Below are 72,089 nucleotides of genomic sequence, written 5' to 3'. Positions count from 1 at the left end.
ATAATCAAGTATAACTGCATCCTAACAGCAGAAATATAATAATCTTCTTAATGCTCTTAAGCTTATTCAGAATATATACTCTATTCCAGAGTGCTACTAATTCTATTGCTCAGTTTATAAGAATAATAATCAGATTTCTATATAATCTTATTTCTTATATATGCTAGCTTTTTCTCGATAATATTCCTATTTATAGTTTTATAACAATCTATAGAGATAAAGAGATTTCAAGCTTTCTTGGAGTGTGTAAGTATATTGCTAAGCATATTGGAAATCTTAATAAGATTCTTATAAATGCAGAGCTAGCTGAAGCTATAATCTCAGCATTCAAATTAGAATGATACTGAATAAAAGTTAATATGATTGATTATATTATTAGTTCCAGCGAATAATAACTTTAGAACAAAAAGATAGAAAAGCTTCTAGCTTAGATAGAATGTAAGAATATTAAGAATATCCGCTCTTTTATTGAATTAGTTGTTTATTATGCAGCTTGGATTTGGAACTTTGCAATCATTGCTTAATCATTCTATAATCTTCTTAAGAAAGATGCTATATAAAGATAGGAAAAGGAATAGAAAGAAGCTGTTGCTAGACTTATTCAGATACTTATATCTCATCTAATTATCATTTTAATTAATTATAGCACTAATGCTAAGAAGATTATTCTTATGATAAATGCAAGCTTATTGAGCTGAAGCGCTATACTGATGCAGATAATAGAGAATAAATGAAAGCTAGCACATTTCATTAGCAGAATCTGAATAATTGCAGCATAGAAGTACAATGCTACTAAGAGAAAGTATTATGCTATCCTCTATACTCTACAATCTCTTCAGCAGCATCTCTATAATTGCTATTTCATTCTGAAAACCAATGCTTGCATTCTAATGAATCAACTCAATAAAGAAATAAATAATATATCTAGTACTCTTCTGAATAAATAAGTAGCAATAATCAAGATATTTAATTTTACTATCAAACATATTCCCAAGTTAAAGAATTCTATAGCTAATGCTTTTTTTTAATCTTTATATTTAATGCTATCTAAGGAAAATAAAGATAGCAATATTAAGAATTAGTATAATGCTTAGCTTAATAATATAAACTTAGATAAAGCTAATCTAATATTACTGCTAAATCCAACTCTTTAATAAATGAAATAGTTGAAATGATATACAGAGTTCTTATATTACAAGATTATTTTACTAAAACTCTCCAAGAAGGATTGCAAGAACTTCATAATAAAAGCATTAAAGCATTAAGTATTTAATCAAGCTCTATAGCACTGCGCTAGTGCAAAACTCCTATGCTAACGAATAGTAAATAATCCTAATCTTTATCGCTGAATTATTAGAGAATATTATGCTAAGTTTAAATATCGAAGCTAAGACTCTATAATAGCTTATATTAAGCAATTCTACTACTGGAAAGATCTCTGAATAGATATAGCTAATGCTATCTTGGATTGCGAAAAGTATGCAAAGTTCGATTCAAAGATATGAAAAAAAAGAGTAATTCCGATTCTTTCAAGTTAATCCTTCACAAGAATCAGCATTAACATTCAATATATAGCTGAGAATAGCAGTTACAGATATCTTACAAAGGCTTGCTATAACCTAACTAGCTATATGCTTGCAAAACTTCTTAAGAAAGCTATAGCTGTGGAAATAAGAAAGTTCATTTTAGAGAAGATTATTCTTGTATTTGAATGCTTTCTCAAAATTACTGTTAACAGAGAACTAGAAAATAAAGCTAAGATAGCTAAGATTATTAGAGCTCTTGAGATTCTGCTTATTCAGATCTTTAGTTATAATCTCTATACTTAAGAATAAGTAGAAGCTAATCATCTTTCCTTAGCAAATGCTCTTGCTAAGCTAGCTAATGCTTAACTCTAGAGATAGAAGCAGTACTTGAAACTCATACTCTTCGCTGAAAGGATTACAATCTGCTAATTGTATGAATATAGCTCTTTCTATTTGATTTTCGATTAAAAGCTGCTTATTCTAATTAAAACTGAAATTCTGATATAGAGAGTTCTTATATAAACTGAAAACCAATTCCCTTAGAAAGCATTTGAAATACAGTTAAGAATAATTGCAGCTAAGAAAGATAATATATAGAAAGCAATTGAAGCTATTCAGATATACTATCAAAAAATCGCAGCTAAAAATCAAATGCAGAATCTAATATGAAAATCTCAACTGAGTATTAGAGATCTTATACTTATCTATAATCATATCCGGAAAATAAGCTATTCATACAATGCTAAGATTTCTTATAAGTAGAAGGATTTATATCTGATTGCTTAGATTCTAAACAAATATGCTTATAAGCTTAAGACTATAGATGAAGTTCTGCTAAAAAGCATATATTCAGCTACTAATCTCAAAAAGTTTATATAGAATATGAATAGCATTTAAGAATCCGAGATGCTTATACTCTGAAAAGAAGATATTAAGCTTCAATCTAGCTAATTATTAGCAGAAAAGCTGGATTCAATGAAAGCTTTCTAGCGAGAAAAACTAGATAATAATATCTTTGAAGTTCAGAAAGCAGATTCAAGCAATAATGCCACATTCTGAGTTCCAAACATTATCAAGTATAACCCTATGCTTAGCTAAACCAGTTCTGATTCAGAAACTATCAATTTAGTAACTGAAGCGGATAATAATGCTAAGAATGAAAATGGAGTTAGTAATAGTAACAGTAAATATTTCATATAAGCAGCAGAGAAGAAGAAGCAAGAACAGAAGAAAGCAGATAGAAATAAGATATTTATACTAATTCCAACTAAATCAGCATTCCTAGCTTGTAAGGAAGATTGATTTCTTTCTATTCATATTTCCTTTTCATTCGCAAAACATATTTTCTTTTCATCTTTCCTATTCCATCTCATATATTTTGCTGAAAGAGAAGAAACGAAGTATCATCTGCTATCACTCGCCACAGAACACTGTAAACCTACCTAAAAATTTCAAAGCACTCAGCACAGAGCATATTAATCAGCTCTAAAGCCATTTTCATTGTTCAAAAAAAATTGCAATATATTGAAATGCAATGCATGAAAAATGCAGAGCGCTAAAGAAATACTGCAATCTATAAAAACTTCTTACTTTTATATATTATCCTCATTACCGAAATACTCATAAATATCATCCAATAGCTTTCTCTTTATTCTATTTAGATCTATATTATCTGTATTATCTGCTGAAGAATCATTATTAAAAACAGAGAAAGAATCTTAAGATTGAATGAACTTAGCTCGTTTCTTAATACAAGATCCTACTACAGCCTTGCTCTTGCCTTTATCCTTGCCACAAGATACAGATTATGAAGCTGCCTATTCAGACTCAGATACTCCCTTCTTAGAAGCAGAAGAAGCAGTACTCTTCTTGCTAATCTGTATAGATAAAATTAGCAATAATCTCCTTGAGCATTGCAACTATAGTTGATTATGAAACTCACAGTATTCTATAAGTACTACTTTCCTAATATAAGAGAAATTCATTTAATCTGATTATATGCAATACTTTTATTCTGCATAAGCTTATATTAAGCTTTAATAATACGCTTAATATCAGCATTGGAATTAACTTAAGAATCTATCTCAATTATATATTAAGAGCTGAGTTAATAAAACAAATGCTAATACTGCAAAAAGAATAATAATTAATATATACTTAAATCTAATCAAAGATATTAGAATAGAAATCTTATTTATATACTACACTTTTTAATACAAGAGAAATCTTTAGTATAATTATATTCAGATTCTGCATAATAAATGCAGTTATTGCACTTCCTATTAAAGAAGCTCTCCATTAAGATGCATTCTAGAAAAAGCTAGTTGATATTAATCTGCTATTTCTGTATAAACATGCAAGCAGTAGCATATTAATAGAAGCAGCAATTGCAAGAGATTAGATTATGCTAACTATAGAACTGAATAAGAAGGGAATTTACTTGCTTAGAGCAGGAGAAGATGCGAGTAAGATATTTGCTAAAGAGCTTTCAACTAGCTTTATACATTATAATAGAATTCAGTTTGATAGAATCCTTATTATCCAGCTTTGCGAAATAAGCAGCAAAGCTAGAGCTTAGCAGTAAGTTGTTTCAAAATATAATATCGCTTTGAATATCCTAAGAAGCATATATTAAGCTAAGATTTCTCTTAATAATATTAAAATCTATAATATCAAGAAAGTTAATATGAATATTCTTAAGCTAGTAGTAGTTACTGCTCTGAGAAGAAGAAACTAAAGAAGAAAACTAAATTCAAATCTTATTAACTTCTTAAAAAGCAGTATTTATCTGCAAAGAGAAAACAGTATTAGTAATGATTCGAGATATCTTAAGTATATTGCAAAGCTAAGCAAGGGAAGATTAATAGAAAAAGAAGTTATTATACAAAAAATGAATTGAAAGGCAAGGTAAACTAAGAAAGAGATTATTGAATAGTTTGCTGAAGATTAATAAGATAATAATAGATAATAAATACATTCAACTAAGTTATTATGCTTTCTATTCAGTCTGTTGCTAAACAGCTTCTATTTAGCTAAAAGTAAAGCTGTTTGCTTTATAACAAATAGAAAGCAGTGAATTACTTGAGTAGTTGCTAAATAAGATAAATTAGCTATTTCATTCATACTTGCAGCTAGCTATTCTTCCTCCTCCTTTAACTTCTTTACAACTATCTTTCTCAAGCATATATATACTCTTTTTCTTCCTTATTAACGCTGCTCCAGATCTATATACTAATATTAGAGCAAATTATTAACTGCTCTGCTTATATAATATCATCTTTCTTAACAAATCCTCTAGCTAAAGCTACATTCTTTCCTATCTTTCTTCCTCAGTTAATACTCTCTCAATCTCTTAACTTTACATCTTTGCAAACCCCTCTTACAATTACTCACCTTCTAACAAAGCTATTCTTCTCTTTTCACTTTTCTTTCAACTCAGCAGCAATAGCCGAATTCAAGTACTCTCTATTCCTATCTATTCAGCATAGCTAAGAGAACTGAATAATCAAAGCTTACTGCTTTCAAACTATCTTTCCCAGAGCACTATATTCAACTGAAATAATCAAGAGTTATTCGCTTTACTTCAGTCTAAGAAATGAAGAAAATCATTTAATAGCAGAACTCGTTGAGAAGTACTTTCCAGAATTACTCCTTTGCAAATTATACTTGCTTATAATCTTCAGCGCTAATCCTTTCAGATATCTTCTTAATATCTATAATCTGATTGAATTCTTAAATATAGAAGTTTCTTAAGATATTAGTCTGCAGTATGCTATAGCTGCTTTTTGTTATTATGCTCAATATAATTAATAAGATATATTCTTAATGAGATGCCTTTGTATTCTATTAATAGCCTATTTATCTGGCTCTTTTAATATTCTTAATAAGCAAGATCTGCTCAGATATGAAGCTAGATAGAAATACTTATAAGTTTTCCTTTTAATTAATATAGCAACTTTAGCTTATATTCTGTTTTAGCTTAATATAAAGACTGAAAAAGGATTTTATATTGCTATATACAAATCTAATGATATTCTACTAGCTTATATAAGCAAGCATTATCTGAACAATTAGCTCAGAAGTGCTGAAGCTAATTAGGATTGGGATTTCAAGAATATTCCAACTATGCTGCTGAATAATGATTCGAATGCAGCTCTGCTCTATACAATCGAACTATTTCGCTTTCAAATTCTGAAATCTACTGATTTCTACTAATCATCTAGTAGCTATTTAGACTGGAAGCAAGCTTTCTATTTTAATTATAGAGAGATTGCATAAAATGTGAAAGAATGGGATGCGGAGATAGCTATAATAAGCTTGCACTGCTAGGCTTTCTCCTATAAGCTGAGATATAGCAACTATATGCAATATCCTGATTAGTTATTAAGAAGAAGTATTTTACTTCAAGAATACAAAGCTATACAAGTAGAAGCTGATAAAATATTGAATATAATCTATAAGCTGAATATTACCTTCTTTATAAGAGAAGTTGCAAACTTATCTGAACTGTTTATTGAAAGCGATCTCGATAGAATAAGAAGGGATATATTAGCTTTTGCTTTGAAGGATTTCAAAGCGAGTAAGGCATCTAGCTTAATTCCGTTAAGATAACAGTTCCAAGAGAGTACAGCTTTAGCTAGCTTGATCTTGCATTCATTAAGAGAATGTAATATCAGCTCAGAGTTAAGTTAATTCCCATTCGGAACTTCTACTAATCCTTACTTCTCTTCATCTTAAGAAACGCTTATTAGTTCAGAACTAATAATCAATCTGTTAATGCAGCAAACAGCTAAGCTTAGATATGCTACTAAAGCTCTATTGTATTAGAAACTGAGAAGCAGCAACATTATGCTTCCCAGTTTTCCTAATAAATCTCAGAAGCTTTATATGCTTCTATGAAATAAGCTTCATAGCTTTAATCCTATTAAGCTCTCAGTAGATTCTCTAAACTGAATAGAATTCGATTATGCTATTAAGATAGATATATATGAAGCAAATTGCGAAAGAATCCATCGAGTGAGAATGCAGAATCAGAAGAGAACTGCAGCTGCTGCTGCTGCTTGAGCAGAGTTTGAAAGCAAACGGAAACAGAGAAGAGATTAGCATTAGAATCTATCCAGATTATACCCATATTACAAATAAACTGAAGATGGATACTAATACTCCTGCATTGATTTGAATAATAGCTTAAGCAATAGAGAGAGATATAAGAATTGAATTGGAAGGATAGTTTGATTTACAGTATTTCCTTTAGCAGTTTGCAATGAATTCTTTATTTCTTTACTTCATTTCTCTCTAATCAGATCTAGCATACTATTGAACTTATTGCAACTTTGGAAGAAAGTTGCTGGGGGAGGACTGTTGTAGTGGCCAGGGTGGTAGTCCGTGGAATGTGGAGTACAGTGGATCAAGGGTTCTTATACATATAAAGAGTACTATTCACTTTTCAAATTCTTTAGCTATAAGCAACAATCAAGCATTCTTTCTCTTCTTTTCAATTTTGAACCCTTTGGACAGATCTAAGATAGGTTTTTTATTCTGTTCTTGTGCTCGTATGGCCTTAGTTTGCTGTCCTCATCTGTACAGGCACGCTTGGATTGCACGAGCCCTTGCTCATTGCTTCGGCAGCTGTTTGTTCCTTTTTCTTTCGAGGGCGACGGCGCCCTAGTTCTGGTTCACTAACTTCATTTTCATTCTTAGCATCATTATTCGCTTCAGTTATTAGATTAATAGTCTCTGAATTAGAACTGATCTAGCTAGATATAAGATTATATTTAATGATATCTGGAATTCAGAATGTAGCATTATTGCTTGAATCTGCTTTCTGAACTTCAAGGATATTATTATCTAGTTTCTTTTACTAGAAAATTCTTATCGAATTCAGCTTTTCTGCTAATAATTAGCTAGATTGAAGCTTAATATCTTTTTCTTAAAGCATAAGCATCTCGGATTCCCAAATACTATTCATATTCTGTATAAACTTTTTGAGATTAGTAGCTGAATATATACTTTTTAGCAGAATTTCATCTATAGTCTTAAGCTTATAAATATATTTATTTAGAATCTAAGCAATTAGATATGAACTCTTCTACTTATAAGAGATCTTAGTATTATATAAGTAGCTTATTTTCCGAATATAATTATAGATAAGCATAAGATTTTTAATATTCAGTTGAGATTTTCATATTAGATTCTATATTTGATTTTTAGCTGCAATCTTTTGATAATATATCTGAATAGCTTTAATTGCTTTCTATATATTATTTTTCTTAGCTATAATCATTCTTAATTACATTTTAAATGCTTTTTAAGAGAATTGGTTTTCAGTTTATATAAGAACTTTCTATATTAGGATTTTAGTTTCAATTGAAATAAGCAGCTCTCAACTGAAAATCAAATAGAAGAAGCTGTATTCATATAACTAGCAGATTGTAATTCTTTTAGCAAAGAGTACAAATCTCAAATACTGCTTTTATTTTCAAAGTTAAATATTAGCTAGCTTAGCAAGAGCACTTGCTAAGGAAAAATGATTAGCTTCTACTTATTCTTAAGCATAGAGATTATAATTAAAGATCTGAATAAGCAGGATTCCAAGAGCTCTAATAATCTTAGCTATCTCAGCCTTATTTTCTAGTTCTCTGTTAATAGTAATTTTGAAAGAATATCCGAATATAAGAATAATTTTCTCCAAAATGAACTTTCTTATTTCTGCAGCTATAGCTTTCTTAAGAAGTCTTGCACGTATATAGCCAGTTAGATTATAACAAGCTTCTGCAAGATATCTATAATCGCTATTCTCAGCTATGTATTGAATATTAATACTAATCCTTATAAAGAGTTAACTTAGAAGGATTAGAATTACTCCTTTCTTTTATATCTTTGAATCGAACTTTGCATACTTCTTATAACTTGAGATAGCATTAGCCATATCTATTCAGAAATCTTTTCAGTAATAGAGTTGCTTAATATAAGCTACTATAAAGTTTTAGCTTCAATATTCAAACTTAGCATAATATTCTCTAATAATTCAGCAACAAAGATTAGAATCATCTATTATCTATTAGCATAGGAGTTTCGCATCAGCACAGCGCTACAAAGCCTGATTAAGTACTTAATGCTTTAATGCTTCTACTATGAAGTTCTTGCAATCTCTCTTGAAGAATTTTAGTAAAATAATTCTGTAGCATAAGAACTCTGCATATTATTTCAACTATTTCATTCACTAAAGAGTTAGATTTAGCAGTAATATTAAATCAGCTCTATCTGAGTTTATACTATTAAGCTAAGCATTATATCAGTTCTTAATATTGCTATCTTTATTTTCCTTAGATAGCATTGAATATAAAGATTGAGAAAGAGCATTAGCTATAAGATTCTTTAATCTGAAAATATATTTAATAATAAAGTTAAATATCTTAATTACTACTATCTATCTATTTAGAAAAGTATTAGATATATTATTCATTTCTTTATTAAGTTAATTTACTAGAATGCAAGCATTGATTTCTAGAATAAAATAGCAATTATAGAAATGCTGCTGAAGAAACTATAGAGTATAGAGAATAGTGCAATATTCCTTCTTAGTAATATCATACTTCTGTATTGCAACTATTCAGATTCTGTTAATAAAATATACTAGCTTTTGTTTATTCTTTATTATCTATATCAGTGCAGCACTCCAGCTTAACAAGCTTGTATTCATTATAAGAATGATCTTCTCAGCATTAGTACTATAATCAATTGAAATAATAACTGAATGAGATGTGAGTATTCGAACAAGTATAGCAACAGCTTCTTTCTATTTCTTCTTCTATCTTTATATAATATCTTTCTTAAGAAGATTATAGAATAATCAAGCAATAATTGCAAAGTTTCAAATCCAAGCTGTATAATAGATAATTAGTCTAATAAAAGAGCAGATATCTTTGATATTCTTGCATTCTATCCAGACTAGAAGCTTTTTTATCTTTCTGTTCTAAGGTTGTTGTTCGCTGAAACTAACAATATAATTAACTATATTAACTTTTACTTAGTACTATTCTAATTTAAATACTAAGATTGTAGCTCTAGCTAGCTCTGCATTTATAAGAATCTTATTAAGGTTTCTAATATGCTTAGCAATATATCTATGCATTCTAAGAAAGCTTGAAATCTTTTTATTTCCATAGATTATTATAGAACTATGAATAGGAATATTGTTAAGAAAAGATTAGCATATATAAGAAATAAGATTATATAAAAGTCTAATTATTATTCTTATAAACTGATCAATAGAGTTAGTAATACTCTGAAATAAAGTATATATTCTGAATAGATCTAAGAGCATTAAGAAGATTGTTATATCTCTGCTATTAGAATGCAGTTATATTTAATTATACTCAGAAAAGAAATTAAGTAATAAAAGAATCTTATATATAGCAAACTTCTTCAAGAATTCATCTGAAGCAGACAGCATAAAAGCATTCTTAAAGCTGTACTTATTATACTTTTAAGTATTATTAATCAAGCATAAGCTATTATTCTTTTTAATAATAAGAAATTAGTTGTTTCTATATAATATATAGCTTTTCTCAATAATCTCCCGCTTAATATATTGTTTTAGAAGTTTTATTAGCTTTAGCTTAAGAGTATTAGGGATTGGAATATGCTTTGCTTAAAAAACTTTATAGAATACAATTCTGATTTCTTGCAAGAAAGCTACTTTCTTAATAATCTTTCCAATCTTAATAAAGTCTTATATAAGAGCTTTGATTCTGTTTCTCAATATATATTTAAACATTTCCTTCTCAGCTTTAGAAAATTCTTTACAGTTTTTCTCTTGCATAGCAGCTTACTGATCAGATCTTAGATGCTAATCAGAATCCAGATTGCTAAACTTGGATTCAATCTACTTATTATACTTAGTAAGCTTTGTAAATCGCTAAGCTTATTTCATCTTCTTAATCTTAGCAAGCTTCTACTTAATTATTTCTTCTGATATTAAATTATTAAGCTGGAAATTATTAATTAGCTTAATCTTCTTATTTTTAAGCTTATAAAGAGTATTAATCAGGCTTAAGATATCTTTTCTTTCCTTTTCTATACAATATAGCTAGCATAAATAATGCTAGCTGCTATACATTTCATACAAGCAAAACTCTCGAGTTGCTCCTTTCTCATTTATCATAAAGCAATCCTTCTTCAACTTCCTTCCCATCAGTTCTACCATTAACTCATTTACAACAGCTGCAATATCTTGTTCAGATATGAATATTACAGCTATATCTCCCTCTTCCAATAATACTCACTCTGAAACAACTTCTCTGCTAATAGCTCTGCATTCCTTAGAATAGCTGCTAGTATTCAGTTTTTTAATATAGTTCTATATAAACTCTCCTCTTTAAGAAGTTTCTAATTGCTAATTGTAGTAACTAGTTATACTCCTCCAAAAACGAAGCTTATATAGAGAAATCCGAGAATGAAATAATCAAAGGAAAGCTTAGTTTGCATTATAAATAGCATTTCTAACAGCATAGAATGATTTGGTAATATTAATCTATTATTAATAATATAGAATATTATCTGTTTAGAGAAGCTATTATAGAAAATATTAGTTTCAAGAATTCTAATAAGCACTATATTTAATTCATTATATATATATAAGATAATATTCAATATTAGTATATAAGATAAGCGCATGCTTGAATATAGAGAGAGAGCTACTAAGCTTATTTTAATATCTGTATTCAGTATTGCTTATATAAATTCATTCTCTTTATCTCTTAGCTGCAGAGGAATATATGCTACTGAAGCGATGCTCCTATCTCGGATGCTGCTGAGAGCAGTTATAGAAGCTATTACAAAAGGAAATAAGAATTTGTTAAAAGCTTGAATCATATTAATAATAAGCTTAATATAGCCAGATTCAGCAATAAGAAACAAAGCTTGAACTGCAGATAATTAAGCTAGTTTCGAAAGATACTTAGTAATATTTCGAGTATTAATAATCTAATTATTAATAAGCTCTTCAGATTGGAAAAGCATCGAGATTCCGGATTTATACTGCAATAAATTAGCTAATCCAGCAGTATCTGCCTTATACAGATCCGAGCTAGTTTAATTATTAAGATTAACAACTTTTTGAGCTTCAGAGCTAACTTCTTAAAAACTATAAATCAAATAAGCTTTCTATTCTAATAATATAACTATTATCTTCCAGCCTGAAATTTTTAACAAGTAGTTTAGAAACTGATTTAGGAGCTTATTACTAATAGCTTGAATTATTAGCTCTCTATTTAGACTGTTAAATTGCTTATTAGATTTCTCTAATTCAATATTTCCGAAATATATAGAAATCTTAATAGTTCTTATACTTGCATTTTCTCTAATCTTACCATCATCATATCCAGCCTTCCTAATATAGCGCTTCTTTGCTTCATTCGCATTTATCTAAGCTTAAATAGGCTTAATATTTACAGTATTAATGCTAAGAAGCTTTGATAAATACAGTTTAGCTTAAACTAAAATAAGATATAACTTTCCTACTTAAATCTCGCTAGCATTGCTAAGAATTTCAATATTATTAGTTCTATACTAATTATTGCATCTAAGAATGAGATTAATCTCTTCTTATAGTATTTTATTCTTAGCTATTTCAGAATCTCCATGCTATTTCTCATCCTCTTGAATCAAGCTAATATATTAAGAAATTCAAGAATTCTCAATACTCTTCAGCTGCTAATTCTTACAGAAACTAAGAATCAAACGAATTATATCATCTTTAAAGTTATCTTGAGCGAATATAATCTAATTATATAATACTAGTTTTAATCTAAAGTTCAGAAATTCCGAGCAATTGCTAAGATACTACTCTAGCTTTGTGTTATGACCCATTCAACATGCAGGTCACAAAACAGGTCACGAGTAACAAGGACCAGGTGTCAAGAACCCAACGTTCTGACAAAGCATTGATTACATAACCTAGGAAGAAGACAGGGATGGATCACTAGGAGCACCAGGAGCACAGCTCACTAGGCTCACCCGGAGCACCGCGGTGATCCGCGGGGCGCTGCCAGACAGTGATCCATACTAAAGAGCTAGATATATAAGGACACGGTCATTACCATTAGAGGGATTTAGTATATAGCTCTTTAGTTGTTAATCTAAGTATTCAGTCTTATACACTGAGTAGCCCCAAAGGCAGTGAATACTTGCATTGCTTATTAAGACTTGTATGGTTCCGTATTCAAGAACTTGACACTTCGATACCGCTTTTGTTAGCATAAACTTCTTCGTATACTTAGAAATCTTCAGATTGCTGCAGTGCTCATTACATTTTGATAACTCTTGTTTAAGAACGGTTCAGTATTACCCCCTTGAGCAATACGGAATACGATAGCTCCTCCAGGAATCTCTTCGTTCTTGCGTGCCCCCACTCAGAAGGAACTGATTAACCAGGTATACCAGCTCATTTAGCGTATCCAGAATCTGCGCGAACAACAGCAGGCCCAAAGCGCTACTATCGCTAATCAGCAGGCTCAGCTAGCTCAACAAGCTCAGCAGGCTCAGCTAGCCCAACAGGCTCAGCAGGCGCAGTTCATCTCTGCAGTTACCAGTGATGCTGGAAAGGCATATAAGATGAATAAGCTCGCTATATATAATAGCAACCAGAAGACGCTACATGGATTCCTTATTCACTGCAGAGCATACTTTTTGCATCATGCAATCCAGTTCATCATGAAATCTGAGAAAGTTATTCTAGCAAGAATTTGTCTCGAAAAGGATGCTCTCATCTAGTACGAATCTTCTCTGCACAACTACTTGGAGCATCAGAACGATTCCAGCGCGCATACCCAGAGTATCAAGAATATATTCGATTCCTTTGAAAGCTTCGAGAAAGCTCTCAAAGAAACCTTTGGTAATCTCAACAAAGAACGCATTACAGCTCAGCAGCTCATGGATCTCAGGCAGATCAAATCAGCTTCTGCTTATACAGTCAGATTCAAGCAGCTCTCAGCAAGACTTCCGTAGGAAGACAAAAATCTTATAGAATACTATTATAAGGGATTCAAGAATGATGTTAAAGATGAAATCTTCAAACAGGATTGGCTGAAGAACTTTGCAATATTCTCTAATCAAGCTATCCGCATCAACAACCATCTATATAAACGATGGATGGAGAAGTTCAAGAAGAGAGAAAGCTAGACTTGGAGATTTCCAGCTAATATGAGCAAGAAATTCCAAAACAAGAATAGCGATCGATATAGCAGTACAGCTCAGAGCAGCACTATACACGCTGATCCCATGGAACTCGATGCAGCTAATAAGCAGTATAGCAAGAAGAACAGCATTACTTGCTACAACTGCAACAAACAAGAATATATCGCATGCAACTGCTATCAACCTCGGAAGAACAAATAGCAACCAGTCCAAGAAGAATGCTAGATGAATGTTGCTCAATAACAGAAACCTAATCAACTGAGCAGAAACACCCCCTTAGAGCAAGTATCGAACTCTATTGATTACGGAAGTCTCAGCTGGACATTCTGCTATAATAACAACTGCTTAATACACCTCTCGAGTAAGGAAGGTTCAGGATAGTTCCCCCAGAAGCTTCAGCGCTGCAGACAAATAGCAACAGCAGGACGAGAGTGCACGCCCAGCACCCTTACGAGTAGCAACTCGGACTGCTCTAACATCGCGGAACAGAGCATCCAGACGTTGAAAGAAGAACTTAGCAACGATACCCTTCAACATTCTTCATTTCCTATGCCAAGCACTATGACCAGGGATATGGATAAGAGATAGTATCCTCTTGGCTACTGGTATGAACATCTAAGCAACACCGAAAACGCCTCTCAAGCAATAGAAAAATCAAGCTAGAACGAGCAATCCAATAGTTCACCAGAGCTTCCTGTGAACAACGAATCCAAGAAGCCTACAGGAAGGTTTCCCTTCAGCATTGGATAGAATAAGGAAACAACATAGATTGAACATCTTGTTTATAAGATAAAGCTAGAGAAGCTCTTTATCTGCATTTCCTTACAGAGCATCAAGATACGAGAAGATAAGAACTCTCGGATCAGCCTACTTTACAACCTATATCACGAATTAGCTTGAATCTTCTGCATCTATCATAGCTACAGAACGCATTTCTCGGAGAAGGTGCAATACGAATAGTTCTCCATCAGAGAACCAGGATAAATTCTTCAGACTGTTGAAGAACAGAAACTCCGCTTCAGAGAGGTTCTCAACAAACAACACTATAATGCATATATTAAGCTACCGGATGATTGCCCTATGCAATGCATAGATAAAAAGATAGAGTAATAGCAGTGCAAAACAATACTCTGCACGATTTATATCAATGATAAAGTTCGTAACTAGCATCAATAGAAGAAAGACTAGGAATAATGATGATACAAGCAAAAACAAGCTAAGAAGCTTGCTTAAGAAGTAGCGAAGCAAGCTCAGAAGAATAAGCAGTTCTCAACAAATCCAAAAGAACAGAATTGCTTGTAAAGGGATTGCAAACGATTAGACCGGAATAGTCCCTATATGAAGCTTTCAAAACAGATTACACTTACATCAAGTTCAATATATACATTCAAGAACACAAGTATAGCGCACTATTGAACAGTAGCGCCCAGAGAAACTTCATATCCCTACATATCATCAATCAGATACAACTACAATGGAGATGGAAGAGATATTCATATACTCTTAGTACTATAGAAGAACAATCTATTGCATACAACCAAGAAGTAATCAATAAGAAGACTGATTATCTATCTGTTTTAATCCAAGAACGTGCAACTAGAGCTTTTTTTGATATCACGGATACAGCACAATATAAGCTGATTATAGAGCTTTCATAGCTCAAAGAACACAATCCTCGAATCGATTGGGCTACTAGCCAGATCTCATGGGAACAAGCTGTACCCAGAGAGATAGTTACAATCAATAGCGCAGGATCGAAGCTAGTGATTGAAGAACACTCAGGAAAAGAGGCTTTATACAACTTCATACATACCTCCAAGTCAGCAGAGCTAGCAGTTCAAGGAGAAGGATCTAATAACAGGCGAACCCAAACAGTACCAGAGCGCCAACAGATTAGCAAAACAATGGAAGCAAGACTCTCAGCAAGTTAGTCCGCTCCGGAGCAACAAGGAAAGGCTTCAGAAAGTGGATTGTGGATCCACACAGGAAAAACCTCGAAACCAGGCCCTTGAGCGCTCGGTCCAGCTCGGAGCAAACGCTCAAAGCTCTCAAAAACGTCACCAAAAACAACGAACGAAAAGAAGCACGCTCAACAGTACCTACTGTTCCTCCAGGTAGCAGAAACAGCACAAGGACCAGAATCAATACTTGCAAACATATCACAAGAATATCACAAGTTCAAGAAACTGTTCCAGGAAGAATTGAACACAGGATTGCCAGAACACAGCTCATACAACCACAAGATCCTGCTACAAGAAGAGAAACAGCCCAAATTCTTCCCCATCTACAGACTAGACAAGGCACAGCTAGAGGCACTTAGGGAGTATCTCGACGAGAACCTTAAGAAGGGATACATACAATCATTGCAATCATCAGCAGGATACCCCATCCTGTTTGTACCCAAGAAAAACAGCAAGCTTAGGCTATGCATTGACTATAGGCAACTTAACGATATTACGATTAAGAACCGATATCCGTTGCTACTCATCAAGGAATTGCAAGACAGACTGCAAGGAGTACAGTAGTTTACAGTTCTAGACCTGAAAGAAGCTTATAACCTGATCAGAGTAAAGAAAGAAGAAGAATGGAAAACTGCCTTCAGAATGTACTACAGATATTACGAATATTTGGTTATGCTCTTCAGCTTAATAAATGCCTCAGCTTCATTCCAGGAAATAATCAATCACATTCTATACAAGCATCTAGATCAGTTCGTTATTGCTTACCTCAACGATATTCTTATCTACTCTCAAACACTTGAAGAATATAAGAAACATGTGGAAACAGTGTTGCAAACGCTCCAAGATGCAAAACTCCTTGTGAAACCTGCAAAGAGCTACTTTTACGTACAAAAAGTCAACTACCTCGGATTCACAATTAAGCCAGGATGCATCAAGCTACAAAAGGATAAGATAGAAGCTATTAGAAACTAGCTAATTCCCAAAAACGTTAGAGATGTTAGGTCTTTCCTCGGTTATGTTAACTTCTACAGACAGTTCATTAAGAACTACAGCTGAATCGCACATCCTCTTACAAATCTTATCAAAAAGGAGCAACCCTTCGAGTAAACCCCTAAGGCATAAGAAGCTTTCGATGAGATCATCAAGCACATTACATCAGAGCTAATTCTGTGCGAAGCAGATCCTTACAAATCCTTTGAAGTTGAAACCGATGCATTGGATTATGCATTCAAAGAACAGCTGAATCAACGAGATAACCAAGAGCATCTAAGGATTATAAGCAACTTCTCAAAGAAGTTGAATAGCTCGGAAATCAACTATAGGATTCCTGATTAGAAACTCATAGCGATAGTGAAAGCCTTCGAGAAGTAGCAATACTATCTCATTAGCGCACAACATTCAATTATAGTTCACTCGGATTACAAGAATCTAACTACATTTATAATAATCAAGGTTTTGAACAAACAATAAGTTAGATAGGCAGAATTTCTCTTACAGTTCAACTTCAAGATTGTACACTACAAAAGCTTGGAGAACAGATAGGCAGATGCTCTCAGCAGAAGATCAGACCATCGAGATGCAGATTCCTCGGATATATAGAACATCTTTGCTCAAAACGAATCAGGAAACCTCGTTAATGCATACAGAGAACTGAATGCTGCTCTCAGAATAGGATCCTTAGAAAGAGATTCAGAATCAATAACTCTGAACGAATAAGATAACTACATTAAGGATATATACAGTATATCAGCATATAGGCATCAGAGAGTTAGAGCAACCTACGAATACATCAAAAGATACTGGAATCTACCAAGCCTTAGGAAAAGAATTGAAAACATCCTACAACAATGCAATAGCTGCAAAAAGAATAAAGCAGAAAGATATAAGCCTTATAAACTACTGCATTCCTTACCAGTACCTACAACTGTTTAGCAATTCATTAGTCTAAACTTCATTATCAAGCTACTTCTTTTACGAGAACTCTTAACTAAGATGCAATATAATAGCATTCTAGTAGTGATTTGCAGACTAAGCAAGTATGCTTATTTTCTCTTTTACAAGGAAAGCAGTACAGCAGAAGAACTCGCATATACATTCCTCAGAACGATTATCGCTAACTACAGCACATCAGAGGAAGTAATCTCCAATAGAGATAGAAAGTTCAGCTCGAAGTTTTGGATTTTGCTTATGAAATAGCTCGGAATATACTACAGAATGTTTACAGCATTCCATTTGCAAACAGATGAATAAACAGAAAGAATGAATCAGATTATTGAATAGTACCTTCAATACTATATCAATCAGGAACAGAACAATTGGATCAATCTATTGCTTCTCATACAGTTCGCTTATAATAGCGCGAATATAAGCATAATAAAGAAATCACTGTTCTTCACGCTCTACGGATACAACCCAACAGCTTACTACAAAGCACTACAAGAAGCAGATGCAGAAGCTGCAGATAAAAGAATTAAGAAGATCAAGAAAGTTCAGAAGAAACTCCGATTAGAACTACAATTCATCCAGGAACGAATAGTACGATATGCAAACTCCAAGAGAATTGAGGGATCAATCCTACAGAAGGGAGATAAGATCTATCTACTTCGAAAAAACATCAAAATAACTAGATCTAGCAATAAACTCGATTACAAGAAGTTGGGACTATTCAAAATCTTGCAACAGATCTCCCCGGTTAACTACAAGTTAGCATTATCTCATGAGATGAGGATATACCCGGTTTTCCATATCTTACTATTGGAACTAGCAGCACAGGAAATATTAACAAACAATACAGCAAAAGTGGAAAACAACGAACTAGAGTATGAGGTAGAAAAGATCCTCAAGTATAGAAGCACAGATAATACAAGGGAATACCTCGTCAAATGGAAAGGTTACTCAGCAAGCGAAAATTCTTGGGAATCGCAGAAAAACGTTAAAAATGCTTAAGAAAGAGTAGCTGAATATTGGAAAAGGAAAACCAGCGCCTAGGACGACCGCTCCGCCCCGGACCGAGATTCAGAAGCCTCAGGAACCTCGCTTCCCAAAAATCCAGAATAATCCACAACAGCCCCACTAGGGTTAACAGAGTTCCAGTCAAAACCATCAAACAGGGAATCCTCAGCCAAAATACTCTCAGCCGATACTGCTTCACGAACCAATGCAGCAAGATTGCATTCCTCCTCCTCACAACATTCCCGCTCATCCAGCTTATCAAGAGACTCAAGGCCCGCATTCACCATCTGAGCGCCCCGGGAAGCAAGAGACCTATGCTGGATGCACAGGCGAGCAAGACGAGCAGCGGATTCCGAGATCTTCGCGCAAGCCTCGTTAAGAACCTCCAACGCTCGATGATGAGCTCCCTCCAGCTCTGCCTCCACCTCCCACTCCTTCGATTCCAGCCTCTTATCTTCTGCTATAATGCGCGAAACTAAGAAAAGGAAAGGAACATTAGCAAAGAGATTAGAAAAGGAGAAGAGGGGACTTACGAGCAGAAACAGAAACCCTACAGCCATTACAAGAACAAGTACAACGGATATACTGAGAACAATACTTTGCATTATCCATCATCTTGCATACCAGGCTCTGAGAAGCGCAAGCGGTGCAAAGCATAATCTCAAAACCAAACTGATCAATAGCTAGGAAAAGACGGTTATACTGTTCAGTTTTCTTGGAAAAAGATTTCTCAACCCTGTTTAACATCTTAATTAGGAAGGCAAGATTATGCATACGGAAAACTTGCCAGAATACTTATAGAAGATTGTTAGGAATAACAACTGATAGAAGGAAGATGATATTATAATTCATTCAATATGCAGATCACAAAACAGATTACGAGTAACAAGAACCAGATGTTAAGAATCCAACGTTCTGACAAAGCATTGATTACATAATCTAGGAAGGAGACAGGGATGAATCACTAGGAGCACCAGGAGCACAGCTCACTAGGCTCACCCGGAGCACCGCGGTGATCCGCGGGGCGCTGCTAGACAGTGATCCATACTAAAGAGCTAGATATATAAGAACACGGTTATTACCATTAGAGGGATTCAGTATATAGCTCTTTAGTTGTCAATCTAAGTATTCAGTCTTATATACTGAGTAGCCCCAAAGGCAGTGAACACTTGCATCGCTTATTAAGACTTGTACGGTTCCGTATTCAAGGACTTGACACTTCGATACCGCTCTTGTTAGCATAAACCCCTTCGTGTACTTAGGAATCTTCGGATTGCTGCAGTGCTCATTACACTTTGCTAATGCTAGAGTATAGCAGATGCTACAATTCATAATAATATGAAGTTCTACGCACTTATAAGCTCTATAGAACTTCAATTTACAGCTATAGCATCTATGCAGAGTTTCATTCTTCTTCAGAATTTCATTAATCTCCGCTTGCTATACTTCAGAGTATTGCTTATTCTTGTTCTCCAAACTTGTATAGATAATATCTATTTGCAAGGAATTTGCATTTCTCTGGAAAGGATTTCTTGCAGAAACAGTTTGGAAATACTTAATTAGTTATAAGATTTCTTATAAAGCTTTAGTTTGATTATATAAAATATTCTGTATTTGTTTGAGAGTATTAGTTTGCAGCTTTAAGGATTTTGCTATTGCAATTTAGTTAATGTAGAATTGCTTTATTATTAAAGCTAACTAGTTATAGTCTTAGTTGCTCTTCTAAGTAGATTTAGCTTTTAAGATCTGCTTAGTTAGTTCAGGCTGAGCTTGTTAATTATAAGTTAATTATTGAAGCAGTTAATAGTATAATAGCCTTATTGCTTATTCTAACGGATTCATCAGTTAACTAAGAGCATTATACATCGAATATGGAATAGGAATGAGCTGTATCTGATTAAGGATCAGCTAAAGTGAAGGCATAGAAAAACCTTAGAATTGAGCTTATTAATAAAGTTGAAGATTAGTAGTACCAGAAGCAAGTTAGTCTTAAGTCTTCTTTTGAAATACTTTACAATAAATCTCTAATAGCTTTTTCATAAGATAAAGCTACTTCTTATTGCTAACGCTTTCAGCAATAATACTATAATCAGCTTAGAAGCGCTTGATTCAGATTGAAGAGAGCTTTATTCATACTTCTGCTACAGATTAACTATTTCTGATCTTAAGACAAATAAGAGCATTGTTATAATCTATAATGAATAATTAGAAGCTAGCAGCATTGATAATGAAATGATTATTAATAATATTCAAATGCTTCTGCTTAGAAATATACGCCTGAAGATGATTCCAAGAGCAATAAGCAACTAATAATTGCTTCTTCTATTCATTTCAAGTTTTAGCGCTTATAATAAATCTCTCTACTTCTTTAGCAATGATTATATCTGCATAGAAGCTTTTCATAAAGTTGAATACTTAAATATTATCAATTTCTTTAATCTAATACTACTAGTTGAATCGCTTCAGCTACAAAGAAACTTTCATACAAGCAAACAACATCAACTCACCACCAGCAAGCTTATTATAAAAGAGGAATCTAAAGTTCTAACTATAGTAGTTATTAGCTAGATAGTCAGCTGAACTGAGTATCTGATTGAAAGAGCTCTTAAATATGAAAGCTATCTTCCCTCTTGATTATCACTTCCTCCGATATTTCTTTGCCTTCCTGATTCGAGATCCTTAAATTGAGAGTGCTACAGCTGAAATGCCTTTCATATCCTGTAAAAAACAATACTATAGAGATTGAGAAAGTTCAGATACTTAAGAGAGATTCAGTCTGTAAGTAAAGTATGTATAAGATTTATCTTGTAATGAATAATAAAGAATTGAATTAGCTATTCTATATTATATTGAGATTTTCTTTATTAATAATTCTGCTAATTAATAGAAGTATTTCTAATTAAATATAAAGTATTAATTAAAGTTTAATATTAGATAATATTATTATAATTCTTAATTTCTATTTCTTATATATACTGATAGTTTCTTATCTTTATCTTTCTATATTCTTTGCTTTTGAAATAATATAATTAGCAAGCTTTTAATTCAAAGAATTAATATAGCTAGATATATTTAGATAGAGCATACTGATTAAATTATTGCAAGAAGCACAAATCTTATTAATCATGCTACTTTTCTCTGCAAAATACTATTCATTAAAAGCATTTCACTCTATAATTTAACTATAAATCTATATCTAATATAATTAAACTTTCCGCTACAGCTTATACAAATCTAAGCTATATCAGCTTCTATATAGAATTATTAATTAATATGGAAAATGTTGGAAAAAGGAATTCATTTCTTCGTAATATTAGCCTGCAAGCTCAATGCATCATTCATCAGCTTACAATCAGAACTCACACCACTCCTCCTCTATCCACCCATCTCCTCTCTACAAGAGATCTCAGGCATAATCCAGAGTTCAGATATAATACATAGCTTATTATATAAGCATAATAGATAAAGGAAATAAAAGAGCTCAGCAGAGAAAAAGAGTGCGCCTATTCATAGAATAAACTTGCTGCTCTTACTAATCCTTACAAACTGTAATACAAACAGCCCTAAGCTACCAGCCTGAACAGCTAAATCCGCACACACCGCACCATTGAACCAGAACTAGAGCGCCGTCGCCCTCGAAAGAAAAAGGAACAAACAGCTGCTGAAGCAATGAGCAAGAGCTTGTGCAACCCAAGCATGCCTGTACAGATGAGAACAGCAAACTAAGGCTATACGGGCGCAAGAATAGGGTGAAAAACCTGTCTTAGACCTGTCCAAAGGATTCAAAATTGAAAAGAAGAGAAAAGATGCTTCATTGTTGCTTATAGCTAAAGAATTTGAAAAGTGGGTGGTATCCTTTATATGTATGAGGACCCTTGACCCACTGTACTCCACGTCCCACGGACTACCACCCTGGCCACCACAACAATAGCTAATACTATTTCGATATCAGCTTTAGCTTTCTCATACTTCAGATACTATTTACAGTAAGACTCAACAGAGTAATTATTAACAGAGCGCAAAACAGACTGAATAGCAGCTTGTTTTTCCTTCTTAGCTGAAACTACAGCCTTCTCTTCCTTAGCAGAGCATGAAACTGCCTTCTTATGATCAGCCTTCTGCTCAGCAAGGAGCATATCACGCTTTTCCGTAAGCGCCTCAATCTGCTTCTGCAGCTCGTTAACCTTCGAGAACTTGCCCGCCTCAAAATGCTCAAGAGCAGCTTTCTAAGCTTATACAGCATGCTTGGATCGGATTTCCAGAGAAGCAAGGTTGAGAGTGGAGTTTTCCTTCTCCATTCCAGCGCATATCCTTTTCTTCGAGAGCATAGAAGCATCCATCTTCTCAGCAGAAGCAAACGCATGCTTAGCTATATAAAGCTTGTTCACAAAAAGTATAAGATAGAAAGGAACTGGAATATACTTGTAATCCTTTAAATACTAAGTATAGCAAGCAGCAGATAAGTTCTTCTGATTATAATAGAAATTATTAGAGCTGCTTGTAGCTAGATTCTTAATACAGCTAATATATGAAACATTGCAAATAGTATTTCAGAAAGCATTGTTTTAGCTCTTTAAGAAATCTGCAGCAAAAGTATTGGAAGAAGTAGCTACTGGAAAAGTCTTTTTAGCTTGCAATCAAGAAGTTCTCAACTTAGCAGTATCTCCAGCAGCCACATCAAGATGCTTCTACTAAAGCTTCTGCATCAATGCATCCTGAGATCTCAAACAAGCTATACTCTGCTTGATTACAAGCCTTATTGCAACTAGCTCAGAACTTGAAAAGCTATCAAAAGCTTAAAAAAGGATTAGCTAAATAAACATTAGAAGAAAAAGCAGTACAAATCTACAGTCTTAAGCGCTTCCTAAAGAAGTACAGAGCTGTCTTTATCATCATTGTTATTATTATCAATAAACAAGCTAGAAATCTCTGTAGAACTAGCACCAAAGCACTTGAAAAAACTAATATCAACTGAATCAGAAGCACTATCAACCGAAGAATGCAAAATCAGAATATTAGCACAAGCAGCAAACAACTCAACCAAAGCTTGAGAATTTGAAGCAAGCAGGCTAGACCGCTATTCCTGGAAACAAGAATAATCAGTTCAGCCCATACCAATCCCCAGACAGCTCTTTCTATACTTACATCAGAAAGAGAGTACCAATCAGCAGTTGGAATTAAGATAAGCTAAACAGAGCTCGCACTCTTCTCTATAGCTATCGAAAGACCACTATGCAACTCAGACACACTAGCAGGGAAGCTGGGGTTTGCATCCAAGAGATCCTCATCAGTCTCCACATCGGGAGAAGAACCAGAAGAGGCTATATGGATCTCGCCCTCAGCAGAGTCGCTGTTATCGGAAACAGCCATACTGAGCTCGCTGAGAGGAACAGAAACATTAGACTCGCCTAACGAGAAATCTGGAGTAACTAGAAGAGGCATATTGATGCGTAGAAGCTTTCAAAAACCTTGAAAACAGATAGAAAAAGAGCTGGTTGAAAAAGAAAGAGAATTAGAAGGAGGCAAGGCAACTATAAAACGCGCTCACATAAGCCTAAACGCATCTGCGGGGACCCCACAAAAGACCCACTTTTCTGGCACATCTGATTAGTCAGATGGGGGATGTATGAAAAATGGGGCATATTTAACCCTAATCCTCTGTTTTGGTCTCCTCATAAACCATCTCAGAGCCTGGTTTAGTTATTTAGAAGATCTTCCTTTTGTATTAGATAGATTCAATCTCAACACTCATGCAGCCACTTCCACGTGCTCAGCTCATACGTTTCTCCTTATCAGGTACTGCCGAGATCGACGCACTACCAACCGCGACGCCGAACGACGTTGGGTATACCATTAGCGGCACAAAGAATGGAGCTAAGCGGCAGCGACATACGCACACTTTCGAACAAGCGATGTGCTCATCAATAGGTCACTCAGGTACTACCGAGATGGGTGCATCACCGACCGCGACCCCTCACAACGCTGAGCACCATGCCCCAGAACAAATACTCAAACAAGGGGCTTCCTCAAAAGGTGTGCATGTTGGAGCCCCTATCGGTCCAGCCAGCCACTTGTTTGATAATCAGTTCTGGGACTCGATCGAAAAAATACCAAGTACTAAGGTTCCTGATACGTTCGTGGCCGATATATCGATGGTTTTTCAAAACGGGTTTATTCAGAAACATTTTGAGTGTTAGATGGAGATAGGGATTGTGCCAGAGAAGGTGGCGGAGTGCGCTCTCGAGCATTTCCGTATTATGGTGAAAGTTAAGGATGGGATCAGGTATATTCGTCTTCCTGATGGAACTAGAGTAGAGCCAGATGTGTTACTTAAGCTCCGGGGTTGTGCGCGAGACTTCCCACGCAAATTTCTGGATGACTTGTACGAAGCGGCTCGCACATCTTCTATATTCCAGACTGAGGATAAGAAGAAGACGACTTATACGGATGGCGTCTTGATGTTAATAATAAATCAAGCGAAGGAGAGTGGCAAAATTACAGTTTTTTTGGGAGAATGGAAAGCAATGAAGATTAAAGAACAACTCTATGGTTAGAACTGAGCTAATCAAACTTCTTTCATCTCGCCCTCTTCGAATAGGAAACTAACGCTCCTTTTCAAAATTGACTGTCTCTTGAATGTTTCCATGTATCTTTCAACAGGCCTTTAGTCTTCCTTTCCCGTCTCGAAGATTTTGATAGTACAATTCCGCCAATATACTGCCTAGCCTGCCCCAACTACAGTTTGGGCGCCGGTTCTAGCACCGACGAAGAACGTGTTGTTGTTCTTGTTGGCATCGAGTTTTTGCGGTTCAAACAGCTAGAATATATTAGATTCCTATCAGAATACAGAGTAAGATGAGCATATTACTATTAGAGGGTATATGCGGGGGAGACTGCAGGATATGCTTATAGATTTGATGTCTGATGTTACTGGTCGTTGTAACAGTAGCAAGCGATGGGTCTTGATTGTTTGCAGTTGAGGAGCACGTTTTGAAATGTTGTTTATTCGTTATGAGGCTTGGTGAGTACAAGCATATCGGAAGGGAGGCAAGGGCTTGCTTGGTGTGGTCTGAACTTCAAGAAATTTTAGCCTAAGCCGGAATAAAAGCGGAAATTCACTGGAGATAGCTTATCTAGATAATATGATTGGCTAATCTCCTTATTCAGTTAGTTAGATTAATTCTACAGTTAATCAAAGTAAGTTTTTCGGGGTTGAGCTAATTTAGGCATAGACGCCCAATAGTAGCTCAAGTGTGTTCAACAAAATTAGCCTGAACCAAAAACCTGCCTACCTAATTATTTCAAATTTCATTAAGCCTGGAGCAAATGGAGAGTAGAGCATACCAAGGCGATGAATTTGAACTTAGCAGGTTCGATAGCTGTTTATCGTCCTTTTTGTTTGAGCCTTTCCGTGACTTAATGAGAAAAGCTAGCTCTATAAGAAGTGTTACCACAAATGAAAACTGAGAGACAGCCTGAATAGGCTAGTCTACAGAGCATCTGTGTTCCCTCTTATCAATGATGCATACCCCGCCACAAGTATCTAGGTAGCTTAATAAGTAACAGAAAGCTATGCTCACAGCTTTCCGCTTCATTCACAATATTTCCTTTATCATTGCTAATATATCATCATGACATCAGTTGATCAAAAGCTGCGATCTATCAACATACAAAGTATACAAATCCTGGAAGAGGGACAAGACCCTCATGATATCAACTGGCAGGCAGGAGGCTACCTGAGCTTTGATGTCTATGAAGGCTCCAAGGCTTGGCATGGCCGATTACCGCTTGAAGAGTACCGTAAAGACTGGCCTTACGACGGCGCTCAAAAGGACCTGTTCAGATTTGATGAACTCGTTAAGCTCCTTCGCCCGATCCCTAAGGAGGAGATATACCCCGAGTTTCCCACCGAGAAGCTCACTCGGTACAGACCGCAACAAGAAAGCGACAACGCGACACTATTCTTCAAGGCGCCTAAGCTGGGCCACTACCTAGCTGGTAGTAGATGCGATCTAGCTGTGCGGCTGCTGAACGAAGCTAAGATATACGAGATAATTTTGCGCAATCCACATCTCAATCTGGATAGCTATCTTGGCTGTGTCGAGGAAGAGGGCCGGCTCGTGCGCCTGGTTCTCAAGAACTATAGCAAGTCCTTGGAGGACTGCTTTCAGTTCGGGCTGCTGGAGGAGTTCACTTTACAGCAGCGCATGGAAATCATGGACGGGATCGAAGCGGCAGCAGCGCATATGCACTCGCTAGGGTTTGCATACAACGATATCAGCTCATCCAATATCATGTTCAATGAGGTCGGGCGCGCTGTGCTGATCGACTTTGATGCTTGCGCTCCTCTGGGCAGTCCCCTTACTAAGGGTGGGCTAGTAAGTGGCTGGAAGGGACCGATTGTTGGCGAGGGACTCCAGTTCAAGGTGTCGTTGGCTGAGTGTGACAAGTTAGCTATTCTGGAAATCAGGAAATATCTTGCTGAGGATCTAGAGAGCGATAGAATGTAGCGTTTTCAAATAGCTTTCTATGATTAAGAGCGGGCATTGAGTAAATAATGTTGGAGAGCTTAGTTCAAGTTCAAATACTTTAAGTAGCTTCATCTTGGTGGAATTATATGCAAGAGAATTGGATTTCGCGCCTTCCATTCTGAAAACCGTTTTGACTCTATCTTCAAGCAGGAACTGACGAGCAATACAATCAGAAAGGAATGCGGAGCATTACTGTTCCTTACTGATTATCGTAGCTGCATATAATAATTGTTGATTGAATATGAACTCTAGAATCTGAATTCTATTAGATATTGACTTCCTCCTAGATAGCAGGCATCTAGGCATCGAGTGTAGGGTTGGGAAGAGCAATAGTGACTGAACGTTAAGCAAGGAGAAACCACTCGGCCCCCTCGACCAACTTTGCTCACAAATAAGCAGACTCGAAGCTGAGCATAAGCTTAGCGCCAGTCGACCCAACTACGATCACGATCTGAACTTGATGCCTTTAAGACCCGAAGTGGAAGGATATAAAGACTGCTAGTGAGATGGTCTGTTGCGTGACAGCTGATGATTACCCCACAATAACCATAATACTTAGAAATGATAACTGGATGGATATCTTACAAAAAAAGGAAAGAAGTCAAGGGAGTTCACAGCTATGTATTGATACTGTGGCGATGCAGGCGAGCTGTGGGAGGAGACTGGCGAATCCTCGCGAGGCGATACTCGCCGAGACTCTCCGGTGTCTTCTTATCTCCAAGACTTAACTATGAAGGATGGGGGTTATCTTGGCAAAGGGGCTTCATCCCTTGACGCTTCGGCTTTTATTGAGTACAGTCCGGGGCCATGATGCTAAAGTCCGTAATGATAGGTTGGGATTTCGAAGCTTTCAAGATCTGGGCCCGCATGGTTGACCTCTTCAGCGGGAGTTTCGACACTCTGATCTTGCCTCGGACTGTAGAAGTGTTGAATTCTCTTAATCGGCGCTAACGAGAGGAGACTCTTGGTATGGCTCTCTCATCGTCAGTCTCTCTGACGGAGGGAAGAGGCTATGAATCCATCCTAAGCTGTTGTTGCTCGATTCACTCCAGGAGGATCTTATGCGATTGCAGAGTTCGTTCAGCAAATTCGAAGCGTCTCTGAATAGCTTTCTTGCTGCGAACTGAGTATCCAGAATCTTCCAAGTCTATAGCACCTCCTTGTTTCTGGAGATCATGCAACTTTTTCACCAATCCGTCTTGCTTTCTTTCAAACTTCTCATAGCGGGTAAGATAGTAGTTCTGAAACTCGATCTAAGTCTGTTGCTAGCTCTGCTGCTGAGGGTTTAACAGCAATTGGATATAACTATCAAGCTTGTACTTCCGCTAACGTTCGCAAATACTAGCTACAAATATGCTAAACGAATTGTATTGATACCGGTTCCGGATACTTTGCTGAAATGCTCGAAACTTCCGCTAGTCTGCTCTTTGAGCACAAAGTATTACATCGTCTGTCAATGAGAATGATTGCCAGTACTCTATTATCAGTTGGTATTCATTCATTGGATTTCGCATAGGGATACCGAGTTCTAGTGGGTAATAAGCAGGACAGCCATCGCTTTCGAGCTCCTTTCGCGCATCAGCTTCGAGCTGGCGAGATTCTTTATTATCTTCCTCCTCGTCTAGAGGCGGTATGATTTCCCTGCATTACCACAGCATTAGTATAAGGAGGATATAAAGAGAAGAAACAGATGAATAATAATCTCGAGCGGAGAGCTTCAGCGTCGAGAGCATTTGTTATCAGCTGCCGTCCGAGGCTACTGCTGTATTAGCTTAACTCTAGGATTGCTCTCGGGTTGTTCAATTCCTTACTCTGCTCTCCGGAGAGCTGAATATTGCTCGGAGCCAGAAACTGTCTCGATGCTTGGAATCTTGATGCTTTCCACGAGAGGCAAGCGTTAGCACAGCTGGTGGCGTTTGAGTTAGGGAGCTATCACGCTGCTTTACGAACCTGAAGTTGTCAGACCTAGAGGTTTTGATAGTATTAATGAGTGATTCAGTTGGAATATTCATTGTATATAGAGTAGAAGTATAGTGATAGCACTTGTAGTGGTAGTGGATTGCTATGCGATACAAGGGATAAGAAGATGAAAAACACAAATTAGAGGGAAGGGACAGGTGATGTTGTGCCAGTTCACATGCTGGAAGAGACTAGGCAGAGTGGCTAAGGATACTAAAAGTAGCAGCTGACCAATCCTTCGCTAAGTGGCTGATGCTCTGCATACCCCCTGACAATAACATTAGTCCCGCTTTTAATTCAGGCGCGAAGCAGCTAATCTTACTGCCACTTCAGCCCAGTCAATCGTGCAGTTTGGCTGGAATAACTATCTGACTAGCTTCTTTCAAGCTGCTCTATGCATCAGATATAGATATATTCCAGTTCCCAGCTCTTTCACAAGTGCTGTATTGTATAGCCCTTTATTGCTCAATATTCTCTCCCTTCCTGCTTCTGGCTATTTCGAGGCATTATGTATGATTCTGATATCTTTGCAGTGCTTACTGCTCATGATCAGAAGAACAAGGCAGGCAGTGCTTTCGAGCTTGAGCACAATGCGAGGTAGTTTCGCAGAGGCACTGAGGGTGTTGCTTTAGTGCTCACCATTAACAGTCGTGAGACTACGCCTGCTGAAGAATTATAGTTGGATGATGCTGATCATGCACAAGATTGCAGCATCAACTATCTGATTGTAGCTTTCGATCAGCTGCTTGTATTGAATAATCTTCAGAACAGTTTACAGCTGAGTACAAACCCTATTATATCTTATATCCTCCTGGGGCACTGCGGAATGAGAGAGATCAGCAGCAAGCAGGTATACTAATATCTACGATAAGAATATATACTACCAATGCTCAGCCTCCGCTAACTCTAAAATCAGTGCAATATTACTGTGAACGAGTCTCTTTATATCTAGCTGCACAACTACGAGTTGCGATACAGCACTGCAGTTGGTTGAAATGAGCAGAATCAGACAGAAGTGCGGAACAGGGAGACGTGGATCCTGGGAGATGCACCCAGCACTCCCGATGAATTTGAAGAAACAACGATCCACTGCAGCAGCCTTGTTATAAAGATCCAGTTTCCCAACCATGCAGCAGCATCTCCGGGCTATATCCAAAATCTGCGAGCGTTCCTCAAGAAGTGCCAGGAAGCAGCTGAGAGAACCAGTATACATCCCCCTAGCGTTGAAGCGCTCGGCTTGAAGAGCGAGCCGGTAACTCAAGCACCCAGTGAGATTCCAACTCCACATGAGAGGCTTATCTACTACCAGGCTGAAAAGATTGGAGAGGGAATATTTGGTCGAGTTTATAAGATCGTTAGAAAGCGAGATGGGAAGATTTTCGCTGCTAAGGTGTTTAGCTCTCTACCTAATAAGAATAAGAGATAAAGGGACGGACTCGATACTGTATAGCTTACTAAGATACGCACAGAATTTACTCTTATGAGAGACAATCCTTATATAAGCGCACTGTCTCATATCTAGAGATTTCAATATAATACTAATCGCTGCGAAGCCGAATGTGCTATAGGTATTTGAACTTCAGAAAACCCCAGAGCCCGCAATTATCACAGCCTTCTATCGCTCTGGAAGCATAGCCAATGCCAACATCAAGGAGAGCAAATACGTTACTGCTTGGAGCCAGATCCTTAACAGCCTCAGTCATCTCCATGATAAGATAATAGTTCATTGCAATCTCAAGCCCGAGAACTTCTTGGTGAAGATAAAGCTGCTCTTCAAAGTCGTTATCGCTGATTTTAGTCTAACCAAGATTGCAACTAACTCTACTTCGCTGCAGACTTTCTACAGCTCGCTCAAGTATACAGCGCCTGAGGTATTTCCTGGTCATTTTTCCGGCTACGGAATCCATGTGAATATCTGGTTGCTGAGCGTTATTACCTTAGAATGGATTTACAGCATTCTGAAACCCCCTTTCGGAAATCAGAAGTTAAGCAATTGAGCTAAACAATGGAACAAGCTGCTCCTCAATACATTAGGGAACCAAGAAGATGAAGATAAGATTATTCAGATCTTAGCTCATATGATTGAGACTAATCCTCCTTCGAGATAGGCTGCGAGTTAATGCTTAGCGGGTGGTCTCAAAGCTAGCGTTCTTCAAAGGAAGATAACTGATGGCTTGGTTGCCTGCGCAGGCGGCTCGGACGATCTCGACTTGACCTAGAAGGAAGGAGGGTTATGCGAGAAGGATGCTATCAAGCCAGATCAAATCCTCGCCTATGCCAAGAGGGACAGAATTATTAACTTGAATAACCCGGTATCGATTGCTCTCCGAGGAAATAGCGACCCAAAGTGTTCGGGAATTGTCTATCTGGATCGGATAGCCGAGACGATCCCAGCGGATCTAGCCAGTACAAGACGCATATCTGGCTATAACAGACATAAGCAGCCCAACAATGCAATGGATCCCGCTTCGCCTTTCGTAGCAAGAAATCACATTTCTATATGTCTCGGGTATATAAGGTCGCACTGCTTATACTCACATCTCCTTAACTCTTGCACTTTTCTTCACACCTTCTTGCCTGATGATACTCTTATCCAAAAGCTGCTCTTATACTCAATAATGAACTCTCGAGCATATAATCAGATTTCGAAGACGGAATGTAAGATATGCTTGGAATCATACTCGAATAGCTGCAGACTCATTGCTCTAGCTTGTAGCAAATCATAATCTATTCGAATCTTCTTCATCTATTCTTAACTTATGCTATACTAACATATTCTATAGAACATGTATTCCACTGTAATTGCTGGGAGCTGTAGGGGAAAAAAGTGTTCTTTATGCTGCAGAGCTCTAATCCCATCAACATCTTGCAATCTTATCATATCTTCTACGAAGGAGCTCACTGATACATTGTTGAAAGCTCAAACGCTGGAGCTGGTTAACGAAGAACTTAGAGAACGAATCAAGACTTTCGAAGCAGACTACCTCACAATGTCCCAGCTCCAAGTACAGTGGGCTGAAGTAAAGCATGAGCAGACTAAGCGGTTGAAGGGGGAGAACGAGCTAGCTTGGAAACGGTTCCAAGAGAAGCTCGCAGTACAGGTATTAGCTGGTCAAGAGGCTAGAACGGAAGCAGCTTTTTAGCATAATGCTGCTGAGAAGGCTGCATTGGAAAACAAGAAATTGCAAGACTAAGTTACGAACTTGGTTCGCAAAAACACGGAGCTTACATCCGAACTCCTCGAATACCAGAACGCCTCCTCAAAAAATTCCCAGTATATCTTGCAGATTCGCCGCCTTGTAGAAGATTGCCAGTGGGAATCTTCTATGTTTTCATCCGAAGACTCTGACTTAGAAGTTATCGGAGAGAGACGGATCGATGCACCTTCCAGTGGCGCAGCTCAACCTGATCGAATGGCAGTACCTCATAACAACAGAAGTCACAAGCGGCAACCGGGAGGGATTAAGAAAAGGGGTACGAAACATAATAAGCAGAGGAGAGATCGGAATAAGAGCAGCTCACTGTGGATCTCAGCTTTAACAGATTCTATAAGTGCAACAAACGCTTAGGAGGTTTTCATAGTTGATTTCTAGATAAATTTACGCTTTGACTGATTACTTTGAATTCTAACAAGCTCTATAAAGAGATTGCAGGATTTCCTATCTGCTGTAGTTCTTAACTCTACAAGCTAAATATAACATTCTATCTTGCAGAAAGCAGATACTTACAAAATGCAAACGCAAGAGTAAGTGTATTGTTCAGAACTCTGTACTTTGTGCTACATTTGTATCACATCTTTCTGCTATGCTGTTCTGCTCTGAAGCCTCAGTCAAAAGTTCTTTTTATATAATCAGATAAAAAAAAAAATCGAAATTGCTATTCAAAAACGTAGTGAGAACTTGTGAAAAATTGAGAAAATATACTGTCAGCAACTATTCCAGGTCGGTTCAGCGCTGAAGCTCTCAGTTTGTTTCCTCAACCGCTTGAGCGCGCTTACAATCCTTGAAATCGCAACCCACGTTCTTATAGCAACTTGAGTTGAACAGCTGTACAGGGAGCAGCTTGTGAGTCCATTTTACTGCTCGTGCAGCCCATCACTCCATCCAGTGCAATCTCGCTTGGTGTCAGAGCAACTTCTCTGGCAGCCAAACTCCCTTCTCGTTCCTCAGTAACTGCGTACCAGCTTTGTCTCATATAGACATACTGAGAATCTAGCTCACTGTTCAGCTCTTCCGCGCCTTCGGGATCCAGTTCAGTCTGCAGCCTATTTATAGACGGAACACCGGTCTCAGCTTCGCTGCTAATTCTGTCTGTGTAAGCATATGTCCAGCTATCGAACTGCATCTTCTGTATATCCTGCGTACAGCCAGTCTGCCCTGGCGCCCTTTTTCCAGACAAATTATCTGTATAAATTTCCCGCATTAGCGCATATGCTTCACCTATGTTTGAGATGCTGACTATGGAAAAGCATGCACTTTGCAAGCTGGTAGGACCAAGGCACAGCGGTGCGCAAAACGATGGTCATTACGTATCAAAGCTAATATCCGAAGGGGCAAAAGCCGGGCATTAAAAGGCTATCAGCTCTTCGTTAGCCTTGCGCTCCTTGCTTAGGATGTAATGAGCACTGCAGTAATCCGAAGATCCTTAAGTACTGAAGGGGTTTATGCTAACAAGAGCGATGCTAAGTGCAGGCCTTGAATACGGAAAACGCACTGAGGTCTGAATGCAAGTGTCTCACTGCCTTTGGAGCTATCCAAGTATGTGTTAAATGGATACTTAGATTGACGACTGAAGAGCTATGTACAATGATCTATCTAATAGTAATGAACGTGTGGTTATATATTCAGCTCTTCAGTATGAACCGTACAAGTCGGTGTTCGACTGTTGCGGTTCACAGCTTGAACCGTAAGAACTGATCGTCGACTGTTGCGGTCCTCTTCTGATTGGTCGTTACTTGTGGTCCCTTTCCTAGCTTATATAATCCCTTCTTGGTTATGTAATCCTGGCTGGTGTCCGACGTTGGGTCGTGATATCTGGTCCCTTGTTAGCGGGGCCTGTTTCGTGACCTGCATGTTGGATGGGTCATAACATAGGACCACGTCCGGAGAGTACACCGGCGCTAAGGCAGAGTTCTCAAGCAAATGACCGGGAGTCTGGATGGCATGGATACGCCAGGAGGGATAATCCTCAAAGCACGCGGCCTCTTGATCTTGCTGCTCGCACAGCGGACAGGGAAGCGGGCTCGACGACCGCCGAAAGTGGGCTCGGATGTGTGTGACCAGACCCTTCCGAGTTAAAAAGTTGCGACAAAAAGAACAACGCTCCAAGGGTTGGACGCCGTATTGGGTGGATATGTGAGAGGCGTAAGTGTCGATACTGAGGTTGTCCATACCGGGGCACGACGGGCAAGTGACGATTTTGCACTGATCGTTAAGGGAGCTGTCGATGTGCTTCGTGTTGATATGACGCGCAAAGCTGTGTATCGAAACTCGGCTGTTGCAAATAGCACATGTAACTTCGTCGAAAATATTGGCCTTCGAGGTCGAGACGGCGAGGTGCTCGAGGAAGTTGGGGGCATGCTGTTTGCCGTGGACCCTTTCCACATGGTTGCTTCATTGAGCTGGTGTCTGCGTAGTGGGTGGCGTTAGGCTGTGGCGCTTGCACTCAGGACATTGGAACGGGACTGATAACGTGGCCCTGTGCACCCGTGCGTGTCTCGTCAGCTCGCTGCGCCGCACAAAGCTCTGCCGGCAGATGAAACAGGTAGGCTTCGTCGTCCCCTTGTCGGCTGTGACACCAGAGGCATATATAGGTTCCTGACACCTTCCTTGAGTTGAGGCCATTGCTTGATGTGGGTTGCTCTTCTCGTTGCTCGCGATCTGCTCGCTTCCACCGGATCCCCGCGAGGCTGCAGGTTGGGTATCCTGGCATGACTGTTCGTTCCCTTGTTCGCATGCAGAAGCTGCAGGTAACAGATCGGCGCCGCGAGAAGCCCGGGAGATTAGCGCAAAGCTGCCCTCCATATAATATATCAGCCACTGTATAGCCTCGAGCGCCCTGGCTTCCGCCTCGGAATCGAAGACCGTCCTTGGCGCCCATAAGTGCATCAGCCTCTCGATATCTAGTATTAAATGAAGTCCCGGACCGTTGTAATGCTGATAGGGATCCTCCTGCAGGCTTCGGAGACTGGCCTCGTCGCGTTCTTGCCGAAGCTGTGCGGCCTGTCGGAAATATTCTCTCCGCCGCTCCAGAAGCTTCAACTCCTGGAGACGGGACCGCCAGTATTTCAAGGTATCCTCAGCCTCTTGAATCTTGCTCGCATCAGCGCCTCGCGCTTTCAATGCGTCAATATCACAGCGCAGCTCCTGGATACATTTGCCGATCTCAATCTCTCTTATATGGTCTTGCGTGATATAAATAGGGGCGAAGAGGTTGTAATGTGGCGAGATATCAGAGAGAGGGAGAGTATCTGTGATCCCTGCAAGATCGCCAAAGTGTATCTTTTGGAAGTTAACTCGAATATTCCGGCTCTGATAATCCCTCTGAAATGTTTTGTTCGTATGCCCCATGATATAGCAGCGTGTACTACTGGTCGTATGCTCTGTTTATAGCTTGTTAGATCGTGAGCTTTAGCAAAATGAGGGGGGCAAGAGCCGCCTACCCGCTAGAGGGAGGGGGGGAGGCGGTAGAGGGGTAGCCTACTATTAATGCTTGCCCCGGCACTAACGCGAAATGAATAGGAGCGCAGCACTGTCTCAAAGCCTGCTACAATGCAGAGACGAACCCAATATGAGTGGAAGGTAGCGTAGCTTAGGGTCAATACCCGTTTGTCGAGCATCTCCTCGTTCCACTCCAAAGTTGCGCAACCGCTGCTGTTAAGGATAGGCTGACGGATCACATCCTCCACAGACTTAAAGCGTATCTTTAAGGCATCTACTTTCATAGCTAGAGCGATGAAGAGGTGAGTGAAGCAGAGGAGTAGGGTAGCCATCATCATAAGGTCGAATTCGAACCTAGAGTACAGTCAGATGCGCGTCCAAGAGTGGATATCAGAGTGTCAACGTACCGATCCTCATCTGACTCGACCAGCAAGGCATCTCTCTTCCTCTTGTTGCAGTGAAGAGTTACGCTAGACTCTGGTCGTCGCCCCCCCGGCCAGCTTTCGTCGAGTTTCACCCATAGTATGATATCTCTCCACCGTATATCAGTCAACATTCCAGGTCGGGGGCCAGCATGGTAGAGAAGTATAAGCCATAGATGCATCATAATGCGGTTTATCGGCGGCATCGGAATGTGATCGGCAGCTACCCATAGTGTTCGCAGCAGCCTTTGAACGTCTTCAGGCGTCGCTCCCATCTTGCTATATCCGCTGTCGATAGTTAAACCTCATTTATCCTTTAGTATGGTTGCGATCCACTGAACAGAGGCAATTAGTTCCAACAGTCCAATTATAAGAGCAGGAAGCCGAACTGCAGGCAGGAGAGACAAGGAAACAAGATAAGTTTTAGGGTGCGAGTAGGAAAGGAAGAGGTGGCGAAGGGGAAGTGCACTAACACACCCTGGTAATATCGCGGACTGGCCCGATATCACGAGCACCATCCGTGCCTTGAGGGCGGGCGAGTTGCATTCAAGCCTTATCGGGGTTCTTTAGTCTCTGAGGCTTAACGATTTCGGCCTCAGCAGCAGCAATCAGCTGCTTCATTACCTCATTTGCTGATGAGATGCAGGTTACCAGCTTCTATCTCTGCAGAATAATCGTATCCCAGGTTCGGGTAGGACGGCTTGAGAGCTTGATATACCTGTCGATAAATTTCAGAACGAGAAGTTTGGACTCGTAATTATTCCGAATAATCAATTCTCATACTTGCATACAGTTGACCGTAGGATGCATGAGAGACATGAAACTGGGATTAAGTTAGCTGAGAATACCAGATATATAATAGTACAATAACAAATACTTATTCCAGTCCGAAAATATTCTAGCACGGCTATTCTCTGTGCTTACTGCCAGCTTGGGTTTGCTGTATTGCGGGACAGATGCCGCCCACACATCCTCACCATCCTCAGCCGTCGTATTCTGCGCATTGAAGCGTAACACACCAGTCTTCCTGCAGCCCATTACAAGGATTACCGGTCGATTGAGGGACCAAGACTTGTATTCGAAAAAGCAAGACCAGAGGAGGAGTGGACAGGTTCCCGGGGGGAGGAAGAGAGAAAGAAAGGGGAGGGGGTTGACGAGCGCAGCGCCGAGGACCGCGACCAGGGCATTAGAAGCATACGTAAAGCATCAGGGAAGAAGCAAAAGACGGAGGCAGGTCGAAAGCAGGCTGAGCGAAGGACAAGATAAAGCGCGAAGGGAAGCAGCAGGCAAAGGAGGGTGGGAGTAGGGAACTTAAGTAAGTCCTGAGGAGGCAGAAGCCTGTCCCACTGGGCCGCGGGGATGTAAATAGCAGTTGGGGCCGCAGTACGCGCCCTTTGAGGACACATCCTGGCTACGCCCCGCCCACCCCCAGTGGTGAGAGGGCAGCCAGGCCGGACGAGGTCTAAACGGAAGGAAAACGGAAGGATGCACGGGAGGCCGAGGAATCATGGCCGGAGAGCCGGGGGCTTAAGCCGAATCGGCACTGCGGGGCACGCTATGCCTTATCAGGAGGAGCTGAGTCAGCGAGGTTGGTGCAGCGGTTTTCACACTCCGCAAAAACATTAAAATGACTAGGCCCAGTGTTGTGGTGGCCAGGGTGGTAGTCCGTAGGACATGGAGTACAGTGGGTCAAGAGTCCTCATACATATAAAGAATACCACCCACTTTTCAAATTCTTTAGCTAGAGGCAAGAAAAAAGCATCCTTTTCTCTCCTTTCAATTTTGAACCCTTTGGACAGGTCTAAGACAGGTTTTTCACCCTGTTCTTGCGCCCGTGTGGCCTTAGTTTGCTGTCCTCATCTGTACAGGCACGCTTGGGTTGCACGAGCCCTTGCTCATTGCTTCGGCAGCCATTCGTTCCTTTTCTTTCGAGGGCGACGGCGCCCTAGTTCTGGTTCACCAGCAACAAACTCGATTACAAAAAGTTAGAACTATTCAAAATCTTGCAACAGATTTCCCCAGTCAACTACGAATTAGCACTACCCCACAGAATGAGGATACATCCGGTTTTCCACATCTCACTGCTAGAGCTAGCAGCACAGGAAACACTAACAGACAATACAGCAGAAGCGGAAAACGACGAACCAGAATATGAGGTTGAAAAGATTCTCAAGCATAGAGGCACAGACAGCATACAAGAATACCTTATCAAGTGGAAAGGTTATCCAGCCAGCGAAAACTCATGGGAATTACGGGAAAACATCGAAAACGCTCAAGAAAAGGTAGCTGAGTATTGGAAAAGAAAAACCAGCGCCTAGGACGATCGCTCCGCCCCGGACCGAGACTCAGAAGCCCCAGAAACCCCAACATCGTCCACATGACCCAAAAAGGAATAGTCCAACAAACCCTCAGAAGGCCAGACCAGCAGGGACACGAGCCTGCTGCTCTTTCGCCAATTCCTCCGCCTCTATACGATCAAGCTCCTCGATCGTATCCAGACCCCGACGAACAGCGCGCGCCATCTTCTCGGCCCACAGTTTGCGCTGTTTTCTTAATCAGCGCACTTTGGCTGTAGCATGCTCCAGCTCCTCCTCCGCATCATCTAAGGCAGCCTCAGCAGCGGAATGCTGAGCTACGATCTTTTCCACCTGCAACAGCAAGAGACCATGCATATCGCAATTTCCTCGCTTAAAACGAATGCACTCGATGCAACGCGAGAAATCCTGCTCAGAAGAAAGACAGCGAGTCTTGCAACCCTCGCAGAAAGAACAAGTTGGCATCTTGATGCAACGAGAAAGAGCAATAAGCCAAAGAGAAGTGGTTTGTTCCGTCTTCTTGTGACGGGATTTGTTGACTCTGTCCGACATATCGATCAGGAAGGCACGATCCTCTATCTGGACTTTCCAGAACTGTGTTTCTTGCGATGGAAGCCCGATGTTGGACTGTACGAGTCTCTCTAGCGCTTAGAAGAGGCCTTATGGCGACTGTGGCGTTCCGATATCAACGTTGATATAGAGCTTGGATTCGCTGGTCCGGCAGCAGCAAGCGCAGGTAATACGCTATACCCCTGGTCATCTTGCGTTGCAGGAGATCGTAATCTTTCGATGGCTGGTGGTGTGTGGTCAGCCTCGCAGTCGAAATTCTCGTCCGAGACGGAATTGGAGTTGTTGCAGAGCTGTGCCTCAGCTATCGGCTCTTTCTGAGCAGCTGCGACCCGCGCTCGGTATGTAGCGTTGGCCGCCTCGATGAATGTAGCTCGCTGCTGCGTTGCTAGGTCCCTCAGATTCCTGTATGCAGCAGCTCCTTGAACAAAAGTTTCACGCATATCTGTCATAGCAAATATCCTGATCTTGTTTATGTGGTACTCGGGCTGGCCTCCTGATGTTGCGGGCGCAGTAGCATGATGAGCGAATAGCTGGAGTAGGCCATCATGGTAGGTTGAGCTGTAGGTATAAGCCTTGCTATCATATACAGGCTCCTCCTGACCATAGTTCTGCAGGCTATGCATAGCCCGAGTACCGATTGCTCCATTATAGCGAGCCTGTCGCATCATTACTGCTGCAGATCCATGCGGGCCCTTCGCCTCCAGAAAGAAGTTGGGCGCTATCAATCGATCCGTCGAAGTGGAAGGGATAATGTAGTGTTGGAGCTCGCTGCGAATAGTTGAGTTGAGTTGTTCAGGGAGAGCTCCTAGAGCGATGTCCGGCTTAGCTGCTACTATAGTTCCATCAGTGAGCGGTGCTAGATTCCCGAAAGCTATATTCGCAGTGAAGGAATAATTATCTTTCCGAGAGCTAGTAATGGTGGGAAGAACGTATTTGTACACATCATCTTTATCCTTTGCCTGAGCATTAGTCTCATAGAAAGTCTCGAAAGCATTGTCTGAGAAGCAAGAGAGCGAGAGTGATAGCCTTGGAGCCATGAGTGCCACTTTTACTTCCTCCAAGTTTAGCTTTTGCGACTTCCAGATGGTATGAATGCCATGGTCGGTCAAATGCTGATCGAACCCAGGATTGTAAGGGGATGACTTTCTACTCTTGGTTGTCTCTGACTTGGTCATAACCGTTGTTGGATCGGTAGATTTGATTGCTTGGCTTCTAGATAAGGAGCTCATAGTAGCAGCAGTATGGTGCTTGCTCAGCACAGGAGCAGGATACCCTCGAAGATCGCGCAGGTCTGGTCCGCCGTGGCGTGCAAATCGGGCGAGGTCTTGGGCAGCGGGCTCTGTCGGCGACGACGGGGGAGGAGGGGCAGGTTGTTCGCAAATCCGCCGGTCAAGCTCTTCCAGGGCCGAGCGGATCAGCGGAATCGTCGAGAGTCTGTCCCAGAACTCGGGTGGGTAGTGCCAGGAGGGCGTGTCGACGGAGGGTGAGGGCGAGGGCGAGTCGAAACTCTGGTGACGAGGTATCTGGGCTGGGCGCTGGTCCAGCGAGGACTGATCTATCTTCCGTGACTTGACGCGTCGACCGTCCTGCAAGTCCTCGTCTGCTCGTTGTCTCTTGGGGTTCTGCAGGATCGCCATGGAGGGCGTCTCACAGGAAACGATAATGAGCGTGGGAACTGGTGATAATAAAGAGACCGGTCTACGAAGTGCTTTTGTCAAATGTGGGGCAGTGAACTCATAGGGGTGAAGGATGGGTGAAAAGCCAGGTCATAGTTCACTTGCACTACATCCTTCTAACTATCCTGGGGCCAGAGGTACTGGTGCACCCGTTTCTATAGGAAAAGTACAACAAAGGGCCGGCTAGCCCGAAACCTAGTGAAAGGGCCCTGGTGTCAGGGGCCTGAAAGGCCCTTTCACCCACATGAGACCAATGCCTTTATTCCGACAGGACCAATTCTCAATAATCTTTGAAGGAGAAAGGTACGACTAACAATGCCTGATGAAGTGGAGTCTATAATGAACATGCGAAATATACAACGCGTTACTAATTTTTTTTTTATTTTTTTTTTCAGTTGGAAACAACAATGCCAGCCAAATGGGATCTCGACGACCAGATTATCTTTATTATTTTGAAAATTTACATTGAAGCTCCCAAGCACCAGCAGAAGTTGTCTTGGTATTCCAGCGCCGTCGAGACCTCATATGCCAGGAACCAGGGGGCCCCTGCTGCAGCTGAAGCCGAGGTCACACCCACAACCCCTGCCGACCAGGAACCCGACGAGGCGGACGACCCCACCTTCCGGGCGCTAGAGCAGGAGGCCAACGCCGCCACAGACAATGCTGACGAAGGCTTGAGGGATGGCGGCGTTATCACCGGGGCGGGACCGTTTGCTACTCCTGCTGCTCTCCAGGACTGCGACGTCCCCAGCTACATCCGCGAACGCCTCATCAGGGAATGGGTCCAAGCCGACAAGCCGACAACATACCTACACAATGGCCAAACACAGTGAACCGGCTACTGTGGAGGAAGCCTCCGCATTTCGAGGGATGCATAGCACTGTATATATAAAGATACCTAGGCTGAGTATCGCTTTGGACAAGTAAGCGGGCATGATCGCCGAAAGTGGGCCCGGATATGGGTGACCAGACTCCTTGGAGTGAGAAAGATGCGATAAAAAGGACAACGCTCCATAGATTGAACGCCGTATTGTGCAGAGATGTGAGAGACGTAGGCATCAATACCAAGATTGTCCATACCCGGGCATGCCCAGGCAAGTAACATATTTGCACTTATCGGTAAGGAAGCTATTGATGTGATTCTCATTGATATAAGAGCATAAAGCTGTGAACAGAAACTTGGGCCATTGCAGATTGCGCATATGATGGTACTGGCCTTCGGTATTGAGATAGCAAGATTGCTCGGGGAGATGGGGTGCATGCTGAATTCTTTCCATATGATTGCTCTCACTGAGATAGTGTTGCATAATGGGTAGGATTAAGCTCTAGCGCATGCATTCAGGGCACTGGAATGAGACTAATAATGTAGCTCTGTGTACGGAATACCCGTGCGTGCCTTGTCAGCTCGTCTTGCGCCGCCCAAAGCTCAGCCGGCAGATGAAAACAGGTAGACCAGGTCGGCCCCTTTTCAATCGCGGCACCAGAGGCACATTTGGGCGCCTGAGACCCTTCTTGAGTTGGAACTGTTTCCTGGCGTGGGTTGATTTTCTCATCGCTCGGGGTTCTGCTCGCTCTCACCGGGTTCCGGCGTGGCTGCAGAATTGGGGATCTTAGCCTATCTGTTCCTCGCCATATTTGCATGTAGAAGCTAGAGCTGATGGACCAGCCGCCATAGGAAAGCCCAGGAGATCAACTCGAAGATGCCTTCTTCCGGCTCACTTTTACGCCGGAATTTACAGTTACAGTTTGAAAGATGAACACGCCCAACCAAGATTAGGTAATCTAGGGTTAGGGTTGATACAGGCCAACCAATCAGAAGAGCTCACCAGTGCTCACCGGGCCTCAGTGAGCAGCAGTGAGCCTCAGTGAGCATCACTGAGCAATAGTGAGCCATACTGAAGAGCTGGATATATAAGAACACGTTCATTACCACTAGATAGACCACCAGGACATAGCTCTTCAGTCGTCAATCTAAGTATTCATTTGTCACACACTTGAATAGCTCCAAAGGCGAATGATCAGCACTTGCACAGATTACAGTTACTTGTTCCGTATTCAGTGGATATCACTTTGACACTGCTCTTGTTAGCATAAACTCTTTGTGCACTTCAGAATCTTCGGGTATTGCAGTGCATCATTACACCTATTCAAGGCTTATATTTGGCACCGCTCTTGTTAGCATAAACCCACGAATACTTCAGGATCTTTGAGATACTGCAGCGTTCATTACACTTTTCTCGTTTTCTACAGGATGGATCGGTATATCAAAGAGTTACCACGAGCAATACTGGGAGAGAGATACTGCAACATGTGCAAATGCGGCCCTCTTGATATACTCTATCAGCACAAAACTTCATCTCGAATCTTATGTAGGTGCTGTGTACGAAGATCAAGAGCATATAATGCTCTGTCGGATGTTCTCAAAAAATACCCCTATCAAGAACAAAACCAGTCTTCATTAGTCAGTATTGCTACTCCCTTACTCATTGCTAGATTCTAATGAAAGAGCATGTAGCAGCCTGAGCCTAGCAATCTTCTTTGCACGCTGGGAGTTGGTATTCAAGGTTGGGTACTTCGCTGGCCTAGATATATTCGGCAGGCATTTTCTCGGGTATAAATATGAGTTATAGTTTATGAGAAATGAAAAGACTGTTTGCGTATACTGTTTCTAGCGTGTTAGCTTTATCAATGCAGCAAGTATCCACCCAGAAATATTTCAGGCCATCGTGCACAGCCTAATCTTTGCAGAACTAAATCTTCTCATACCTCTCACGAGCTTCAACCCCTCGACCTAGGAGTCTTCTCGTCTCTCAAGAGGGCATACAGACGAAAAGTCAGTCATACGAGCCAGTAGGGGGATTCAACAGTGCTAGGCAAGCGTTTATTCCTCAAGAACTATCACGAGGCTCGTTTGGAAGGTCTTTCTAGTCAGAATATCAAGTGAGGGTGGAAAGCTTCTGGTTTATGGCCTGTTAGACCCTCCAAGCCACTCTTGAGCCCTCTTCTCCTCGAGAACACCCCTCAGCACATTCAAACTACAACAAATTCAAATTCAACAGCATCAAAAGCACCTTAGCTTACCCAGAAAGCCTCCTCAAGCCCATCAGCTATCATTTCAACTCCTCACAAAGGCAAAGATCTATACCACCAGATACAGAAGAATCAGCATCAGCTTTCATTAGCCCCAACACAACGGATACTCTTCAGGAAGATATGCAAAGCATTCAATGAAAGAGATGTCGAACGGGCTAGAGCCCTGGAGAAGATTGATGCATTGGAAAGCCAGGCTGAGGCTAGAAAGCCAACTAAAAGAAGGAGGGTTGATACAAGTCCAAATTCGAGGTTTGCAGATATTGAAGATATACAGAGGGCTTAAAACGCGGTAAATGGGAATGCCGATAGTTAGGATGAAGAAAGCAATGTCGAATTACCTACTGACGAGAAGGACTGTATCGTAGTGGGTGAATAGGAAGAGAAATGTATATAAATAATGTATATATAAGTGGGCGGTATAGCCGTTCAGGGGTGCTAATAAGGGGGGGGTGCCAACAAGGAGGGGCTTTGACTTAATGCTTTGCCAGATGCTTCAGGCTCTTGATTATCTAACATCAATCAGAATTGTTCATCGAAACATAAAGCCAGAGAATATTCTCTATGTTAGAGAGCCAGGCGATCAGTGCACTTTCCAGCTTAGGGATTTCAGTCTTTCCAAAAGACTTGCTGCTGCAGAAACTGTGATTAGCACTTATTATTATGCAGCCCCTGAACTGTTTGATAGCTCTCTGTCTAAGCTTTAGAATAAGGTGGATATTTGGTCTCTTTTTGTTACTGTATTGTGGATGCTTGATATTGATAATATCCGTGGACATCTTGAAAGTGGCAAGTTCAAGACTCCATGCGAAGCGCAGAATGCGGCCTTGGAGAGGGTGAATCGAGCGAAACCCATGGAAGGGATGGCGCAGTTCAACCCAGACAAGAGATGATCAGCTGCTAAGATGCTCGCTGAGTATTTCGAGGGGCAGGGACTTAGTACTCCAAGGAACCAGATTACAACCCCTACTCCAGCAAAAGCTTACAACGATAATGAACCAGCTCTCAAGTCCGTTAAGCGCCCATTTCGCTTCACCAGAACCCGACAAGCTTCGCCAGCCATATCACAGGATGATGCACGCATGAGAAAACGTGTGCTCCGATCTCGCACAGCTAGGGACACTACCAAATAACGCCCTACCACAATTTCAAGCGAATTTCTAGATCACAAGTGATCACCTTATAGAACTTTGGCTGGAGCTAGATAGAATGAATATAAACAATTCGTTCTACTTAAATGTTTCTATGATTTTCGTTAGTTTATTCTCTTGATTCGTTTTCTTTTCTCTTTTTTTTCTCTTTTCGCCTTGGTTGTTCTATTTCAATGGTCTATGGTCCCCAGTGGACGAAACTTCATTGTGTGCGCTGCTAATAAAACCAAGGAAGATATGGCTGAAAGTCGAAGCAGTTTACCGGCCTAGCTAAGTGCCTGCAGCAGATACACAGCTAGATTATATTATAAAGGATATTATCCAGCCAACACTAGAATGTACAAATCAAGAGAATTTGTAAAACGAATTGGAGTTAATACCTTTGATAGATATGTGTAATGAGCACTGCAGTAATCCGTAGATTCTAAACCGATTGAGTTTATGTTAGCAAGTTCGGTATAGAGCATATACTTCTTAATACGAAACGCCGTTGTATCGTATACAAGTATTCACTGCCTTTGAAGCTATTCACTGTATATTAATAATAACTTAGATTGACGAATGAAGAGCTATGTACTAAATCTTCTAGTGATAATGAATGTGTTCTTATATATCCAGCTCTTTGTTGTGAACCGCGAGAGTCGCTGCTCGATAAATAAGCTAACCTAGTCTAACCACGCATCTTGAGCGGAAGACTTCTCATAAAACTAGAGCGGAAATTTTAAAATTCTAGTTCTGATTGCTAGGCTGGGCTTCTCTGCCCAGGCCTTGAACGTCGCATGAGAGGGGAGAAAGGGCTGTATGCAGTGGGTATGCTATTCTCCATCTGACTTCCTAATTGTTCAACTTCGGCTAGCCAGCTTGCTCTTTATCATGTAATCTTCACGCGAATTCTGAAACTGTGAGGAGTAGATTCGGATTATCAGACTCGAGCGCTGTTGCACGAAAGCATGAACGTTAGAGCAATGAGCAAGGGTTCTTATAAGCCAGGCGTGCTTGGCTGAGTCCAGCGATCATAAGACTATTGTATATAATGGCTGAAGAGCTATGTATCTCTATCTATTAGTAACGAATATTGTTTATGCATCCAGCGTCTCAAGACTAGATCGATTCAATCGATATCTCATCCCGTTATTCCAGATTTATCATCCCACGTTATATTTATGCGGATGAGTTCCGCGGCCTGCAGTGTAATGAGCACTGCAGCAATCCGAAGATTCCAAAGTACACAAAGGGGGTTTATGCTAACAAGAGCGGTGTCAAAGTGCCAAGTCCTTGAATACGGAACCGTACAAGTCTCAGTAAGTGATGCAAGTATTCACTGCCTTTGGGGCTATCAGAGTAGAGAGTAATCTGATACTTAGATTGACAACTGAAGAGCTATGTACTGAATCCATCTAATGGTAATGAATGTGTTCTTATATATTCAGCTCTTCAGTACAGCTCGTTGGGATCGCTAGCGAGTCTAGCGATTCAAGATGTGAAGCTCGTTGAGATTGCTAGCAAGCTTAACGATCCTCCCTTCTTTACAACCCTAACTCTGGATTATGTAATTAATACTTTGTTAGAATATTAAATCCTTAATACCTGATCCCTATTACTCATAACCTATTCTATAATCTGCATGTTGAATAGGTTATAACATCATTCCCTTTCTATCAGTTATTATTCCCAACAATCTTCTGTAAGTATTCTAGCAAGTCTCCGTATTCATAATCTTGCCTTCCTAATCAAAATGCTGAACAGAATCAACAAAATCGCAAAACTGAAATCCTCGAATCCTCGCTCCAACAAAAAGAAGCAGAAAAATCTCCTTCTTCAGTCCATTCTTTCAAACAGTTTCGATATGCATCCCTGTTCTTATTGCAACAGTCGAGGCCTGCAATCGTATATCGTTTCTCCTCACAATTCATCCCGTTGCTTGGAGTGCGTTTCCCAGAATCGCGCTAAGTGCAATGTTCTGGAGCTAACGAATGCTGCCGAACTCCTCCTTATCTCTACTCAGCATCGAAAGCTGGAGGATGAGATAGAAAAGTTGGAGTTAAAGTTGCTTCAACTGCATTAACAAAAGAAGATGTAGTATGAGAGGATATCTCGGGCTATTCGTTGAGATCTCAAGAATCTCGAGAAGCTTGAGAAAGAGGAGGCTGAGGAGGCTGAGGCTGAGAGGGTGCGTGTTGCTACTGAAGTGCAGGCTGTGATAGCTGAGAAATCTGCTGTTGTAGCTGGAGATTCTTCTTTTGAGGGTTTTGACTGGAATTCTGTGGATCTGAGGAATTCTGTAGTTAACTAATCGGATTTCCTGGAGAATGAAACCTCTGAAGGCTCTGAATCTCGGTTCGGAGCAGAGCGATCATCTTAAGTGCTAGTTTTCCTTTTCCAATATTCAGCTATCTTTTCCTGAGCATTTTTAACGTTTTTCTGCAATTCCCATGAATTTTCGCTCGCTGAGTAACTCTTTCATTTGATAAGATATTCCCTTGTACTATTTGTACCTCTGTACTTGAGAATTTTTTCTACCTTATATTCTGATTCATTATTTTCTACTTCTACTATATTATCCATGAATATTTTCTATACTGCTAGTTCTAGCAGTAAAACATGGAAAACCAGATATATTCTCATTCCATAAAGTAATGCTAACTCGTAATTAACCAGAAAGATTTATTGTAAGATTTTGAATAGTCCCAACTTTTTGTAATCGAGTTTATTGCTAGATCTGATTATTTTGATGTTTTTTCGAAGTAGATAAACCTTATCTCTTTCCTGTAGAATTAATCCCTTAATCCTTTTGGAGTTTGCATATCATACTATTCGTTCCTAAACGAATTGTAGTTCTGATCAGAATTCCTTCTAAACTTTCTTGATCTTTTTAACCTTTTTATCCGCAGCTTCTACATCTACTCCAAGCAATGCTTTGTAGTAAGTTGTTAGATTATATCTGTAGAGTATGAAGAATAATGACTTCTTTATTATGCTTATATCTGCGCTATTATAAGCGAACTATGCAAGAGATAATAGATCAATCTAGTTATTCTATTTCTGATTGATATAATATTGAAAGTACTATTTAATAATTTGATTTATTCTTTCTATCTATTTATCTATTTGCAAATGAAATGCTGTAAACATTTTGTAATATATTTCGAATTGTTTTATAAGTAAAGTTCAAAACTTTGAATTAAACTTTCTATTTCTATTGAAGATTACTTCTTCTAGTATGCTATAATTAGCAATGATTATTCTGAGAAATATATATGCAAGTTCTTCTACTATACTGCTTTTCTTATAAGAGAGAAAGTAAGCATACTTGCTTAGTTTGCAAACTATTACTAGAATACTATTATATTGCATCTTAGTTAAGAGTTCTCATAAGAAAGATAGCTTAATAATGAAGTCTAAACTGATAGATTGCTAAATAGTTATAAATACTAGTAAGGGATGCAGTAATCTGTAAGGCTTGTATCATTCTGCCTTGTTTTTCTTATAGCTATTGCATTGTTATAGAATATTCTCAATCCTTTTCCTAAAGCTTAGTAGATTTCAGTATCTTTTAATATATTCGTAGATCGCTCTAACTCTCTGATATCCGTATGCTGGTACACCGTATACATCCTTGATATAATTATCTTGTTTATCTGGAATCATTGATTCTGAGTCTTTTTCCGAAGATCCAATCCTGAAGGCAGCGTTCAGTTCTCTATATGTATTGATAAGGTTTCCCAACTCATTTTAAGCAAAGATATTCTGTATATCCGAGGAATCTGCATCTCGATAGTTCGATTGTCTGCTAAGAGCATCTGCTCATCCGTTCTCTAAGCTCTTGTAATATACAATTTTGAAGTCGAATTGTAAAAGAAATTCTGCTCATCTAACTTATTACTTATTCAAAACTTTGATTATTATAAATATAGTCAGATTCTTGTAATCTGAGTAAACTATAATCAAGTATTGTATGCTAATAAAATAGTATTGTGTTATGACCCATCCAACATGCAGGTCACGAAACAGGTCACGAGCAACAAGGACCAGGTATCAAGAACCCAACGTTCTGACAAAGCATTGATTACATAACCTAGGAAGGAGACAGGGATGGATCACTAGGAGCACCAGGAGCGCGGCTCACTAGGCTCACCCGGATCACCGCGGTGATCCGCGAGACGCTGCTAGATAGTGATCCATACTGAAGAGCTGGATATATAAGAACACGGTCATTACTATTAGAAGGATTCAGTACATAGCTCTTTAGTTGTGAATCTAAGTATTCAGTCTTCATATACTGAGTAGCCCCAAAAGCAGTGAATACTTGCATTGCTTATTAGGACTTGTACGGTTCCGTATTCAAGAACTTGATACTTTGATACCGCTCTTGTTAGCATAAACCCCTTCGTGTACTTAGGAATCTTCGGATTGCTGCAGTGCTCATTACATTTTCACAACTCTTGTTCAAGAACGGTTCAGTATTATCCCTTGAGCAATACGGAATACGATAGCTCCTCCAGGAACTCCTTCGTTCTCGCACGCTCCTACTCAGGAAGAACTGGTTAACCAGGTGTACCAGCTTACTTAGTGTATCCAGGATCTGCGCGAACAACAGCAGGCCTAAAGCGCTACTATCGCTAACCAGCAGGCTCAGCTAGCTTAACAGGCTCAGCAGGCCCAGCTAGCCCAACAGGCTCAGCAGACGCAGTCCACCTCTGCAGTTACCAGTGGTGCTGGAAAGGCATACAAGATAAACAAGCCCGCTATATACAATAGCAATCAGAAGATGCTATATGAGTTCCTTATCTACTGCAGAGCATACTTTTTGCATCATGCAATCCAGTTTACTATGGAATCTGAGAAAGTTATTCTAGCAGGAATTCGTCTCGAAAAGAATGCTCTCATCTAGTACGAATCTTCTCTGTGCAACCACTTGGAGCATCAGAACGATTCTAGCGTGCATACTCAGGATACCAAGAATATATTCGATTCTTTTGAAGGCTTCAAGAAAGCTCTCAAAGAGATCTTTGGTAACCCTAACGAAGAATGCACTACAGCTCAGCAGCTTATGAATCTCAGACAGACCAAGTCAGCTTCTGCTTATACAGTTAGATTCAAGCAATTCTCAGCGCAACTTCTGTAGGAAAATAAGAATCTTATAGAATATTATTATAAGGAACTCAAGGATGATATTAAAGATGAAATCTCCAAGCAGAATTGGCTGGAGAACTTTGCAATGTTCTCCAATCAAGCTATCCGTATCAATAACTGTCTGTACAAACGACGGGTGAAGAAGTCTAAGAAGAAAGGAAGCCAGATTTGGAGGTTTCCAGCTAATACGGGCAAGAAACTTCAAAACAAGAATAGCGGTCAATATAGCAGTATAGCTCAGAGCAGCACTATGCATGCTGATTTCATGGAACTCAATGCAGCTAATAGGCAGTATAGCAAGAAGAATAGTATTATTTGCTACAACTGCAATAAACAAGAATATATCGCATGCAACTACTATTAACCTTGGAAGAATAAGTAGCAATTAGTCCAGGAAGAATGCTAGATGAATATTGCTTGATGATAGGAACTCAATCAACTGAGCAAAAATACTCTCTCGGAGCAAGTATCGAACTCTGTTAATCATGAAAGTCTCAGCTGAACATTCTGCTATAATGATAACTGCTTAATACACCTCTCAAGTAAGAAAGGTTCAGAATAGTTCCCTCAGAAACCTAGGCGCTGCAGATAAATAGCAACAGCAGAACGAGGGTGCACGCCCAGCACCCTCACGAGTAGCAACTCGGACTGCTCTGATATCGTGAAATAGAGCATTCAGGCGTTGGAAGAAAAGCTTAGCAACAATACCCTTTAACGTTCTTCATTGCTTACGCTAAGCACTATGACTAGAGATATGAATAAGGAATGGTATCCTCTTGGCTACTGGTATAAATATCTAAGCGATATAGAGAACGCTTCTTAAGCAACAGAAAGATTAAGCTAGAGCAAATAACCTAGCAGCTTGCAGAAGCTTCCCGCGAATAATATACCCAACAAGCCTAAAGGAAAGTTCCTCTTCAGCATTGAGTGGAACAAGGAAACAACATGGATTGAGTATCTCGTTTATGGGATGGAATTAGAGGAGCTCTTTACCTGCATTCCCTTGCAGAATATCGAGATATAAGAAGATGAGAACTCTCGGATCAGCTCATTTTACAACCTACATTACGAATTAGCTTGGATCTCCTGCATCTATCATAGCTGCAGAATGCATTTCTCGAACAAGATATAGCACGAATGGTTCTCTGTTAGAGAATTAGAGCAAATCCTTTAGGCTGTTAAAGAATAGGAACTCCGCTTCAGGGAGGTTCTTAATAGACAACATTATAATGCGTATATCGGGCTATCGGATGATTGCCTTATGCAATGTATAAACAAGAAGATAAAATGATAGCAGTACAAAATGATACTTTGCATGATTTACATTAATAATAAAGTTCGCAACTAGTATTAATAGAAGAAAGACTAGGAATAATAATAATACAGGCAAAAACAAGCTAAGAAGCTTGCTCAAGAAGCAGCGAAGCAGGCTCAGAAGGATAAGCAGTTCTCAATAAACCCAAAAGGATAGGATTGCTTGTAAAGAGACTACAGATGATTGAACCGGAACAGTTCCTATGTAGAGCTTTTAAGACAGATTATGCTTATATTAAGTTCGATATATACATTCAAGGATACAAGTACAGCGTACTATTGAATAGTAATGCTTAGAGAAACTTCATATTCCCATACATCATTAATCAGGCACAACTACAATAGAGATAAAAGAGATGCCCATATACCCTCAGCACTATGGAAGAACAACCTATTGCATACAACTAAGGAGTAATCGATAAGAAGACTGATTATCTACCTATCTTAATCCAAGGATGCACAACCAGAGCTTCTTTTGATATTACGGATACAGCATAACATGAGCTGATTATAGAGCTTCCATAGCTTAAAGAACACAATCCTCGAATCAATTGAGCTACTAGCTAGATCTCATGAGAACAAGCTATATCCAGAGAGATAGTTATAATCAACAGCGCAGGATCGAAGCTAGTGATTGAAGAACACTCAGGAAAAGAGGCTTCACACGACTTCACACATATCTCCAAGTTAGCAGGGCTGGCAGTTCAAGGAGAAGGACCTAGTGACAGGCGAACCCAAATAGTGCCAGGGCGCTAACAGGTTAGCAAAATAACGGAAGCGAGATCCTCAGTAAGTTGGTTCGCCCCGGAGCAATAAGGAAAGGCTTCAGAAAGTGGATTGTGAATCCACACAGGAAAAACCTCGAAACCAGGCCCTCGAGCGCTTGGTCCGGCCCGGAGCGAATGCTCAAGGCTCTCAAAAACGTTACCAAAAACAACGAACGAAAAGAAGCACGCTCAACAGTACCTATTATTCCTCCAGGTAGCAGAAACAGCACAAGAACCAGAACCAACACTTGCAAATATACTACGAGAATATTACAAGTTTAAGAAACTGTTCCAGAAAGAATTGGATACAGGATTGCCAGAATACAGTCTATACAATCACGAGATCCCGCTACAAGAAGGGAAACAGCCCAAATTCTTTCCTATCTACAGACTAGACAAGGCATAGCTAGAAGCACTTCGGGAGTACCTCGATGAGAATCTTAAGAAAGGATACATATGATCATTGCAATCATCAGCAGAATATCCCATTCTGTTTGTACCCAAGAAAAACAGCAAGCTTAGGCTATGTATTAACTACAGGCAACTCAATGATATCACGATCAAGAACCGATACCCGTTGCTACTCATCAAGAAACTACAAAACAGATTGCAAGAAGCATAATAGTTTACAGTTCTAAACCTAAAAGAAGCCTACAATCTGATCAGAGTAAAGAAAGGAGAAGAATGGAAAACTGCCTTCAGAATGCGCTATGAATACTACAAATATTTGGTTATGCTCTTCAGCTTAACGAACACCCCAGCTTCATTCCAGGAGATGATCAATTACATTCTATACGAGCATTTGAATCAGTTCATTATTGCATACCTTAACAACATCCTTATTTACTCTCAAATACTTGAAGAATATAAGGAATATGTGGAAACAGTGCTGCAGACGCTCTAAGATGCAAAACTCCTTATAGAACCCGCAAAGAGTTACTTTCATAAACAAAAGATTAACTATCTCGGATTCACAATCGAGCTAGGATGCATTAAGCTACAGAAAAACAAGATAGAAGCTGTTAGGAATTGGCCAGTTCCCAGGAATATCAGGGATGTTAGATTTTTCCTTAGATATATCAACTTCTACAAACAGTTCATTAAGAACTACAGCTGGATTGTACATTCTCTTACAAATCTTACCAAAAAGAAGCAGCTCTTCGAGTGGAATCCCAAGGCGCAAGAAGCTTTCGACAAGATCATTAGGCATGTTACCTCAGAGCCAATTCTGTGTGAAGCAGACCCCTACAAACCCTTTGAAGTTGAGACTGATGCATCAGGATATGCACTTGGAGAACAACTTAGCTAGCGAGATAATCAAGGATATCTAAGAATTGTAAGCAATTTCTCAAAGAAGTTGAATAGCTCGGAAATCAACTACGGAATCCCTGATTAGAAACTCATAGCAATAGTAAAAGCCTTCAAGGAATAGCAATACTATCTCATCAGCGCACAATACTCAATTATAATTCACTCGGATTACAAGAATCTAACTATATTTATAATAATTAAGGTTTTGAATAAGCAACAAGTCAGATGGGCAGAATTCTTCTTACAGTTCGATTTCAAGATTGTGCACTGCAAAAGCTCAGAAAACGAACGAGCAGATGCTTTCAGCAGAAGATCAGACTATCGAGATGCAGATTCTTCGGATATATAGAACATCTTTGCTCAAAACGAGTCAGAGAATCTCATCAACATACATAGAGAACTGAATGCTGCTCTTAGAATCGGATTCTCAGAAAGGAATCTAGAATTAATAACTCCGAACGAATAAGATAACTATATCAAGAATATACACAGTATACTAGCATATGGGCATCAGGGAGTTAGAGCAATTTATGAATGCATCAAAAAACACTAGAATCTACCAGATCTTAGGAAAAGAATTGAGAACATTCTACAATAATACAACAGCTATAAGAAGAATAAGGCAGAAAGATACAAGCTTTACGGACTACTGCATTCCTTACTAATACTTATAACTATTTAGCAATTCATCAGTTTAGACTTCATTATCAAGCTATCTTTCTTATAAGAACCCTTAATTAAGATGCAATACAATAGCATTTTAGTAGTGGTTTGCAGATTGAGCAAGTATACTTACTTTCTTCTCTATAAGAAAAGCAGTATAGCAGAAGAACTCGCATATGCGTTCCTCAGAACGATTATTGCTAACTATAGTATGCTAGAAGAAGTAATCTCCAATAGAGATAGAAAGTTCAACTCGAAATTTTGAACTTTACTCATGAAATAGCTTGGAATATATTACAGAATGTTTATAGCATTCCATCTGCAAACAGATAAACAGATAGAAAGAATGAATTAGATTATCAAATAGTATCTTCAATACTATATTAATCAGGAACAGAATAACTGGATTAATCTGTTGCTTCTCGCACAGTTCGCTTATAATAGCGCAGATACAAGCATAACGAAGAAGTTATCATTCTTCATACTCTATAGATACAACTCAACAGCTTATTACAAAGCACTGCTAGGAGCAGATGCAGAAGCTGCGGATAAAAGGGTTAAGAAGATCAAGAAAGTTCAAGAGAAACTCTAATCAGAATTATAATTTGTTCAAGAACGAATAATGCAATATGCAAACTCCAAAAGGATTGAGAAACTAATCCTACAGAAGGGAGATAAAGCCTACCTACTTCAAAAAAATATCAAAACAATCAGACTCAGCGATAAATTCAACTACAAAAAGTTGGAACTATTCAAAATCTTGCAACAGATTTCTCCGGTTAACTACGAATTAGCATTACCTTATAGAATGAGAATATACCCGGTTTTCCACATCTCACTGCTGGAATCAGCAGCACAGAAAATACTAACAGATAATACAGCAGAAGTGGAAAACAATGAATCAGAATATGAGGTAGAAAAGATCCTCAAGCACAGAGGCACAGATAACACAAGGAAATACCTCATCAAGTGGAAAGGTTACCCAGCAAGTGAAAACTCATGGGAACTACGGAAGAATGTCGAAAACGCTCAGGAAAAGGTAGCTGAATATTGGAAAAGGAAAGCCAGCACCTAAGACGATCGCTCCGCCCCGGACCGAGATCCAGGGCCCTCAGAGGTCTCATTCCCTAGGAAACCCGACCAGTCAACCACAGAATTCCTCAGATCCACAGAATTCCAGTCAAAACCCTCAAAAGAAGAATTCCCAGCCACAACAGCAGAATCCTCAGCCAAAATACTCTCAGCCGATACTGCTTCACGAACTGATGCAGCAAGATTGCATTCCTCCTCCTCACAACATTCCCGCTTATCCAGCTCATTAAGGAACTCGAGGCCCGCATTTACCATTTGAGCGCCCCGAGAGGCAAGAGATCTACGCTGGGTGCGCAGGCGAGCAAGACGGGCAGCGGACTCCGAGATCTTCGCGCGCGCCTCGTCAAGAACTTCCAACGCTCGATAATAAGCCCCCTCCAACTCTGCCTCCGCCTCCCACTCCTTCGATTCCAGCCTCTTATCTTCTGCTATAATGCGCGAAACTAAGGAAAGAAGAAGAGCATCAGCGAAAGGGTTAGAAAAGGAGAAAAAGGGGATTTACAAGCAGAAACAGGAATCCCACAGCCATCACAAGAATGAGCACAATGAATATACTGAGAATAACGCTTTGCATTATCCATCATCTTGCATACCAGGCTCTAGGAAGCGCAAGCAGTGCAAAGCATAATCTCAAAACCAAACTGATTAACAGCTAGGAAAAGATAGTTATGCTATTCAGTTTTCTTGGAAAAAGATTTCTCAATCCTGCTCGATATCTTAATTAGAAAAGCAAGATTATATATATGGAAAACTTGCTAGGATACTTACGGAAGATTGTTAGGGATAATGATCGATAGGAGGGAGATGATATTATGATCCATCCAACATGCAGATTATAAAATAGGTTATGAGCAACAAGGACCAGATATTAAGAATCCAACGTTCTGATAAAGCATTGATTACATAATCTAGGAAGGAGATAGGGATGGATTACTAGAAGCACCAGAAGCGCAGCTTACTAAGCTCACCCGGATTACCGCAGTGATCCGCGAGACGCTGCCAGACAGTAATCCATACTGAAGAGCTGGATATATAAGAACACGGTCATTACCATTAGAAGGATTCAGTACATAGCTCTTCAGTTGTAAATCTAAGTATTCAATCTTCATACACTGAGTAGCTCCAAAGGCAGTGAATACTTGCATCGCTTATTAGGACTTATATGGTTCCGTATTCAAGAACTTGATACTTTGACACCGCTCTTGTTAGCATAAACTCCTTCGTGTACTTAGGAATCTTCGGATTGCTGCAGTGCTCATTACATATTGCTACTTCTTGAAAGCTTTCACTATTGCTATGAGTTTCTGATTAGGGATTCTGTAATTGATTTCTAAGCTATTCAACTTCTTCAAGAAATTGCTTATAATTCTTAAATGCTCTTGATTATCTCGTTAATCAAGCTATCTCCTGAGTGTATATCTCAATGCATCAGTTTCAATTTCAAAGGATTTGTAAGGATCTGCTTTATATAGAATCAGTTCTAAGGTAATATGCCTAATGATTTCGTTGAAAGCTTCTTATGCTTTAAAGATTCATTCAAAGAGTTGATTCTTCTTAGTAAGATTTGTAAAAGAGTATACAATTCAGCTATAGTTCTTGATAAACTGTTTATAGAAGTTGATATATTCGAGAAAAGATCTAACATTCTTAATATTCCTGGGAACTAGCCAATTCCTAACAGCTTCTACCTTATCTTTCTGTAGCTTAATGCATTCTAGCTCGATTGTGAATCCGAGATAGTTAACTTTTTATACATGAAAGTAACTTTTCGCAGATTTTACAAGGAGTTTTGCATCTTGAAGCGTTTGCAACACTGTTTCCATGTGTTTTTTGTATTCTTCCAGTATTCGAGAGAAAATAAGAATATTATTAAGATAGGCAATAATGAACTGATTCAGATGCTTGCATAGAACGTGATTGATCATTTCCTGGAACGAAGCTGAGGCATTTGTTAGATCAAAGAGCATAACCAAATATTCGTAGTATTCATAGCATATCCTAAAAGCAGTTTTCCATTCTTCTCCTTTCTTTACTCTAATTAGATTATAAGCTTCTTTCAGATTCAGAATTATAAACCACTGTACTTCTTATAACCTATCTCGTAGTTCCTTAATAAATAGCAATGGATATTAGTTTTTGATTGTAATATTGTTGAATTGCCTATAATCAATATATAGCCTAAGCTTGCTATTTTTCTTAGATACAAACAGAATAGGATATCCTGCTGATAATTGCAATGATTATATATATTCTTTCTTAAGATTCTCATCAAGATACTCCCTAAGTGCTTCTAATCATACTGCATCTAGCTCGTAAATAGAGAAGAATTTGAGCTATTTTCCTTCTTGTAATGAGATCTCGTGATTATATGAGCTATATTCTAATAATTTCATATCCAATTCTTTCTGGAACAGTTTCTTAAACTTGTAATATTCTCATAATATATTCGCGAGTATTGGTTCTGATCTCTGTGCTATTTCTGCTACCTGGAGGAATAGTAAATACTGTTGAGTGTACTTCTTTTCGTTCGTTGTTTTTGATAACGTTTTTGAAAGCCTTAAGCGTTCGCTCCAGGCCGGACCGAGCGCTCGAAAGCCTGGTTTCGAGGTTTTTCCCGTATAGATCTACATTCCACATTCTGAAGCTTTTCCTTATCGCTCCGGAGCGAACCAACTTGCTAAGGATCTCGCTTCCGTTATTTTGCTAACCTGTTAGCGCCCTAACACTGTTTGGGTTCGCTTATTACTAGGTTCTTCTCCTTGAACTGCTAGCCCTGCTGACTTGGAAATATGTATGAAGCTGTATGAAGCTTCTTTTCCTGAGTGTTCTTCAACTATTAGCTTCAGTTCTGCATCGTTGATTGTAACTATTTCTCTGGGTATGGCTTGTTCCCATAAGATCTAGCTAGTAGTTCAATCGATTCGAGAATTATATTTCTTAAGCTATGAAAGCTCCATAATCAGCTCATGCTGTACTGTATCTGTAATATCAAAGGAAGCTCTGATTATATATTCTTGGATTAAGATAGATAGATAATCAGTTTCCTTATTGATTATTCCTTGGTTATATGCAACAGATTATTCTTCCACAGTACTGAAAGTATATGAATATCTCTTCCTTCTCTATTGTAGTTATATCTGATTAATGATATATAGAGATATAAAGTTTCCCTAAGCGCCACTATTCAATAATACGCTATATTTATATTCTTGAATGTATATATCGAACTTAATATAAGCATAATCTATCCTAGAAGCTTTATATAGAAATTGTTTCAGTCTGATCATCTGCAATCCCTTTACAAGCAATCCTGTTCTTTTGAATTCGTTGAGAACTGTTTGTCCTTCTGAGCCTGCTTTGCTGCTTCTTGAGCAAGCCTCTTAGCTTGCTTCTGCCTGTATTGTTATTATTTCTAATCTTCCTTCTGTTAATGCCAGTCGCAAACTTTGTTGTTAATGTGAATTGTACAGAGCATTGTTTTGCATTGCTACCACTCTATTTTCTTATTCATGCATTGCATAGAGCAATCATCCAATAGCTCGATATACGCATTGTAGTATTGCCTGTTAAGAACTTCTCTGAAGCGGAGTTTCTTTTCTTTAACAGCCTGAAGGATTTGTTCTAGTTCTCTGATAGGGAACTATTCGTATTGCATCTTATTCGGGAAATGCATTCTGCAGCTATAATAGATACAGAAGATTTATGCTAATTTATAGTGTAGATTGTAAAGTGAGCTGATCCGAGAATTCTTATTTTCTTATGCTTCGATATTCTGCAAGAGAATACAGATAAAGAGCTCCTCTAATCCTATTCCATAAACAAGATATTCAATCCATATTATTTCCTTATTCCATTCAATACCGAAGAGAAATCTTCTCATAAGCTTCTTGGATTTATTATTCACGGGAGATTCTAGTAGATCGTTGAGCTGTCTATCCTAGTTTGATTCTTCTGTTGCCTGAGAAGCATTTTCAGTATTATTCATATATTTGTACTAGTAACCAAGAAAATATCATTTCTTATCCATATTCCGAATCATAATGCTTAGTATAAGCAATGAAAAATGTTAAAGAGTATTGCTGCTAAGCTCTTCTTCCAACGCTTGGATACTCTATTCCGCAATATCAGAGCAGTCCGAGTTGCTACTTGTAAGGATGCTGGGCATACATTCCCGTCCTGCTGTTGCTATTTGTCTGCAGCGCCTAGATTTTTGAGGAAACCATCCTGAACCTTTCTTATTCAAGAAATATATTAAGCAGTTGTTATTATAGCAGAATGTCCAGCTGAGATTTCCGTAATTAATAGAGTTCAATACTTGCTCCAAGGGAGTATTTTTGCTTAGTTAATCGAATTCCTATTGCTAAGCAACATTTACCTAGCATTCTTTCTAAACTAATTGCTATTTGTTTTTCCAAGATTGATAGCAGTTATATGCTATATATTCTTATTTATTGTAGTTATAGCAAGTAATATTATTCTTCTTGCTATACTGCTTGTTAGCTGCATTGAGTTTCATGAAACCAGCGTGCATAGTGCCGCTCTAAGCTATACTGCTATATTAACCGCTATTCTTGTTTTGAAATTTCTTGCTCGTATTAGCTGGAAATCTCCAAGTTTAGCTTCCTTCTTTCTTGAACTTCTCTACCCGTTATTCATACAGATAGTTATCAATGCGGATAGCTTGATTAGAGAACATTGCAAAGTTCTTTAGCCAATTCTGCTTAGAGATTTCATCTTTAATATCATCCTTGAATCCTTTGTAATAATGCTCTATAAGATTCTTATCTTCCTACAGGAGTTGCGCTGAGAGTTGCTTGAATCTAACTGTATAAGCAGAAGCTGACTTGATCTGCTTGAGATTCATAAGCTGCTAAGCTGTAATGCATTCTTTGTTAGGATTATCAAAGGTTTTCTTGAAAGCTTTCTCGAAGCTTTCAAAAGAATCAAACATATTCTTAGTACTCTGAATATGCATGTTGGAGTTATTCTGATACTCCAAGTGATTGCATAGAGAAGGCTTGTATCAAATGAGAGCATTCTTTTCGAAATGAATTCCTGCAAGAATAACTTTCTCAGATTCCTTAATAAACTGAATCTCATAGTGCAGGAAATACGCTCTGCAGTGGGTAAGGAATTCATGCAGTGTTTTTTGGTTGCTGTTATACATAGCAAGCTTATTCATCTTGTATGCTTTTCCAGCATCACTAATAGCTGTAGAGATAGACTGCGCCTGTTGAGCCTGCTGAGCTAGCTAGGCCTGTTAGTTAGCAATAGTAGTGCTTTAAGCCTGCTATTATTCGCACAGATCCTGGATACGCTGGATGAGCTGATATATCTAGTTAACCAGTTCCTTCTGAATAGGAGCGCATAAGAATAAAGAGGTTCCTGGAAGAGCTATCGTATTCCGTATTGCTTAAGGGGTAATACTGAACTGTTCTTGAATAAGAGTTATCAAAATGTAATGAATACTGCAGCAATCCGAAGATTCCAAAGTATACAAAGGGGGTTTATGCTAACAAGAGCGGTATCAAAGTGCCAAGTCCTTGAATACGGAACCGTACAAGTCTCAGTAAGTAATGCAAGTGTTCACTGCTTTTGGAGCTGTCAGAGTAGAGAGTAATCTGATACTTAGATTGACAACTGAAGAGCTATATACTGAATCCATCTAATGGTAATGAACGTGTTCTTATATATTCAGCTCTTCAGTACAGCTTGTTGGGATCGCTGGCGAGTCTAGCGATCCAAGGTGTGAAGCTCGTTGGGATCGCTAGCGAGCCCAACGATCCTCCCTCCTTTACAACCCTAACCCTGGGTTATGTAATTAATGCTTTGTCAGAACGTTGAGTCCTTAACACCTGGTCCCTGTTACTCGTGACCTGTTCTGTAACCTGCATGTTGGATGGGTCATAACATGCAGGTTAGCCAGGTCAAATCATCGTTGCTAACTACTTGAATTAGTAAAAGTATGGAATGCAAGTCTGTGGTTTTGCTAGAGATCGAAGCATACTATACTACTACTACTAATCTATTTTTTAGGCTTATTATTCTTGAAATCATTTTTCTTGGAACTATTGTTCTTAGGCTTATTGTATTTGCGGGAGGATGGGCAGGTTGTTTGCATACAATCTTTCCGGTTCATTTGCCTCTCTCCATTTTCGTTGATGATAGATGACTATTTGCAGGAGTTGGCGAGTGTAGTAATCAAGAACTGAGTTGAGCACATATTGACGCTAAAACTGGGCAATATGATGGATTTTGTTACGAATAATGATAGCAGGAAGTAGAGAAAAGTTTGGAGCTCTAAGAGAAGTATATCTCTATTATGCTGCTCCATCTATCGAAGAGCGCGTAGCGCTCTTAAATTTAGATTTTTGCAAGGCTATCCTCTACGAAACTTATTAAGACTACTCAGTTCAGACACACTGAAATGGAAAGTCAGCCTTCCGCATGCATTAGCTGTAAAGCTTCCGCACGGATAGACGACAATGCTCTTCCTATTCCTCTGGTATCTATTAGATTGCATCTAAAATGTGAATAATTCGGGATCAGTCCGAGACGAAGCTGTGCAGGCAACTATTAGCCGGTCAACCGACAATCCAATGAAGAGTCAGCATGTAATCACTTGCCCCTGGCTGTGTTGCACCTTTTGCTAACCCACTTTTTCCTAACCTTGTTTTATTTCCTACCTTGTTATTTCCCAATCTCGTTATTCCTAACCTCTTTTTTTCTAGTCTCGTTTTTTCTAATATCGTTTTTCTAATCTCGTCTTTTCCAACCTTGCTTTTTCTCAATCTCAGTTTTTCCAATCTCGTTTTCCCAATCTTAGTTTTTCCAATCTCGTTTTCCCAATCTCGTTTTTCCCAATCTTAGTTTTTCCAATCTCGTTTTCCCAATCTCGTTTTTCCCAATCTCAGTTTTTCCAATCTCGTTTTTCCCAATCTCGTTTTTCCCAATCTCGTTTTTCCCAATCTCGTTTTTCCCAACTTCGTTTTTCCCAACTTCGTTTTTCCCAACTTCGTTTTTCCCAACCTACCTTTTCCCAGTCTTGTTATCTCCAATCTCGCCTTTCTAGCCTTGCTATTAAATCTCAATGAGCTCTTCAGATCTTGCTTGTTTAGTTGAATTAGCGTTGCAGCGTTTGCACCGCGCTCGGGACTCAAAAAAAGCGCTAGAGAGCGCAAGGCTACCTGGTGCGCATTTAGTTAACAAAATCATTCTTCGTAAAGATAACCGGGTCTGGCAACAATTCCACAACGTTGTGAAAGCAGGAAACCTTAAACATGCATTCAAGGATTAAAAGAAGATAAAGCAGTGCCTTAACAAGCTCTACACAGAAGATCCCAGTTCTATTTCTGTTTTTGCAGAGAAGTTCTCTGCAGAGGTAAACAATGCCTTGCAGTCAGGCAGTAATGTCTATAGCAGAACTAAGCAGCCTGGTATGCATACTGTTGCATATGCAATTTTCTCAGCTAACAGAACATTAAGGCACTCCTGAGGCAGTTGAGCACAACATTGGTGGCACAAGGGATGAAGCTAAGCGGCAGCGTTTTACAGAAACTATCGAACAAGAATCCTACTCAACACTAGAATGCTTGAGTACTACTGAGACGGACGCACTATTAACTGCGACCTCATACAATGCTGAGCACCATGATACTGTGCATATTGCAGCTCCTGCTGAACTAGCCTGCTCACTATTCGATACTTAGTTCTGGGACTGGATTGCAAAACTACTAAATCCTAAAGTCCCTGGTATATTCACAGCCGATATATCGATGATTTTTCAAAAAGGAAATATAAGGGAATACTTTGGCTGTTAGATGGAGATTGGAATCCTGCCCGAGAAGGTAGCAGAGTTCGCTTCTGAGTATTTCGGAGTCTCTGTGGAAGTCAAGAGCGGGGTCAGGTATATCTGCCATCCTGGAGGAGCTAGAGTAGAGCTAGATGTATCACTTAAGCTCCGTGGTTGCTCGGTAGCTTTCTTTAACAAGCTTCGAAGTAACTTATACAAAGCAGCTCGTCAATCTCCTATATTCAAAGCTGAGGAAGTACAGAGGAGAACTCGTACAGATGGCGTTTCGGTAGCAATAACAAATCAAGCGAAGGAGAGGGCAAGGATTACAATTTTTTTGAGATAATGGAAAGCAGCAGAGATCAAGCAACAGATATATGATTAGAACCAGACTACTTAATATTCCTTTACTTAGCCATCTTCGAACAGATAACTGATGCTCTTTTCCAAAACTGCTTATCCCTTGAATGTTTTATCGTATCTTGCAACAGGCTGCTGCTCTTCCTCTCCTATATTGAAGATTCTAATAGTACAGTTCCGCCAATAGACCTTCTAGCTATTTCCAACTATAGCTTGGGCGCTAGTTTTAGCATCAACAAAGAACTTGTTATTATCTTTATCAGCATCGAGTTCTTGCAGCTCAAACGTCTAGAATATATTAGATGCTCATCAGAATATACGATGAAGATGACCATACCACTATTGGAAGCTATAGATAGGTGCGACCACGGGGTGTATATATGTTTGAGAGTCTGACATCACTGATCAGCGTAACAGTAGCGGGCAAACGAGTTGAGGGCAGTCGAGAAGCAGATATTAAGATGGTAGCTATTCGTTTCTGAGGCTTGCTGAGTGTGGGAAGAAGCAATGAGAACTTGCTTTAGCCTAGCTTTCTCCGGTAACAAGAAGGCATTTTATGGGTTGCAGCTGAATGAAGCCCAAGCGTACTCAATGAAAACTTTTTCTGTAAGCCTGAACCAGACACCTGACTACCTACCACTCTTGTACATGGATAGCTTATACATAGTACATAGTAAAAAGCGGGAGGGAAGCAGTGTAGCAGTGCCATCTCCAAAGGAAGAGCATGTAAGGGGGGGGGGGGGATAGACAGGGAGTTCATGCGCTAATGTAATGAGCGCACTGCAATGTCCGAAGATCTGTAGTACACAAAAGGTTTATGCTAACAAGAGCGGTGTCAAAGTAGAATCCACTGAATACGGAAATATAACTGCAATCCGTGCAAGTGCTGATCATTCGCCTTTGGGGCTATTCAAGTGTGTAACAAATGAATACTTAGATTGACGACTGAAGAGCTATGTTCTAGTGATCTATCTAGTGGTAATGAACGTGTTCTTATATATCCAGCTCTTCAGTATGGATCTGAGGATCTCGAGCAGATCCATTGATCCATGGTGTGAGGATCTGAGGATCTCGAGCAGATCCATTGATCCATGGTGTGAGGATCTGAGGATCTCGAGCAGATCCATTGATCCATGGTGTGAGGATCTGAGGATCTCGAGCAGATCCATTGATCCTCCCTCCATTACAACCCTAATTCTGGGTTATGTAATACTGTCTGTTGTTCGACACTGGGTTGCAACACCTGGTCCCTTGTTAGCGGGGCCTTTCCCATGACCTGCATGCTGGATGGGTCATAACAGCTAACTTTAGAGGGGAAGAGCGTGCTGAGGGAAGAGTCTGGTATGTTCTTTTTTTGCTCTTTCACAATTGCAGGGCGCATTACTGCATCGCTGTTCCTCCCCACTCCCCCTCTTCTGCAAGCATCCTGTCAGTCAGTGCCCTGTGCCCGGCGCTAGTGGTTCCGCAGCCACTCTTGACCTTCCTTCCCGCTTACTAAAGACACACGCCCTACCTGCCTACCACTAGTACCTACTATGTAGATAGCTTTACCAAATAGCGGGAAACTGCGCCCCCGCTTTTCCGCTTCATCTGCAATCATCCCTTTACCATTGCTACGATACCACCATGGCATCAGTTGACCAAGAACTGCGATCTATCAATATACAGAGTGTACAAATCCTGGAGAAGGAGCAAGATCCTCGTGATTTCAATTGGCAGACAGGGGGGTACCTGGGCTTTGAGGTCTATGAAGGCTCTAAGGCTTGGTATGGGCGACTACCGCTTGAGGAGCACCGTCAAGACTGGCCGAACGATGGCCTTCAAAAGAACCTGTCTAGGTTTGATGAACTCATCAAGCTCCTTCACCCAATCCCCAAGAATGAGATATACCCCGAGTTTCCTCCCAGAGGCCTCACCCGGTACAGACCGCAACAAGAAGGCGATAATGCGACTCGATTCTTCAAGGCGCCTAAGCTGGGCTACCACCGAGCTGGTAGAGACAATCTAGCTATGAGGCTGCTGAACGAAGCTGAGATACACGAGAAGATCTTGCATCATCCCCATCGCAACCTGGGTAGCTATCTTGGCTGTGTTGAGGAAGAGGGCCGCCTTGTGCGCCTGGTTTTCGGGAAATATAGCAAGTCCTTGGAGGACTGCCTCCAGTTCGGGCTGCCGTGGGAGTTCACTTTACAGCAGTGCGAGGATTTCATGGACGGGATCGAAGAGGCAGTAGCGCATATGCATTCGCTAGGGCTCGCGCATAACGATATCAGCCCGTCCAACATTATGTTTGATGATATGGGGCGCGCTGTGCTAATCGACTTTGATGCTTGCGCGCCTCTGGAGAGCTGTCTTACTAAGGGCGGCTTAGTAGGTGGCTGGAAGGGACCGGTCGTTGGCCAGGGGCTTCAGTTCGAGGTGTCGTCGGCCGAATGTGACAAACTGGCTATCAAGGAGATTAGGAAGGATCTCGCCGAGGCTTTAGAAAAGAGGGACGGGATGTAGCGTGACCAAAGGAAATGACCTGTATAAATAATTCCTATTCGAAGCTTTGATCTGCACTCGAGGATGGCGTAGCTTCAGCTTCCACAGATCGTGCCGAACACCCTACACAGACACGCGTATACTGATTGTAATGTAAAAAGTGAATCAACGGAAGCTCCATAACGCAGTAAGTGCAAACCACAAGCGTTTCGTCGTCCCATGTGTCCAGACCCTGGTCGCAACAGCCACAGCAAATCTCAGGCTTGCCAGGGCAGCGGTGTCGGGAGTCACAGCGAAGGCTGCAGTCAGTACACTCAAACCATGGATCTTGAAGCTAAGTAAGCTCTCTGGGTACTGCAGTGCTTCCTCCGATGCGGTGAACAGATTTTTTCTATCAAGATATTAGATTTGTATTCCGGGATGATGAACAAAGAGAGTCAAACCTGGGATTCATGCTGAATTCGATACTCCTGACTGTCAGAAGTCCCTGTATAGCTTCTGTTCTGGTCGATGGAGTAGTTCCCATGGCAGCCTTGGCACTGCTCGATCGTTTGGCTGCCGATGATATGAAGATCGTGAAGAAGATGTCTTTAGCACTTGCTTCCCAGCTCTTCGTAGAGTTGACATAAGCCTATTGCAGTATCGACACTGATGTATCTGCCTTCGAGCTGATCTCTTCCTGATAGATAGATATGAGGGTCCTGTAAATGAAATTCCAATCCTGAATCTTGGCTGATCTGCTCAGGATTCAAGAGACTTCTGGAAGGTATGTAAGAAACAGTCATGCCATTGAATTGAACCTGCCAACAAAGTTCCTGCTTAGAAACAGGTGGTTGTCCAGCCTTGGTAGGAACAATTGGCTTATCATCGCAAAAGTCGCATAATATTTGAAGATACTCCTCAAAGTCCTGTACAAGATCGGAGAGCGAAACTGAGCTGATATGATTCAGAACGTCATCGATATTTTGGTATGCTTCTGATCCCTTGATAAGATCCTGATATTCATAGCGCAGATGAGCATATGAATCCGGCTGACCTATGAGGTTCTCTTCTCGAAACAACCTGAGTTGTTTATTGAATCTGATGTTGCGATTCTTGTTGTGCAGTATATAGGTACCATTGATGCCTCTATAGATAACAGGCTCATCTTTAAGTCTCTCGAGACAATATGATGCAGAGCGCTGTTGCAGAGATTCCAACCGCAGTATGCTTGACTTCAAAAGTCTGGTCAAGCGATCAGGGCATCTCACAACGTTCACAGCATAACATAGATCAGCCCTGAAGTTTTCTTGAAACGAGGTTGGCTGTTATGACCCATCTAGCATGCAGGTCACAGGACAGGCCCCGCCAGCAAGGAAGACAGGGAATACAGCTCAAGAGCACGAGTGCGCCTAAGGGAAGATTAGATAATCAAGGATTAGAATTACAAGAGTGGATCACCAGGATCACCAGGAGCACAGCTCACCAGGCTTACTGGGATTACTACAGTAATTCATGGGATATCATGAAAACAGTAATTCAGAATTGAAGAGCTGGATATATAAGAATATATTTATTACTACTAGATAGATTATCAGAATATAGCTCTTCAGTTATTAATCTAAGTATTTATTTATTATATACTTAAATAGCTCTAAAAGCAAATAATTAGTACTTATATAAATTACTTAATTATATTTCTATATTTAGTAAATTCTATTTTAATATTACTCTTATTAATATAAATCTTTTATATACTTCAGATCTTTGAATATTGCAATGTATATTATTATATTTTGATAATTCTTATTTAGAAATAATTTAGTATTAATTACTTGATTAATATAGAAATATAATAGCTTCTGCAATCTTCTCTTTATTCATTTATTAGAATAAGCTAGTTTAGCAGCTTTTTTAGTTGCAGGAATATATTAAACAGCTTAAGTAATAGCAGCTGCAGCAGCAGAGAATTATTGCTGCTTATTAGAAACAAATGCAGTATAATTGTTATAACCCATCCAACATGCAGGTCACAAACAGGTCACGAGTAACAAGGACCAGATGTCAAGAACCCAACGTTCTAACTAAACATTGATTACATAACCCAGAGTTAGAGATACAACAGAGATGGATCACTGGATCATTAGATGATCCAGTGAGCCCGGATTACCTGGATCAGTAGTAAGCTAAGATGAGCTACACTGAAGAGCTGGATATATAAGAATACGTTCATTATCATTAAATAGATTTAGTACATAGCTCTTTAGTTGTTAATCTAAGTATCAGATTACTCCCTTACTCTGATAGCCTTAAAGACAGTGAATACTTGCACAGTTACTCAGTTGTGTTTCCATATTCAAGGCTCACATCTAGTACCGCTCTTATTAGCATAAACCCCTTGTATACTTTAGAATCTTCGGATTACTGCAGTGCTCATTACATTTTGATAACTCTTGTTTAAGAACGGTTCAGTATTACTCTCTTGAGCAATACGGAATACAATAGCTTCTCAAGAATCCCTTTCGTTCTTGCGCGCTCCTACTCAGAAAGAACTGATTAATCAGGTATATCAGCTCATTCAGCATATTCAGAACCTGCGCAACCAATAGCAAGCTCAGAGCGCTACTATTGCTAATTAGCAGGCTTAGCTAGCTTAACAAGCTCAGCAGGTGCAGTTCATCTCTATGATTATTAGTAATGCTGAGAAAGTATATAAGATGAATAAGCTTGCTGTTATGACTCATTCAACATGCAGGTTATAAACAGGTTATGAGTAACAAGAACCAGGTGTTAAGAATCCAACATTCTAACTAAACATTGATTATATAATCTAGAGTTAGAAATATAACAGAGATGAATTACTGGATTATTAAGTGATTCAGTGAGCCCGGATCACCTGAATCAGTAGTGAGCTAAGATAAGCCATACTGAAGAGCCGGATATATAATCACACGCTCATTACCATTAGATAGATTCAGTATATAGCTCTTTAGTTATTAATCTAAGTATCAGATTATTCTCTTACTCTAATAGTTCCAAAAGCAGTGAATACTTGCACAATTATTCAGTTATATTTCCATATTCAAAGCTTGTACTTAGTACTGCTCTTATTAGCATAAACCTCTTGTATACTTTGGAATCTTCGGATTACTGCAGTGCTTATTACATTTTGATAATTCTTATTCAAGAACAGTTTAGTATTATCTTCTTGAATAATACGGAATACAATAGCTTCTCAGAGAATTCCTTCGTTCTTGCATGTCTCTACTCAGGAAGAACTAATTAATCAGGTATACCAGCTCATCCAGCATATCCAGAATCTGCGCAATCAACAGCAGGCTCAGAGCGCTACCATTGCTAATCAGCAAGCTTAGCTAGCTTAACAAGCTTAGCAGATACAGTTCATCTTTATAATCATTAGTAATGCTAGAAAAATATACAAGATAAACAAGCTTGCTATATATAATAGCAATTAAAAGATACTGCATGAATTTCTTATCTACTGTAGAGCATACTTTTTATACTATATAATTCAGTTTACTAAGGAATCTGAGAAAACTATTCTTACAGAAACTCGTTTCAAAAAGAATACTTTCATCTAATATAAGCTTTCTTTATATAATCACTTAGAGCATCAGAATAACTCCAATACATATACTCAGAATATTAAGAATATATTCGATTTCTTTATAAGCTTCAAGAAAGCTCTTAAGGAAATCTTTAGCAATCTTAATAAAGAATGTATTACAGCTTAGCAACTTATGAATCTCAAGCAGATCAAATTAGCTTCTGCTTATACAGTTAGATTTAAGTAACTCTTAGCAAAACTTCTATGAGAGAATAAGAATCTTATGAAATATTATTATAAGAAACTTAAGAATAATATTAAAAATGAAATCTCCAAGCAGAATTAGCTAGAAAACTTTGCAATATTTTCCAATTAAGCAATTCGCATTAATAACTAACTATACAAACAACAGATAAAGAGATTTAAGAAGAAAGAAAGCTAGATTTGGAGATTTTCAGCTAATATAAGCAAGAAACTTTAATACAAAAATAATGATTAATATAGCAGTATAGCTCAAAGCAGTACTATATATGCTGATTCCATAGAACTCAACGCTATTAATAAATAGTACAGTAAGAGAAACAGTATTACTTGCTATAACTATAATAAACAGAGATATATATCATACAACTGCTATCAATTCTGAAAAAACAAATAGCAACTAGTTCAGAAAGAATACTAAGTGAATATTGCTTAGCAATAGAAATCCAATCAACTGAGCAAAAACATTCCTTTAAAGCAAGTATCGAACTCTATTAATTACGAAAGTCTCAGCTAAACATTCTACTATAATAATAACTGCTTAATATATCTCTCAAGTAAGAAAGGCTCAGAATAGTTCTTCTAGAAACCTAGACGCTATAGGCAGATAGCAACAGAAGAGCGAGAGTATATGCTTAGCATAACTACGAGCAGCAACGATTTAAACTGCTCTGATATTACTGAATAAAGCATTTAAGCATTGAAGAAAGAACTTAGCAATAATACTCTTTATTATTTCTCATTACTTACGCTAGATATCATAACTAGGAATATGAACAAAGGATAATATCCTCTTAGCTATTGATATAAATACTTAAACAATATCGAAAATACTTCTCAGATAATAGAAGAATCAAGCTAGGGCAAACAACCTAGCAATTTACTAAGATCTTCCGTAAACAGCGAACTTAATAGCTCTACAGAAGTTCGGAAAGAAAAGTTTCCCTTCAGCATTAGATAGAACAAGAAAATAATATGAATTAAATATCTTATCTATGAAATAGGGCTAGAAGAGCTCTTTACTTGCATTCTCTTGCAAAATATCAAAGTATAACAAGATAAGAATTCTCGAATCAGCTTACTTCACAACCTACATCACGAGTTAGCATAGATCTTTTATACCTACTATAGTTGCAGAGCATATTTCTCGGAAAAAGTACAATACGAATAATTCCCTGTTAGAAAACCAGAATAAATCCTTCAGGCTGTTGAGAAGCAAGAGCTTCGCTTCAGAAAAGTCCTCAACAGATAGCATAACAATGCATACATCGGACTACCAGATAACTGCTTCAGGCAATGTATAAACAAGGAAATAGAGTAATAGCAATGCAGAACAATGCTCTGCACAATTTATATCAATAACAAAGTCTGCAGCTAGCATCAACAGAAAAAAGACTAGGAACAATAACAATATGAGCAAAAGCAAGCTAAAAAGCTCGCTTAAGAAGCAGCAAAGCAAGCTTAGAAGAAGAACAAGCAGCTTTCAACAACTCCAAAAGGCCAGGATCGCTTGTAAGAGAACTGCAGATGATCAGACTGAAACAATCCCTATATGAAGCTTTTAAAGCAGATTATGCTCACATTAAGCTCAATATATATATTCAAGAATATAAGTATAGCGCACTATTGAATAGTAATACTGTGAAAAATGGGGCATATTTAACCCTAACCCTCTGTTTTGATCTCCTTATAAACCATCTCAGAGCCTGGTTTAGTTACTTAGAAGATCTTCCTTTTGTATGAGATAGATTCAATCTCAACACTCATTCAGCTACTTCCACGTGCTCAGCTCATACGTTTCTCCTTAGTTATGAGCCCGGTTCGCAAGAATCGGGTTTAATCTTCCCCTTATCTATCGAAACAGACTGAGCTGTTCACTTCTTATTCTTTCAGAACACATCTTTTATTCCAAACAGTCATACTCACGCTCCATCAAGCCCACGATGGAGCGCGAACCTGACGACCTCATGCTCTCAGTAAAGTGCACCAACACCTACTCCTTTCCATCCTGGTACAGCATTTTGCAGTTCCAGAGCAAGGGAAAGGGTGTTTGGAAGTATCTAGACCTGGATAGCTCAGATGCACTCTTTCTCGAACCTGAAGACTTCAATCTCGAGTTCTCCAAGTTCACTCAGGATCTTGAGGAGGAGCGCAAAAACATCATAACGGAGAACTACAAGCTACTCTCTATTCAGGAATAAGCTATTCTCTATAATCAGGAGATGAAACGCTTTCAGCTTCATCAAAACAAGCAGTTGTATGCTCATTAGAATATATAGAGGATGTAGAACTGGATTCAGAAAACAGTATCTCTATCAGTTCTTGTTTCTTACATGCATATCTATCCAGGAAAGA

General features: G+C 39.4%; 9 protein-coding genes across 9 annotated transcripts; 5 read left to right on the top strand and 4 right to left on the bottom strand.

Annotated features, from left to right (window-relative positions):
- Nucleotides 1–18,669: 18,669 nt before the first annotated feature.
- Nucleotides 18,670–19,384, bottom strand: M406DRAFT_249649 (uncharacterized protein; the record flags this gene model as incomplete). The annotated part of the gene is made up of 2 exons (XM_040916629.1): nucleotides 18,670–19,112; nucleotides 19,171–19,384. 2 exons carry the CDS (start codon nucleotides 19,382–19,384, stop codon nucleotides 18,670–18,672), a joined length of 657 nt encoding a protein of 218 aa, XP_040779288.1.
- A 7,097-nt stretch (nucleotides 19,385–26,481) lies between these two features.
- M406DRAFT_242087 (uncharacterized protein) lies at nucleotides 26,482–27,027 on the top strand (the record flags this gene model as incomplete). Its single annotated transcript, XM_040916164.1, has 1 exon — nucleotides 26,482–27,027. A coding segment is annotated over one exon (546 nt), but the record flags the coding sequence as incomplete, so codon positions are not given.
- A 3,094-nt stretch (nucleotides 27,028–30,121) lies between these two features.
- Nucleotides 30,122–30,553, top strand: M406DRAFT_251272 (uncharacterized protein; the record flags this gene model as incomplete). The annotated part of the gene is made up of 2 exons (XM_040916756.1): nucleotides 30,122–30,294; nucleotides 30,373–30,553. Coding segments are annotated over 2 exons (354 nt in total), but the record flags the coding sequence as incomplete, so codon positions are not given.
- A 3,702-nt stretch (nucleotides 30,554–34,255) lies between these two features.
- On the bottom strand, nucleotides 34,256–35,056 carry M406DRAFT_56085 (uncharacterized protein). The gene has a single exon (XM_040924565.1). The coding sequence runs from the start codon at nucleotides 34,968–34,970 to the stop codon at nucleotides 34,740–34,742; it is 231 nt and encodes a 76-aa protein (XP_040779285.1). The 5' UTR covers nucleotides 34,971–35,056; the 3' UTR covers nucleotides 34,256–34,739.
- A 4,381-nt stretch (nucleotides 35,057–39,437) lies between these two features.
- M406DRAFT_240293 (uncharacterized protein) lies at nucleotides 39,438–40,556 on the bottom strand (the record flags this gene model as incomplete). Its single annotated transcript, XM_040916118.1, has 1 exon — nucleotides 39,438–40,556. A coding segment is annotated over one exon (1,119 nt), but the record flags the coding sequence as incomplete, so codon positions are not given.
- A 620-nt stretch (nucleotides 40,557–41,176) lies between these two features.
- On the top strand, nucleotides 41,177–41,602 carry M406DRAFT_71379 (uncharacterized protein; the record flags this gene model as incomplete). The annotated part of the gene is made up of 1 exon (XM_040925416.1): nucleotides 41,177–41,602. The coding sequence occupies one exon, from the start codon at nucleotides 41,177–41,179 to the stop codon at nucleotides 41,600–41,602; it is 426 nt and encodes a 141-aa protein (XP_040779283.1).
- A 2,736-nt stretch (nucleotides 41,603–44,338) lies between these two features.
- On the top strand, nucleotides 44,339–44,566 carry M406DRAFT_249985 (uncharacterized protein; the record flags this gene model as incomplete). The annotated part of the gene is made up of 1 exon (XM_040916661.1): nucleotides 44,339–44,566. One exon carries the CDS (start codon nucleotides 44,339–44,341, stop codon nucleotides 44,564–44,566), a length of 228 nt encoding a protein of 75 aa, XP_040779282.1.
- An 11,099-nt stretch (nucleotides 44,567–55,665) lies between these two features.
- Nucleotides 55,666–55,886, bottom strand: M406DRAFT_224889 (uncharacterized protein; the record flags this gene model as incomplete). The annotated part of the gene is made up of 2 exons (XM_040915704.1): nucleotides 55,666–55,733; nucleotides 55,793–55,886. Coding segments are annotated over 2 exons (162 nt in total), but the record flags the coding sequence as incomplete, so codon positions are not given.
- A 9,182-nt stretch (nucleotides 55,887–65,068) lies between these two features.
- On the top strand, nucleotides 65,069–65,947 carry M406DRAFT_251174 (uncharacterized protein; the record flags this gene model as incomplete). Its single annotated transcript, XM_040916748.1, has 1 exon — nucleotides 65,069–65,947. The coding sequence occupies one exon, from the start codon at nucleotides 65,069–65,071 to the stop codon at nucleotides 65,945–65,947; it is 879 nt and encodes a 292-aa protein (XP_040779280.1).
- Nucleotides 65,948–72,089: the final 6,142 nt, after the last annotated feature.

This window comes from Cryphonectria parasitica (assembly GCF_011745365.1).
Source record: "Cryphonectria parasitica EP155 unplaced genomic scaffold M406scaffold_2, whole genome shotgun sequence".
NCBI lineage: Eukaryota > Fungi > Ascomycota > Sordariomycetes > Diaporthales > Cryphonectriaceae > Cryphonectria > Cryphonectria parasitica.
The sequence above is the reverse complement of the archived record's forward strand: the minus strand, read 5'-3'. Positions and strand labels throughout refer to the sequence as shown.

Excerpts from the sequence above, each read along its gene's own strand:
- M406DRAFT_56085 (XM_040924565.1), bottom strand. The coding sequence starts at position 34,970 with ATGGCCTCAACTCAAGGAAGGTGTCAGGAACCTATATATGCCTCTGGT.